The sequence below is a fragment of the Hemitrygon akajei genome, chromosome 10 (genome assembly GCF_048418815.1).
Source record: "Hemitrygon akajei chromosome 10, sHemAka1.3, whole genome shotgun sequence".
In the NCBI taxonomy this organism is placed as follows: Eukaryota; Metazoa; Chordata; class Chondrichthyes; order Myliobatiformes; family Dasyatidae; genus Hemitrygon; species Hemitrygon akajei.
This window is the reverse complement of record NC_133133.1, coordinates 107,827,528-107,899,616: the sequence shown is the minus strand read 5'-3', so window position 1 is coordinate 107,899,616 and position 72,089 is coordinate 107,827,528. Positions and strand designations below refer to the sequence as shown.

Genomic DNA, 72,089 nt, shown 5'->3' with positions numbered 1-72,089 from the left:
CATCACGACCATTTCCCAATTTCCTCTTGAACCAAGTTTTTTTCATTGAGCGGTTATTTGTTGGTAGGAAAGACCCCTCATTGTTCTGGAAATACTTCAAATCCAGCTTTATTATTTCTGTTCTCAACACATCAGGCAGAATTGCTTTTCCAGTATCTTTGTCGAACTTCTGAAGTCCAATGTCATGCTGTTCAATCACTTCTGGTATGACAGTTCGAGGCTCTTTGACACCATCCAGTTCACTAGGTTCAGTGTTGTCAGGTTCAACCTCGTCAATAAACTCAATGTCACCACCACCACCATCGTCTTCCCCTCCTGTCATGTCCACATTCTCTGTGGCAGCCTCACTCTTAATCTCGTCATACTCAGCTTTATCTGACTCAACTTACTCCTCAGCTTGTGATGCATTTGTACTTGATTCACCTTCAGATTCTAACAAACTTGTAGCAGGAGCAGGTGATTCCATGGAACACATCGAACTTCTTGTTCTGAGCTTTTTAAAGAAGGGCATGAAGAACTTGCTTGACTTCTTGGCTTCCTCTGCCTCCAAATTTCATCTCTTCCGTCCTTCAGCTCCACTTTCCTTCTTCTTCGTGAAGAAATATTTCATGGTCTTCTTACACAATGCTCTGAAATAAGGCCATCCTAGTGCTTCCCACCCATGATAATCAAAGACAGATCATACATCTGAAGAAAATTATTTTTTCACTGTCTGAGGATGGCTTGTCTGACTTTAATAAAAACTGCTCAGTGGCGCCCCCTTCAAGTGGGGCCCAGGGCACGTGCCATACCTGCCATACCTTAGATACGCCACTGCTTGGACCTGAAGATCCCTCTGATCCTCCACACTGCCAAAAGTCTTACCATTAATACTGTACTCTGCCATTGTATTTGACCTACCAAAATGAACCACTTCACACTTATCTGGGTTGAACTCCATCTGCCACTTCTCAGCCCAGTTTTGCATCCTATCAATGTCCTGCTGTAACCTCTGACAGCCCTCCACACTATCCACAACACCACTGACCTTTGTGTCATCAGCAAATTGACTAACCCATCCCTCCACTTCCTCATCCAGGTAATTTATAAAAATCATGAAGAGTAGGGGCCCCAGGACAGATCCCTGAGGTACACCACTGGTCACTGACCTCCATGCAGAATATGACCCATCTACAGCCACTCTTGGCCTTCTGTGGGCAAACCAGTTCTGGATCTACAAAGCAATGTCCCCTTGGATCCCATGCCTCCTTACTTTCTCAATAAGCCTTGCATGGGGTACCTTGTCAAATGCCTTGTTGAAATCCATATACACTACATCTACTGCTCTTCTTTCATCAATGTGTTTAGTCACATCCTCAAAAAATTCAATTAGGCTCGTAAGGCACAATCTGCCTTTGACAAAGCCATGCTGACTATTCCTAATCATATTGTCCCTCTCCAAATGTTTATAAATCCTGCCTCTCAGGACCTTCCCCATCAACTTACTAACCACTGAAGTAAGGCTAACTGGTCTATAATTTCCCTACTCCCTTTCTTGAATAAGGGAACAACACCTGCTATCTTCCAATCCTCCGGAACCTCTCCCATCCTCATTGATGATACAAAGATCATCGCCAGAGGCTCAGCAATTTTGTCCCTCACCTCCCACGTAGCCTGGTGTATTTCCCATCTGGTCCCGGTGAGTTATCCAACTTGATGCTTTCCAAAAGCTCCAGCACATCTTCTTCTTTAATATCTACATGCTCAAACTTTTCAGTCCACTGTAAGTCATCCCTACAATCATCAAGATCCTTTTCTGTAGTGAATACTGAAGCAAAGTATTCATTAAGTACCTCTGCTATCTCCTTTGGTTCCATACACACTTTTCCACTGTCACACTTGATTGGTCCTATTCTCTCATTTCTTATCCTCTGGCTCTTCATATACTTGTAGAATGCCTTGGGGTTTTCCTTAATCCTGTCATTACCTAATTTTTTGAACCTTTCATAAGTTCTTTTTTTCTTCTTCACTAGATTTACAACAGCTTTTGTACACCACGGTTCTTGTAACCAGTTTCATCCTTTCCCTGTCTCATTGGAATGTACCTATGCAGAATGCCACACAAATATCCCCTGAACATTTGCCACATATCTTCTGTACATTTCCCTGAGAACATCTGTTTCCAATTTATGTTTCCAAGTTCCTGCCTGATAGTCTCATATTTCCCTTTACTCACATTAAATGTTTCCCTAACTTGTCTGTTCCTATCCCTCTCCAAAGCTATGGTAAAGAAGATAGAATTGTGATCACTATCTCCAAAATGCTCTCCCATTGAGAGACCTGACAGCTGACCAGGTTCATTTCCCAATACCAAATCAAGTACAGCATCTCCTCTTGTCGGCTTATCTACATACTGTGTCAAGAAATCTTTCTGAACACACCTAACAAACTCCACTCCATCTAAACCCCTCACCCTAAGGAAATACCAATCAATATTTGGGAAATTAAAATCTCCCACCACAACAACCCTGTTATTATTACACCTTTGCAGAATCTGTCTCCCTATCTGCTCCTCAATGTCCCTGTTACTGTTGGGTGGTCTATAAAAAACACCCAGTAGATTTATCGACCCCTTCCTATTCCTAACTTCCACCCAGAGATTCAGTAGAGAACCCCTCCATGACTTACTCCTTTTCTGCAGCCGTGACACTATCTCTGATCAACAGTGCCTTACTCCCAGCTTTTTTGCCTCCCTCCCTGTCCTTTCTGAAACATCTAAAGCCTGGCACTTGAAGTAGCCATTCCTGCTCCTGCACCATCCAAGTTTCTGTAATGGCCACAGCATTATTGCATAGTTATTGGAAGGTATTCTAAGGGACCGAGTATATAAGTATTTGGATAGACATGGAGTGATTAAGGATAGTTAACATGGCTTGGTGCATGGTAGGTTATGTCTAACCAATCTTTATAGAGCTTTTCAAGAAAGTTACCAGGAAAATGGATGAAGCCAAGGTAGTGGATGGTGTCTACATGGACTCTAGTAAGGCATTTGACAAGGTCCTGCATGGGGGGCTGGTCAAAAAGGTTCAGTCGCTTGGCATTAAAGATGAGGTAGTTAATTGGATTAGACATTTGGCGTTGTGGGAGAAGCTAGAGAGTGGTAGTAGAGAGTTTCCTCTCTGACTGGAGGCCTGTGACTAGTGGGCTATGGGGATCCATGCTGGGTCCATTGTTGTTTGTCATCTATATCAATGATCTGGATGACAATGGGTTAACTGGATCAGCAAATTAGCAGATGACACCAATGAGTAGCGGACAGTGAAGAAGACTATCATGGCTTTCAGATGAATCTGCATCAGCTGGAAAAATGGGCTGAAAAATGGCAGATGACATGTGCGATGTTTTACACTTCGGTAGGGCCAACCAGAATAGGTCTGACACAGTGAATGATAGGGCACTGAGGAGTGTGGGAGAATAAAGGGATCTGCGAATACTGGTTCATAATTCATTGAAAGTGGCATCACAGGCAGTTAGGGTTGCAAAGAAAGTACATTGGCCTTTATAAATCAATGTATTGAGTGCAGATGTGATGTTATTGTATAAGATATTGGTGAGGCCTAATTTGGAGCATTATGTGAAGTTTTGCTCTCCTACCTACAGGGAAGATGTAAGAAAGGTTTAAAAAGTACAGAAAGAATTTACAAGGATATTGCTGGGTCTGAAAGATCTAAGTTATAAGGAAAGATTGAATAGGTTAGGACTGTATGCTTTGGAATGTAGAAGATTGAGAAGGGATTTGATAGAGATGTACAAAATTATGATGGGTATAGATAGGGTAAATTTAAGCAGGCTTTTTGCACTGAGGTTGGGTGGAAATACAATTAGAAGTCATGGGTTAAAGGTGAAAGGTGCGAAGTTTAAGGGGAATTTGAGAGGATGTTTCATCACTCAGAAGGTTATGAAAGTGTGGAATGAGCTGCCAGCACGTGGTGCATGTGAGCTTGATATCAACATTTAAGAGAAGTTTGGATAGGTACGTGGATGGTAAGGATATGGAGGGCTATGGTCCTGGTGCAGGTCAATGGGAGTAGGAAGTTTAAATGGTTTTGCACAGACTAGATGGGCCAAAGGTCCTGTTTATGTGTGTACTTTTCCATGACTCTATGATTTTAAATTGTTTGATTTGCAAAATCCAACTCTTTCCCAATATAAATAAATTATAAGCTTAAATTATTTCAGGAAAGTAAAGAGAGTCACATTGGCTACAAAGGCGTTTACCTACTAAATCTATCTCTGCTTATACTTGCTGCCCAGAAGCATTCTATCTCTTGGTCTATCATGCTCAATTACTGAAGCAGACAGAGAATGTTTAACCTCATATTTCTGAACACATAAGTCAATCAATACTAACCAAAATGAAAAGCTTCATACAAGTCCCTCAGTGTAACTCAAGAACAATTTTTCCTTTTGCTTATAGTTTGTCTTTTACCCTTTATTAAATTTTCAAAGGGTTTAAAATGCTCAGTTTATGTGATTTCAGCCTCTGAGGCAGTAATTCTACATGCAGAAGCTAAGGGAGTACATTAGGATTTTCAAGGACAATAGAGAGAAGTTTTGATAGGTGCGAAGACAGATGAAAACGGAAATATCAAAAAGGGGAAAACACAAAGTAAAGAGTTAAAAGTGTTCAATAGACACAAGAACAGCTGCAAATGCTGGAAATCGAGATCAACACACACATAATGCTGGAGGAACCTCATGACCATTACTGCCCTCAATCCTGTTCCCTGCCTCCTTCCCTTGGTCCAGTGTCGTCTCCTATCAGGTTCCTTCTTCTTCAGTCCTTTCTCATCACTATCTATCACCTCATAGCTTCTCATTTTGGCCCAACCCACCATCCTACCTTCCTTCTCTCACCCGGATTCACCTATCACTGCCAGCTCAAGCTCTTCCTCCTTCCCCTACCCTTTTGTTCTGGCTTCTGTTCCGCTTGTATTCCAGGTCTGATAAACGGTCGGGGTGCGAAATGCCAACTATTCACCATAGATGCAGAGTTCAAGCCTACAGACTCTCACAGCTACCTGGAGTATTTCTCTTCCCACCCTGTCTCTTGCAAAAAGGCTATCCCCTTCTCACAATTCCTCCGTCTCTGCCGCATCTGCTCTCAGGATGAGGCTTTTCATTCCAGGACGAAGGAGATGTCTTCCTTTTTTAAACAAAGGAGCTTCCCTTCTTCCACCATCAACTCTGCTCTCAAATGTATCTCTCCCATTTCCCACACATCTGCCCTCACCCCATCCGCCAGCCACCCCACTCGGGATAGGGTTCCCCTTGTCCTCACCTACCACCCCACCAACCTCCAGGTCCAACGTATAATTCTCCATAACTTCCGCCACCTCCAACAGAATCCCGCTACCATGCACATCTTTCCCTCCCCCCCCCGTCTTTCTCCTTTCCGCAGGATCACTCCCTACGCGATTCCCTTGTCCACTCATCCCCCCCATCCCTTCCCACCGATCTCACTCTTGGCACTTATCCTTGTACGTGGAATAAGTGCTACACCTGCCCTTACATTTCCTCCCTCACCACCATTCAGGGCCCCAGACAGTCCTTCCAGGTGAGGCGACACTTCACCTGTGAGTTGGCTGGTGTGGTATACTGTGTCCGGTGCTCCCGGTGTGGCCTTTTATATATTGGTGAGACCCGACGCAGACTGGGAGACTGTTTCGCTGAACACCTACGCTCTGTCCACCAGAGAAAGCAGGATCTCCCGGTGGCCACACATTTTAATTCCACGTCCCATTCCCATTCTGATATGTCTATCCATGGCCTCCTCTACTGTCAAGATGAAGCCACACTCAGGTTGGAGGAACAACACCTTATATACCGGCTGGGTAGCCTCCAACCTGATGGCATGAACATTGACTTCTCTAACTTCTGTTAATGCCCCTCCTCCTCTTCTTACCCAATCCCTGACATATTTAGTTGCTTCCCTGTTCTCCATCTCCCTCTGGTGCTTCCCCCCCTTCTTTCTCCTGAGGCTTCCCGTCCCATGATCCTTTCCCTTCTCCAGCTCTGTATCACTTTCGCCAATCACCTTTCCAGCTCTTAGCTTCATCCCACCCCCTCCGGTCTTCTATCATTTCGCATTTCCCCCTCCCCCCCCTACTTTCAAATCTCTTACTATCTTTCCTTTCAGTTAGTCCTGATGAAGGGTCTCGGCCCGAAACGTCGACAGTGCTTCTCCTTATAGATGCTGCCTGGCCTGGTGTGTTCCACCAGCATTTTGTGTGTGTTGTTTGAATTTCCAGCATCTGCAGATTTCCTCGTGTTTGCACCATAGATGTTGCCTGAGCTGCTGAGTTCCTCCAGCATGTTGTATGTGTTAACAGAGTTCAACATTTGGAAACACTGTGACAGAGTTAATGGGAAACTGTTTTCATTACCAGAGTAGTCATAGTTTAACACTCACAAACTGCTGAAGAAATATTCCATCCTAGTAGCCTCCAACCTGATAGCTTAAACATTGATTTCTCTAATCCCCAGTAATTTCTCCACTCTGCACCTTCCCAACCCCCCCCCCCCCGCCCCTTCCATTGTAACACAGCTAGCACTCCCACAATTTCTTCTAGTTACCCACAGTCTTCTTTGATTTATTTGATCAGGCTCTGGAGTTTTATCTATCTTTATACATTTTAAGATATCCCAAGTTCAAATGCAATAGGCAAAATCAAGTTTATTGTCATAGACACAAGTACATGTATTCAATGAAAAGCTTACTTGCAGAGCATTGCAGACGTACGGCATCAGATAAGCAGCATTCACAAGATATACATAAATTATACAACTTGTTTTACAAGAAAGTGTACAATTGGAATAAAAAAGTAGCTGTTCTTGAACATGGTGGAGCATGACCTCAGACTTCTGTTGCTCCATAACAGGTATCTGACACCCCCCACCTCTCTTGGATCACCTGGTAATAGCAATACCTACATCAGGCTGCTGTTTATTACAGCTCATAATCATAACCTCACTTTTAATCAACAAGCTCCAAAGCCTGGGTCTCTGTATCTCCCTCTGCAACTGGATCCTTGAGCTTCTCACTGGGAGACCACAGTCTGTGCAGATCGGAAATACCATCTCCTCCTCACTGACAATCCTCAAGTGAGATGTGTGTTTAGCCTACTGCTCTACTCTATCTACACCCATAACTGTGTGGCTAGGCACAGCTCAAACACCATTGATAAATTTGCCAATAACACAACTATTGTTGTCAGAATTTGAGATGGTGACGAGGAGGCGTACAGGAGTGAGATAGATCAGCTGGTTGAGTGGTGTCACAACAACAAGCTTGCACTCAACATCAGCAACACCAGGGAATTGATTGTAGACTTCAGGAAGAGGAAGTCGAGAGAACACACATCAGTCCTCATCGTGATACCAGCAGTGAAAAGGTTGAGCAGTTAAATTGACTTTATCACTTACATCCTTCATTAAATGAGGAGTAAAAACCTGAATGTGCAATGTGTAATTTATAGTAATTTGTAATAAATAGTAGGTACAACAGGACAGTCAATATAACATAGAAATACAGTTGTGTCAGCATGAATTAATTAGTCTGATGGCCTGGTGGAAGAAGCTGTCCTGGAGCCTGTTGGTCCTGGCTTTTATACTGCAGTACCATTTCCCAGATGGTAGCAGCTAGAACAGTTTGTGGGGATCACTGTGGTCCCCAATGATCCTTTGGGCCGTTTTTACACACCTGCCTTTGTAAACGTCCAGAATAGAGGGAAGTTCACATCTCCAGATGTGCTGGGCTGTCCGCACCACTCTCTGCAGAGTCCTGCGATGACGGAAGTACAGTTCCCATACCAGGCAGTGATGTAGCTAGTCGGGATGCTCTCAATTGTGCACCTGTAGAAAGTTCTTAGGATTTGGGGGCCCATACCAAACTTCTTCAACTATCTGAGATGAAAGAGGCACTGTTGTGTCTTTTTCACCACACAGCCGGTATGTACAGACCACGTAAGGTCCTCAGTGATGTGGATGCCAAGGAACTTAAAGCTGTGCACCCTCTCAACCCTAGATCCATTGAAGTCAATAGAAGTTAGCCTGTCTCCATTCCTCCTGTAGTCCACAACCAGCTCTTTTGTTTTTGCGACATTGTGGGAGAGATTGTCTTCTTGACACCACTGTGTCAGGGTGATGACTTCCTCTCTGTAGGCTGCTCTGTAAACTGTAGTTTCAAGTTTATGGGTGTTAACATCTATGAAGATCTATCCTGGGCCCAACATATTGGTGAAATTGCAAAGATGGCACAACAGTGGCTGTATTTCATTCGGAGTCTGAAGAGATTTGGTTCGTCACCGAAGACTCCTGCAAATTTCTCCAGATGTACGATGGTGAACATTCTGACTGGCTGCCTCACCTTTAGGTACAGAAGAGCCACTGCACAGGTTCAGAAAAAGCTGCATGGAGTTGGAAACTCAGCCAGGTCATACTTCATGACATATCCGGTGATACTAAACCTGATTTAGATTCTCCTGTCTGATGGTAACTGCAAGGATATGATGATGAATCCAGCGCCTACTCTGCCCTAACACACAAAGAACTCAGCGGGTCGGGCAGCATCTATGGAGGGGAATAAACACTTAACATTTAAAGATGAAACTATTTATCAGGACTGGAAAGAAAGGGGACAGAAGCCAGAATAAAAGAGTAGGGGAAGAAGGAAGAGCAGAAGCTGGCAGATGATAGGTGAATCCAGGAGAGAAGGGGACAGGTAGGAGGGTGAGACAGGAGCTATAAAGAGCATAATGTGAGAAGCTGACCAATGCCTCTTTTTTTGGGACACTCCTTTTTGCGATTTTTATAAATGACATGGATGAGGAAGTAGAAGGGTGGGTTAGTAAGTTTGTTGATGATACCAAAGTTGGGGGTGTTGTGGATAGTCTGGAGAGTGGTCAGGGGTTACAGCAGGACATTGATAGGATTCAGAACTGGGTTGAGAAGTGGCAGATGGAGTTCAACACAGATAAGTGTGAAGTAATTCATTTTGGTAGGTCAAATTTGAAGACAGAATGTAATATTAATGGTAAGAGTCTTGGCAGTGTGGAGGATCAGCGAGATCTTGGGGTCCATGTCCATAGGACACTCAAATCTGCTGCACAGGTTGACAGTGTTATTAAGAAGGCATATGGTGTGTTGGTCTTCAACAGCCATGGGATTGAGTTCAAAAGCCATGACGTAATGTTACAGCTATATAAGATCTTGGTTAGACCCCACTTGGATTTCCGTGTTCCGTTCTGGTCACCTCATTACAGGAAGGATGTGGATGCTATAGAGAGACTGCAGAGGAAATTTACAAAGAGGTTGCCTGGATTAGAGAGCATGCCTTATGAGAATAGGTTAAGTGAACTTGGTCTTTTCTCCTTGGAGCGATGGAGGATGAGAGGTGACCTGATAGAGGTGTATATGATGATGAGAGCCATTGATTATGTGGATAGCAAGAGGCTTTTTCCTAGAGCTGAAAAGGCTAAGATGAGGGGCATAGTTTTAAGGTGCTTGGAAGTACAGAGTACAGAGGGGATGTCAGGGGTAAGTTTTTCACATAGAGAGTAGTAGGTGTGTGGAATGCTTTGCCAGCAATGGTGATAGAGGCGGATACAATAGGGTCTTTTAAGAGACTCTTAGATAGGTACATGGAGCTTAGAAAAATAGAGGGTTATGCACTAGGGAAATTCTAGCAGCTTCTGGAGTAGGTTACATGGTCAGCACAACATTGTGGACTGAAGAGCCTGTGATGTTCTGTAGATTTTCTATATTCTATGTATAGAAAAGGTGACTGAGATGTAGAACAAATAGCATGCACACAAGAGCAAACAAACAAAATGTTCTGTTAGGGGGGTTCCTAAATTGTACTGAATGCAGCCAGCAAGCCAGTCAAAAGAATGCTTTGAATGGTATATCTTACTGACAGCAGACCTGTACTACGTGGCAATATAGGTTTTGAATTCAGAATCAGAATCAGAATCACTTTATTGCCAGTATATGAAACATACCGGAACTGATTGTGATTCGGTGCCAAGCATAAAACACAGGACAATACCACAACAGACAACACCACAGCAATTAGCAACTTACAGGGCAATAGTACAAACAGCCATAAGCAATCGACAATTAATGCAAACATCAATAATCAAACTTAAATAAATGTGAACATATGAACAGACTCAATAATTATCAACAGAACAAGGAGAGCAGGAAAGACCATTTAACAGATGTTGTGCAGGGACAGTCAGGGTCTTACACCTGAGTGAGTTTTGCTGAGAACCTTCACAGTTACAGGAAAGAAGCTTTGAAGATGACATGTGGTCCTGGTGGTGATGGACTGGTAGCGTCTCCTTGATGGCAGTTTGGTGATTGGGTTCTGCTAGTGTGGGTGGAGTCAGCAATGATTTTTTTCCAGCTCTTTTCTTCACTCTGGTGGTGAACTGGTCTTTTTATATCGGTATTTGTCAGCCAATGATCTTCTCCACTGAGAGGGCCACTTGCTGCAACCTGGTCATGGGGAGGGAGGAAGTGGCAGGAAACCAAATGGTGAAGAGATGGTCACAACATTCTTAAAAGAATCTCGATAAGAATAAAGATTTTTATTGATAGGAGAGAAAGACTTGTTGTTAAATATCAAATATTAATTGGTAAGCAAGAAAACAAGGTCATGCAGAAATAGACTCATGAGTCACAGTTACTGTGAAGGATCTGTAAGGTGTAGTTAAATAACAAAAAACTTCCTCAGGTCCAGGGAAAGTGGAAATAAAATTAACCTAAAGGATTTGCTTTATGTATCTCATCTACATTGAAACATAGAATGAAATACATCATTTGCCTGAATCAAATCAACAATGATTGTCTAGGCTTCCAGAGCCAACATAGTATGCAAACAACTCACTAACCCTACGTATGTCTTTGGAACATGGGAGGACACAAGAGCACCCAGGGAAAACAAAAGCAAAACAAAGAGTTAATACCAAAGCAAACGGCCTGAAACGTCGACAGCACTTCTCTCTATAGATGCTGCCTGGCCTGCTGTGTTCCACCAGCATTTTGTGTGTGTTCCTGTTAGAAGAAGAAGTATTTTGAAATAAGATGCAGATTTGGATCTTTAAATAAAGTTAATTCTTCAAAGTTCTAAGTTCATGTAAACTTATAATTAAAGAACTTTCCTGATGGCAGCAGTGAGAAGTGAACATGTCCAGGATGTTAGTCCCTGATAACAGATGCTGATTTCTTGTGTCAGCGCTCCTTGTAAGATATACTTAATGTGGGGGAATACGCTGAGATTTCAGCCTCTCTTGAATCCACTCCTGATTGCTTAGATTTCTCTAAGTGGTCTTGTTAAATTTCTCAATAGTTAAAATAATTGCAGAAAACTTAACCTAAATAATGCGAGAAGGCAGAGTTTTGTGAAGTATAGATGTCCAGATATTCTAGTGCATGATTTGCAAAAGACTGATATGCTGGTCTGGCAACTAGTTAGGAAATCTAACAAAATGATGTCATTTCTTGTTGGAATCCGGATGCTAAACAAATAAATGTATACTTAAAGGCTAAACACCTCTGAAATATGGTGCGCAGTATTGACCACTTAACATGCTGGAAGTATTTCAAAGACTGATATTTGGAATGAGGAGGGGATTATTTACATTTAGAGATACAGCACGGTAACAGGCCTTTCCAGCCCGATGAACCCATGTTGCTCAATTACATCCCTGTGACCAATTAACCTACTAACCTGTACGTGTTTGGAATGTGGGAGGAAACCAGAGCATCCGGAAGAACACATACTAAATTCTGGAAGAACTCAGCAGGAGCACACAGTCATGGGAGAATGCACACATTCCTTACAGACAGTGGGAGAATTAAACCCAGGTGCATTGCACTAACCATTACACTACTGTGCTGTCCCAGGGTGGTGGGAGCTGCCCAAGGAGGCTCGGCTTGTTTCTAAACTCGAGTTCAGGCGAATGAGAGTGACTTGTTTGAAATCACTGTTCAGCAGGGGTCACTAGGTTGGTGCACTAGGCTAACGGTTCGTACAATGCTTTACAGTGGCAACTGAAAGATTGGGTTTCAACTCCCAGTGCTGTCCATACATTCTCCTCATGACCATGTGTGTTTCCTCCAAGTGCTCCAGTTTCCTCCCAAATTCCAAAGATGTATATTTAGGGTTGGTGGGTTGTGGGCATGTTCTATTAGCACCAGAAGCACAGTGACTCTTGATGACTGCTCAGCCTCATCCTCACTAATCTGATTTGACACATATGGCACATTTTACTACAAGTTTTGATGTGCATGTGACAAATAAAGCTAATCTTCCTCTTTCTTTCATTCTCTGTTTTACACTAAGGGACTGTCCACTTAGAACAGTGGTTTATTTTATATGGGCCCTTCAGCTAGCAACAACCCCTGATTTAATCCTAGCCTAATCACGGGGCATTTTACAATGACCACTTAATCTACTAACCTTTGGACTGTGGAAGGAAACTAGATCACCTGGAGGAAATCCACAGAGAGGACATACAGACTCCTTACAGATGACGTAGGAATTGAACTCTGAACTCTGATGTTCCACTAACGGCTATGCTACCATGATGGGATAATATTATTTTCTCTCAGTGTTTCATAAGCCTTTGGAACTTTTATCCTCAAAGTATATTAGATGAAGAATTTTTGAATATTTTTAAGGTAGATAGATTTTAATGAAGTTTTAACTTATTCGAGTTTGCTTTACCTCATTCTAGTTCATTTTACCTTTCTCTAGTACAATGCACACTGTATGAACAGATGCAAGACAAACTTCTCACGAGTAATTGTGACTACAATAAACCAATACCAATACCAATAAAGAACAGGGTGAAAAGTTAATGTGGATAGGCAGTAAGATGGTTTTGATGTTACAATCAAATTAAGCACGAGATCAAAGTTCAAAGTTCAAATTTCAAATTTATTATCAATGTATACAAAATACAACCTTGAGATTCATCTGCTTGCAGACAGCCACAAAACAACGAAACACTATAGAATGCACTAAAGACACATATAAGACCACCACATATCCAACTTACAAAAGAGTTCAAATCACACAAATAGTGAAAAAAATAAACAAAATCACTTAATTATTATTATCTGATGATTTTATTATTTTCTTAGTTCATGTGTCCCTTTGTTAATATCTTCCACTTTAACATTAGCTCTTGTCTATCAGTAGGAAGGGATAGAACAGTGAAGGTCCAGTCAAGTTTGAGGTCACTTTGGGCAGTCCTCTCTGCCCCTGGACTCAACAATGACCCTTGTGACAGGGAATGATAAGCAGTGTGGTCTAACTGTGGGGCTCTGTAAGCTGATCTGCAGGTTAATGTGAAAGGGTTTTGGAGGAGGAGGTTGAGCTTACGAGTTCAGTTCTGAGTATGAGAGGGCAAGAGTGCTGAGAAGTTAATCAAGTCAAGTCACTTTTTATTGTCATTTCGACCATAAACTGCTAGTACAGTACACAGTAAAAACAAAACAACATTCCTCCAGGACCATGGTACTACATAAAACAACACAAAACTACACTAGACTATTTGAGACAACTCAAGGCTACACTAGACGATGTAAAACAACACAAAAACGACACTAGACTACAGACCTACACAGGACTACATAAAGTACACAAAACAGTGCAGGGCAGTACAATAATTAATTAATTAATTAATTAATAATAAACAGGACAATAGACACAGTAGAGGACAAATTTCAATATAATAATAAATTATGTAGATGTCAGTCTAGACTTTGGGTATTGAGGAGTCTGATGGCTTGGGGGAAGTAGCTGTTGCACAGACTGGTCGTGAGAGCCTGAATGCTTCGGTGTCTTTTGCCAGATGGAAGGAGGGAAAAGAGTTTGTATGAGGGGAGCGTGGGGTCCTTCACAATGCTGTTAGCTTTGCGGGTGCAGCGTGTGGTGTAAATGTCTGTAATGTCAGGAAGAGAGACCCCGATAATCTTCTCAGCTGACCTCACTATCCGCTGCAGAGTCTTACGATCCGACACGGTGCAATTCCTCAACCAGGCAGTGATGCAGCTGCTCAGGAGGCTCTTGATACATCCTCTGTAGAATGTGATGAGGATGGGGGGTGGGAGATGGACTTTCCTCAGCCTTCGCAGAAAGTAGAGACGCTGCTGGGCTTTCTTGGCTATGGAGCTGGTGTTGAGGGGCCAGGTGGTGCTGAATGCCAGGGAGGTAAGATGAAAGTCATAAAATGTTCTTCATAATGATAACTGTATAAATCATTTGTTCTTGGAAACTGACAAAATCGACCATAAACTTCGAGTCTGCACTGCACCATAGAGCTAGCAGTTTCATTGGGATTGAATTTTTTTAAAGAAATCTCAGACTGCATGAAAAGCAGGACAGTTGTCAAATATTATTGGTATGGATTCAGTGGCAGTGTTTGACAAGGACATGGAAGAGTTTAAATCTGTGTCAGCTATATTCTCAGCTATATATTCACTGGTTCCTCTTCTACTTGGAGGGTCTACTTGGTTGCTTCTCTCCCTTTATGCTGCAAAGTACCAGTATGTCTCTGGGAACTGAGAGCACCAATTGGTATAACTTTTGATACATTACCATACCAGGTAGTGTCTTCTATAATGACTATGTTAGTTATAGCTCAATCTTCAATATTAGCAAGCAAAAGAGCTTGAAAATGTTATATTCCTTCTTGTCTCCCTTACAAACTAACCTACTGATCTTTTTTCTCAATCTTTTAATTGTCTCCCTCCATTCTGCAGCACACACAAAATGCTGGAGGAACTCAGCAGGACAGGCAGCATCTTTGGAAAGAGTACAGTCAACATTTTGAGCTGAGGCACTTCATCAGGACAGGAAAGGAAGAGAAGTCGAGGTAGGAAGGTAGGGGAGAGGAGGAGAAAGTGAAGGTGGTTGGTAATAGGTGAGACCTTGAAGTAAAGAGCAGACAACTTGATTGGGGTAAGAGATACAGGACTGGAGAAGGGGGAATCTGATAGGAGAGGATGGAAGAAAGGGAAGAGGGAGGTGATGAGCAGGTAAGAAGGTAGGTTGAGAGAGGGATATATGGAAATGGGGAATGGTGAAGGTCAGGGGGATATGTGGCAATTGCTAGAAGTTAGAAAAATCGATGGTCATGCCATCAGGTTGGAGATTACCAGATGAAATATAAGGTGTTGCTCCTCCAACCTGCGTGTGACCTTATCGTGACAGTAGAGGAGGTTATTGACTGACATGTCAAAATGGAAAAAGAAGTGGAATTAAAATTGGTGGCCACTGGGAGATCTCGCTTATTCTGACGGATGGAGCATAAGCGCTCAGTGAAGTGGTCTCCCAATCTACGTCAGGTCTCACCGATATACAGGAGGTCACACCAGGAGCATTGGATACAGTAGATGACCTCTTCAGACTCACAGGTGAAGTGTCGCCTCACATGGAAGGACTGTTTGGAACCCTGAATGGTAGTGAGGGAGGAGGTGTTGGGGCAGGTGTAGCACTTGTTCCACTTGCAAGGATAAGTACCAGGAGGGAGATCTTTGGGGAGGGATGAATGGACTAGGGAGTCTATTAGGGAGCGATCGCTGCAGAAAGTGGGAAGGAAGGAAAGATGTGCTTGGTGGTGGGATCCAGTTGGATATGGTGAAGGTTGTGGAGAATTACAGTATGTGCTGGGCACAGAGGCTGGTGGGGTCGTAGGTGAGGACAAGAGAAAGCCTGTCCCTGGTATGGTGGCAGGAGGATGGGGTGAAGGTAGAAGTGGAGATGCGGGTGATAACTGCATTGGTGCTGTTTCCTACACCCATGCTGAGTTCATCAACTTCACCAACTTTGCCTCCAATTTCCACTCTGCCCTCAAATTTAGTTGGTCTATTTCCAATACCTCCCTCCCCTTTCTTAATCTTTCTGTTTTCATCTGTGGATTCAGTTTATCTACTGATATTTTTTACAAACCTATTGATTCTCACATCTAGCTGGACTATACCTCTTCCCACCATGTCACTTGTAAAAAAGCCATCCCTTTTTCTCAGTTCCTCCATCTCCACCACATCTGTTCTCAAGATAATGCTTTTTCAATTCCAGAAATGAGATGTTCTCCTTCTTCAAAGAAAGGAGCTTCCTTTCCTCCACCATCAAAGCTCCCCTCACCCACATCTCTTCCATTTCGTGCAAATCTGTCCTCTCCCCATCCTCCTGCCACCCCACCAGGGATAGGGTTCCTCTTGTCCTCACTGACCACCCAGCTAGTCTTTGCATCCAGCACATAATTATCTGTAACTTCTGCCACCTCCAATGTGATCCCACCACCAAACACATCTTTCCCTTCCCCCCATTTTCTGCTTTCCACAGGGATTGCTTCCTAAGTGACTCCCTTGTCCATTCATCCCGCCCCACTGATCTCCCTCCTGGTCTTTACCCTTGCAAGTGGAACAAGTGCTACACCTGCTCCTACACTCCCTCCCTCACTACCATTTAGGGCCTCAAACAATCCTTCCAGGTGAGACAACACTTCACTGTGAGTCTGTTGGGGCCATGTACTGTGTCCGGTGCTCCCTCTCCTCTCCTGCATATCAGTGAGACCCGATGTAGTTGGGAGAATGCTTTACTGAGCACTGTCCACCAGAAAAAGCGGGGTCTCCTGGTAGCCGCCCATTTTAATTCCACTTCCCATTCTCATTCCAACATGTCAGTCCATGGCCTCCTCTACTGACACAATGAGGCTACACTCAGGTTGCAATGCCACACCTTATATTCCATCTGGGTAGCCTCCAACCTGATGGCATGAACATCGATTTCTCTAACTTCCAGTAATTGCCCCTCCCACACCTTCACTATTCCCATTCCTGTATCCCTCTTTCACCTTATCTCCTCACCTGCCCATCAGTTTCCTCTGGTGCTCCTCTTTCTTCCCTTTCTTCCATGATTTTCTATCCTCTCCTATCAGATTCCCCCTTCTCCAGCCCTTTATCTTTTTCACCAATCAACAACCCAACTCTTAACTTACAATACTTTATTGTCACCAAACAATTGATACTAGAGCGTGCAATCATCACAGCGATATTTGATTCTGCGCTTTGTGCTCCCTAAAGTACAAATCCAAGTAAATATAATAAAAAATTTAAATTATAAATCATAATTAGAAAATAGAAAAGGGAAAGTAAGGTAGTACAAGCTAGGTCCGGATATTTGGAAGGTACGGCCCAGGTCCGGGTCAGGATCATTCCCTCCCCATTTCTCGGTCTCAGCTATTCCTACCACCTGTACTTCTTCCTTGCCTTTTCCCACCTTTTTACTCTGACTTTTCTTTGCTACCAGTCCTGATGAAGGATCTTGGCCCGAATTGTCAACTACCCTCTTTTCCATTGGTGCTGCCTGGCCTGCTGAGTTCCTCCACATTTTGTGTGTGTTGCTTGGATTTTCAGTTTCTGCAGAATTTCTTGTGTTTGTGACCACTCCATTTGGTTGCCTCTTCTCCAGAGATAAGTTTGATGAGTTATCAGATTCAGATTTAGATTTATGTATCACAGGTACGTCAAAACATGCAGTGAAATGTGTTGTTTGCATTAGCAACCAACACACCCAGAGACGTGCTAAGGCGAATGTGTCGTCCCACATTCTGAGGTCAAAATCTAGGCCTGAATTCCGTGTGTGCCCTCCTGCCTCCTCGACACTGTTCTCTCTGAATTGTGTGGATGCACAGTAACTGACGTGCTCCTGCACACGTAGCCTTCAGTGCCTCACGGCTGGAGTGGGAGACAGGTGGAAAATGCTTGAATTGAATTGAACTGAATTTATTCCTTCATATACGTGGGGAGTAAAAACTATTATGTTACGTCTCTGTTGAAATGTGCAATGTGCAATTTATTGTAACTTATAATAAATAATATGTACAACAATATAACATAGAAATACAGTTGTGTCAGCATGAATTAATCAGTCTGATGGCCTGGTGGAAGAAGCTGTCACGGATCCTGTTGGTAAGACAAGGCATGAAAGATTTTCTTTGTTATGCTGTTTTTCATTATACCATTCAATTAATAAATAAAATCTAAAGTATGTAATTTTTCAATTTTCACTCTAATTATTCATACTATGCATATTACAATAAAAACATTTTTCAGGCTATGTAAAAATTTCCTGCTCAGAGCAATGATTGGCTCCCCCCACCGAGCGGTAAAACAATTAGAGGGAGCGTTGCTCCTCGACAGGATCATGGGGATCACTGACCTGAGACAGCCCGACATCTCGATAGGATCATGGGGATCACTGACCTGGGACAGCCCGACATCTCGATAGGATCATGGGGATCACTGACCTGGGACAGCCCGACATCTCGATAGGATCATGGGGATCACTGACCTGGGACAGCCCGACATCTCGACAGGATTATGGGGATCACTGGCCTGGGACAGCCCGACATCTCGACAGGATCATGGGGATCACTGACCTGAGACAGCCCGACATCTCGATAGGATCATGGGGATCACTGACCTGGGACAGCCCGACATCTCGATAGGATCATGGGGATCACTGACCTGGGACAGCCCGACATCTCGATAGGATCATGGGGATCACTGACCTGGGACAGCCCGACATCTATGTACGTCCTTTGTCACATGTTCACATCAGTGGCTGTCGAGTGTGGAGTGCAGGCATAGGCTGCAGAAACAACTTACAAAAGCTTGTGACAATTTTGACAGCAATAAAGCAACGGGTTAAATCTGTAAGAATAAAGGACTAGAGTTTATGATTAGCACAGAAGGAATATGAAAGATTTCTTTACAGAATTCTTATTTATCATGGATCGGAAACTGGTTTCAGATATCCCTGGTGAAGCTCAGCGATTACTTTGAGGTGTTAAATAAATCAAAGAAAACAACTCGTTACCTTATTAATCATACTTCTGTTGCTAAACAAACCCTGCAACAGTAGCCTTTAACTTCCCCATTTGGAGTTCAGCTTTTGGACCGCCTGTACAACCATGCATTTTTACAGTGTGAACTGGTGCAGGACGACTGCGGTGTGGCCTGGTCAGGGTCCGGGCCGGAGAGGGGGGAGTCAGCCAACGTATGACCATTGCTGAAGTGGACTTGGAGGTAATTCGATGTGGCAGAAGGATGTGAGGCAAGCAGAGGCAAGGTAGCGTCAAGGCAGAGCCTGGGCCAGAGAGTGAGGAACGGGTCAAGGTTTGATGGATTTAAGCACTGAGCTGAGTCGGAAAGCTCGGATGTGGGCTGAATCGAAGTGGCAGGGCTCGGGCCCGAGAGTGTATTGAAGCAGCAGGACCCAGCTCCAACAGCAAGGAATGGCCCAAAGTTTGGAAGACTAAAGTACCAGGCCAGATTGAAAAGGTCAAGGTGTCGGGGCTGGAGGGGAGGGATGGGCTGATTCCGTTCACTGCTCTATGAGGTTTACTTGTCTCTGCACTGAACTGAGGCTGTGGCCTGCAACTAATGGTTTCCTGAACTTCAGTTCTGAGTACAATTTGCTTACTTTTGCAGGCTGCACAATTTGTTTTATTTTCTCTGCACACTGGGTGCTTGATGGTTTTCTTTTTCAATGGGTTCCACTGGGTTTCTTTGTTTTGTGGCTGCCTGTATGTAAGGAGATGAATCTCAAGTTTGTATAAAATATATATACTTTAATAATAAATGTACTTTGGTCAGAATCAGGTTAGATATCACTGGCTTACAGTATTTCGTGAAATTTGTTGTTTAGCAATTCATAACAACAAAACTATAAATGAGAATAAGAAATATTTATGAAAAAGAAAATTAAATTGAATAAGTAGTGGTAAAAGAGATGGAAAAATATTGAGGAAGTATTCATGGGTTCTTTGTCCTTGGAAATCTGATGGCAGAGGGTAGGAAGCAGTTCCTGAATCACTGAGTGTGTGTCTCCACGCTCTTGTGATCCCACCCAATGGTAGCAATGAGAAGAGGGTGTGTCCTCTAATGGGGGTCCTTAATAATGGATGCTGCTTTTTTGAGGCATCGCCTTTTGAAGGTTTCCTGAACACTGGGATGGGGTCGTCCTTGATGCTGAAGGAGGCCAGCGGAGCAATATCAAATTGCTGCTCCCACACTCGACTACAAGCTGGGCACAGAACATACAGAAAGAGAGCAGATTCAGCTTCCTAAGGATAAGCTGCTGGCAGCCTGCAAGTGTGAGGCCAACGTAACATGCCCACTATCTTCAGCAAAACAACACAGAACATAACAAAACCAAAGACACCAAGTGACAAAACAACAAGAGCAAAACAAGCTTTCCTTCCTCCCACCAACCCACTCACACACAGATGGTCCTCCGACCACAGGACAAACCTCAGGGCCTCCGGCCTCTAGTGGACTCATGGACTCACAGAAAACATGCCTTTGACTTGCCCAGTGGACCCACAGGCTCACAGATCCAGGGCCTCAAAATCCCCAATGGACCCAAAAACTCACAGACCCAGGGCCTCGGCCATTGGGCCTCAAAATCGCCAATGGACCCACAGACTCACAGAACCAGGCCTCGACCATTGGGCCTCAAAATCCCCAATGGACCCACAGATCACAGACCCGGGGCCTCAGTCATTGGCTTCGACATTGGGTTGGATGGTGGCCAGCTCCTGTTAAAGAATAGAATCCTTCTGTGCTGTAATTTGGTAGGTCAAATATGATGACAGAACATAGTATTAATGGTAAGACTCTTGACAGTGTGGAGGATCAGAGGCATCTTGGGGTTGAGTCCATAGGACACTCAAAGCTGCTACGCAGGTTGACTCTGTGGTTAAGAAGGCATACGGTGTATTGGTCTTCATCGATCGCGGGATTGAGTTTAAGAGCCGAGACGTAATGTTGCAGCTATATAGGACCCTGGTAAGACCCCACTTGGAGTACCTTGCTCAATTCTGGTCGCCTCACGTAGAAACCATAGAAAGGGTGCAGAGGAGATTTACAAGGATGTTGCCTGGAGAATAGGTTGAGTGAACTTGGCCTTTTCTCCTTGGAGCGACAGAGGATGAGAGGTGACTTGATAGAGGTGTACAAGAAAATGAGTGGCTGATTGTGTGGATAGTCAGAGACTTTCCCCCCAGGGATGAAATGGTTAGCACAAGAGGGCACAGTTTTAAGGTACTTGGAAGTAGGTTCAGGGAAGATGTCAGGGGTACGTTTTTTACGCAGAGAGTGGTGAGTGCGTGGAATGGGCTGCTGGCAACGGTGGTGGAGGCGGAAACGATAAGGCCTTTTAAGAGACTCCTGGATGGCTACATGGAGCTTAGAAAAATATAGGGCTATGGGTAAGCCTAGGTAGTTCTAAGGTAGGGACATGTTCGGCACAGCTTTGTGTGCTGAAGGGCCCGTAGTGTGCTGTAGGTTTTCTATGTTTGTAGTTTTCTAATTTCTCTGGATGTTCAATCGGTTGAGTCCCAACCATCCTTTAACCTCATGTCACAGAAAAACGGTGTGGTGTTCTGTTGTTAAGAAATTTGGAAATTATTTATTCGCTTGACCACAATCCTTTTGTGGCGTGTGACAATCACTGAGAGAATGAGTCTTAAAGTCCTTCTCTATCGCAGAAAAGGCATGGTAGAAGTGAGGCAACATCTAGAAGCTTCACTTAAGAGGGAACAACGATGGTTTGCCAGGAAGTTTTTGCTTCAGCCATTGCTGAAACAAATTTGTCAGTCTACACTACACTTTAAATATTTGAGGTTTGCAATAATTTATCGGAGATAAATTTAAACCTATTTAACATAAGCCTAATATGGGACATTTTTCATTGACCAATTAGCCTACATACTGGTACATCTTTGGACTGTGGGAGGAAACCGGAGCACCTGGAGGAAGCCCACGTGGTCACGAGGAGAATGTATGGGCAGCAGCGGGAATCGAACCAATATTGCCGGTACAGTAGAGCGTTGTGCTAATCACTACACTACCGTGCTGCGTTCTGTCTATCTGCTTGTCCCTCTGACAACAGTTTCATTTTAAAGACACACTTGCTCGTGTGCAGCATTTTACATCATCCATCACTGACTCTGTAACGTCACCGAGGTACTTACTGTGGGCCTAGGGCTACATGGAGTTATTGCCAATGCGGGCAAGAGGAATTAGTAAGACGATCTCGACAGTGGGCCGTAGTGCCTGTTTCTTTTCTGTACCTCTCTATGAGATGCAAGTTACCCAGGTGAGCGGCTGGTGAATTTTCTTGGTCAATTAATGAGCCCATAAGACATAAGAGCAGAATCAGGCCATACGGCCCATTGGCACTGCTCAGACATTCCATCATGGCTGATTTATTATCCTTCTCTGCCCCATTCTCCTGGCTTCTCCCCATAGCCTTTAACATGCTGACTAATGTAAGAGTAAAATGGCCAGGTTAATGAGTTGACAGAGTGGCTCACCTATCCATTGGCAACATTACCAGGGGGCTTCTCTTTCCACAGAACAGCTATTCCACACAATTACAGGCTTGTGAATATCTCTGTAGGCAGTTGTGTGACTCGGCAGTGTACCTCGTCACCAAGGGAGTATGGCATCATGTGATGGAGACAATTTCTAAAGGAAATGCATACTTCATGTAACTGTGTGAGACCTGTACACGCTTGAACAAATCACATTAGAGTTGGCAGCTGAGAGGCCATTTCTTGAAAGGACATAAGAGAGTGTGTGCTTTAGATATCAATTCCCTTCTGCTTAAATAAAAGCAGACCCTATTTTTATGTGACTGCGTGCCTGAGATAGTGAAGGCTTGTACTTGCTATGTAAAGATTGACTCACGCAGGAAATACTCCTGCAGCTTTGCACGATGCATTCAGTGTTTTGTTTGGAAGTGTATGTGGTAGGGTTGTGTTACATTACTCAAATAAGATAAGCAGTAATCAGCATGAGCAAATATGCTAATTACCTGAATGAGACTGTGGTTCTGCCCAAGCTAATCACATATGAATAATGAATAAGTTTGAAACCAATGCATTGTGGTAATGTTTACTTTGCATTTGAGTTTATACCAGTTTTAACAAGTTGAACCAGTATGGTATTGCTGTGGTGACAAATTATGAATTTTCTTTCCCCAATCATTCTTGATGTGCAAAATAGCCAACAGCTGGAGGACTCGCTGGATCAGCCGTGTCTGTGGAGGGAAATGGCCAATTGGTGCTTTGGGTTAAGGTTAAGGGAGATAGTCAGTGTGAAGAAAGTGAGGGGAAAGAGTGGGGCAAGAAACAACAATTGCCATCAACCTCTATGTCCTGCTCATTCAAGTACACCTCCACAGGTAAGCCCCTCCAGTAAATACACCTCCACAGGTAAGCCCCTCCAACAACTACACCTCCACAGGTAAACCCCTCCCTGTGCTCTGGGTTGTATATGTTAACATATATGCACTTTGATAATGAATTTTACTTTGGACTCTGAAATTTGAGAGTTGGCATGTCATCATGAACTTACTCAAATTTCTGCAGATATATAGTGGAGAGCATCCTGACTGATGGAGGCTCCAATCACAGGATCAGGAGAGGCTGCAGAGGGCTCTAAACTCACCCAGCTCCATCACAGGCAAAAGCTTCCCCACCATTGAGGACGTCTTTAGAAGGTGATGCCTCAAAAGGCAGTATCCATCACTAAGAACACCCTTTATCCATGACATGCCCTCCCTCATTACTACCACCAGGGGGGAGATACAGGAACCTAAAGACTGACGCTCAGCATTTTAGGACAGCTTCTTCCCCTTTGCCATCTCATCTGCGAGTGATCCAGAACTCATGATCACTACTTCACTATTCCTCTCTTGTTTGTTGTGACTTACAGTACATTTTTATAACAGCAGATTTTACAACATCATAAATCTGCTTCTGATTCTGATTTGGATTCTCATTCAGCTTACTTGTATTAGATCTGTATGTTTTGATTCCTTGCCTTATTTAGGTACTTCCGAAATATGAAAGTATCTCCATCCACCACTTCATCAGGAAGTGAAATCCACTCCCTATGCAAAAAAACTTCTCAGATACCCTCTAAATCTTGTAAATCCCACTTTAAATCGACCTACTTGTGAGAGGCATTCCCATCATAAGAAAAAAAAATTATTTTAAGGTTAAGGACAAGCTCAAATTGAAGTTTAATTATCATTCAATCATACCTGAATATAGTCAAATGAAACAGTGTTCCTCTCGGGCTACGGTGAAAACTTAAAACTTCTACTCTACCTAATTCCTTCATAAATTAGAGCAGTATGGTAGCATAGTGTTTAGCACAACACCTGTGACCTGCGTTCAATTCCCACCGCTGCCTGTAAGGAATTTGTATGCTTTCCTTGTGACTACATGAGTTTCCTCTGAGTGCTCTGGTTTCCTCCTACAGTCCAAAGACGTACCAGTTGGTAGGGTAATCGGTCATTGTAAATTGTACCATGGAAATTGTACCTGGGATTAAGTCAGGGTTGCTGGGTGGTGTGGATGGAAGGGCCAGGAAGCCCATTCCGTGCTGCATCTCAATGAATAAGTAAATAGATTTATGTACCTTTATCAAAGTTACAAAGTAAATTTATGATCAGAGTACCCATATGTCACCATGTACAATCCAGAAATATATTTTCTTGCGGACATACTCAGTAAATCCAAGAATCGTAATGAAATCAATTAAAGACCACACCGAACAGGATGGATCAGTGTGTAAAAGACAACAAACTGTGCAAATACAAAAGAAAAAGAAATAATAATAATAATAATAAATAAACAAACAATAAGTATCGAGAACATGAGATGAAGAGTCCTTGAAAGTGAGTCCATAGGTTCTGGGAGCATTTCAATGGTTGAGTGAAGTTACCCCTTTTCGTTCAGGAGCCTGATGGTTGAGAGATAATAACTGTTCTTGAACCTGGTGCTGTGAATTCTTCCTGGTGGCAGCAGAGAGAAGACAGCATGTCCTGGGTGGTGGGGTCCTTGATGATGGATACAGCTTTCCTGCAACAATGCTCTGTATGGAAGTCCTCGGTGGGGGGGGGGGGGGGGAGGGCTTTACCCATGATAAACAAAGCCATATCCACTAATTTTTCTAGGATTTTCTGTTCAAAGGCATTGGTGTTTCCATACCAGGCTTTGATGCAACCAGCCAATATACTCTCCACCACACTTCTGTAGAGGTTTGTCAAAGTTTTAGATGTCAAGCTAAATCTTCTCAGACTCCTAAGGAAGTAGAGGTGCTGCTGTGCTTTTTTCATAATTGCACTTATGTGCTGGGCCCAGAACAGGTCCCCTGAAATAATATCACTGAGGAATGTAAAATTGCTAACCCTCTCCACCTCTAATTCTCCAATAAGGACTGGCTCATGGACCTCTGGTTTCCTCCTCCTGAAGTCAACAATTATCTCCTTGGTCTTGCTGACATTGAGTGAGAAGTCATTGTCATGTCACCACACAGCCAGATTTTCAATCTCCCTCTTATATACTGATTCATCACCACCTCTGACTCAGTCAACAACAGTGGTGTCATCAGCAAACTTGACTATGGCATTGGAGTTGTGCTAGCCCCCCAGTCTTGAGTGTAAAGCAAGTTGAGCAGGGGGCTAAGCACACAGCCTTAGCCCCTGCTCCTCACCCCTCAACCTCCTGTGCCCCAGAAAAAACAAATTCTACTCATCCAATTGCTCCTTATTCTTACAAGACTCCAATTCAGGCAATCTCCTCTGCTCCTCTCCAGCTTCACATACAACGGTTCAGATGCTTATTATGATACAACAGGAGGTGGTAAGAGCTTGGACTCAATGAATTTTGTGGATTGGACTTAATGCTGGAGAGTTTGCAAGGCCATGGAAGGATTAAGGATAAAGGTAAGGATTTTAAATATGATGTGGTAGGGCACTAGGAATCATTCAGTTAAAAGGGACCCGAGGGATGACTTTTACATAGAAAGTATAGTGGGTACAAACTGCCAGACAAAGCTGTGTGTGTGTGTGTGGGGGGGGGGGGGGTGGCACATTTACAATGTTTCATAGATATTTGGATAGGCAAATGGGCAGGAAATGTTTTGAGGGATGTGAGCCAAATGCAGACAAATGGAACTAACTCAGATAGACACCTCTGTTAGCATGGATTATGTGGCTGAAAGACCCTTTTCCATGTGGTTTAACTGACTTTGGGTTTATTGGTGAACAGGAGTTTAGGAAAGAGTGGCAGATATACAATAGAATTATATTCATAAGACATAAGACCTACAGACACAGGAGCAGAAATAGACTGTTCTGTCCATTGAGTCTGCTCTGCTGATTTATTATTCCTCTCAAACCCATTCTCCCATAACTCTTGATATCTTTACTAACAAAGAATCCATCAACTTCTGCTTTAAATATCCCAGTGACTTGGCCTCCATAGCTATCTGTAGCAATGAATTCCACTGATTCACCACCACTTGGCTAAAGAAATTCCTTCTCATCTCTGTTCTAAATGGACGTCCCTCTATTCTGCTTTGCTATTATGCAGGGGTGATGAAGCCTACAGGACTGAGAGAGGTTCTGGCTGGCAAAGGGACTGACAACAAATGATAGTAGACTGGTGGTTTCTTCTGTTCCAATCAGCCTGATTCATCCAACTATATCTCCAGAGTCTACAGAATGTTTAATAACTGGTCCCTTCTCACATTCTTCTCCAATACTCTTCCTTAGGCAGCACGGTAGCGTAGTGGTTAGCACAACATCTTAAAATGCGGGCAACCTGGGTTCAACTCCTGCCACTATCTGTAAGGAGTTTGTACCTTCTTCCCGTGACTAAGCAGGTTTCCTCCAGGTGCTCCTGTTTCCTCCCACAGTGCAAAAGTGTATTTGTTGGTAGGTTAATTGGACATTGTAAATTGTCCCATGATTAAGCTATGATTAAATCGGAGGATTTCTGGGCAGTGTGGCTCGAAGGGTGGAAAGGCCTATTCTGTGGTGTATCTCAATAACAAAAATTCTGTGTGTAAACCACCATTAGAATGTATGAATGGCAGCCAGTTAAAGAATCCCACTTGTGTGACTGTTCATCTCACCTTAAGAGCCTTGCTTCTCCAAACAGCAAAGAAGTCCAAAGGCACTCATCTAAAATTATTCCACCAAGTCTTTTTAAAATGTAACATGTTGTTTTTGTCCATCTGTTTGCCTAATGCTGTGCTAACAAGAACTGGTCTTCCCATGCACATATGCAAGCCAAATTATGCACCTGCTAATCAAATAAATAAGCCTTGCAAAACATTAAGTAAATAGAAAACAGAACAGGTTTCTGATATGACAGCACGATGTTTCCATCTGCTCTGTAATTCAACTTTACCCTGTTCAGGATTGGAAGTTTACAGAGTCACTCCCTGATGGGACAGTCATGAAACGAGGACCAGTTGGAGAACTGGACTTGATTGGTGTGACACAAGGCCAGATAACCTATGATGGATAATTCTGGCCTTCGTGGTCCTCTAGGGAAAGGGGATATTGAGTTCTACACACCAGCATCTGCATGTTGGCCACTTTCCAATATCAGTAAAGAGCAAACAGCACATTCAGTTCTTTTTCAGAGAAGGTTGGAGAGTTTCCCCCTTGGCACTATCAATATGTCTGCCTCACCAATGCTATTATACAGAGGCATAATCATAATTTTAATTTTTGAGTAAATAAAGATCAAATAGTGAAGATATAAAAAACAACATAGGGAGTTAATTACTCTATGAATAAAGCATTTGCTTGGTCTCATAGTAATTAGCAAACAAACAGAGTGACAAACAAAGGGAAGGACAATATAACCTCTCACCTAAAGTGAATGGAAAATCTTTAGAGAAGTTTGCATCCCAGAGAGCTCAATGAAAAACAAGGATTGTGCTGGGACGTAGACTGATGACAGTGAGTAAACAGGACCAAGGTCCTGTGTTGCAGTAGAGTCCAGTAAGTTCCTTCGTGAAGAATGCAGAACTAGAGGAGTTGCTATGTTCGTTGGTCCACCCTTAACTATGGTAAGACGACCATCCTTTTTCACTGTACAGGCCTCAGTAGAGGTGAGGGCTATAAAGCACGAGCCAGTAATAACTGATCATGAGTTCAGTATTATTTGATATGCTCTGCATTTATGGGGAAGATCATGCATAAAAAAGGCAGTATTCTACGATCATGGAGAAAGTATGAGCCAACTTCTCCCACTTGTAAGCAGAAGATTGATTGAAATAAATCTGCTTCTGTTTAACTTGAAAAACAGACAATGTGAATGATTCATTTCAACACAAGATTACATGATGATTAACTCTTTCCTGTTTGTACCTTGCTTGTATGCATTCCACTGGTTGACAAAGTTTCTGAGCTGAAAGGAATAACATTCTTAGCCTGTACATGTCAGTAAAAGTAGACATCCTAGGGTTGTAACAGGTGCTATATAAATGTGAGTTCCACAAGGACATCTGTGGGGTTCAAAACATTGTTACTCACCGTAGGGTCAAAACATTGTTACTCACCGTGGGTTCAAAACATTGTTACTCACCGTGGGGTTTAAAACATTGTTACTCACCGTGGGTTTAAAACATTGTTACTCACCGTGGGTTCAAAACATTGTTACTCACCGTGGGGTTTAAAACATTGTTACTCACCGTGGGTTCAAAACATTGTTACTCACCGTGGGGTTTAAAACATTGTTACTCACCGTGGGGTTTAAAACACTGTTACTCACCGTGGGGTCAAAACATTGTTACTCACCGTGGGGTTTAAAACACTGTTACTCACCGTGGGGTTTAAAACACTGTTACTCACCGTGGGGTCAAAACATTGTTACTCACCGTGGGGTTTAAAACACTGTTACTCACCGTGGGGTTTAAAACACTGTTACTCACCGTGGGGTCAAAACATTGTTACTCACCGTGGGGTTTAAAACACTGTTACTCACCGTGGGGTTTAAAACACTGTTACTCACCGTGGGGTCAAAACATTGTTACTCACCGTGGGGTTTAAAACACTGTTACTCACCGTGGGGTCAAAACATTGTTACTCACCGTGGGGTTTAAAACACTGTTACTCACCGTGGGGTCAAAACATTGTTACTCACCGTGGGGTTTAAAACATTGTTACTCACCGTGGGGTTTAAAACACTGTTACTCACCGTGGGGTTTAAAACATTGTTACTCACCGTGGGGTTTAAAACACTGCTGCTACTCACTGTTCGGAATATAGCAACAGTAAATCTAATAATGCAAGTTTACCCCTCGAGGATTTTTTTCCTCTTGCAGACAGCTCTTCAGCTTCTGTAGCTGGAGTGACTTTGGCCCTTTGTACAGCAGGCTGTGTACAGTGTCGTGACCCAGAACCACAGGGTAACTGACCAATAAATGATCCTCAGTGCAGATGAAAAGCGATCGCAGTACTGATGAGCTGAGAGGAAATAAAAACAGTACTTCACTTGCTATTAGATAACAAACTCCTGTAAAATGCTAAATAGCATGTTAGCTGTCCTGTCAATTGGCATTAAAGATGTTAAAATCATTGTAAATCTGGTAATTGATAATAAAGACTTTATTGGACTCCTTTAAGCTTTAAGACAGCTCCACTCTCCAGTTAGACCAGGGGTAGCCAACCTTTTACATTCCATGCGTCAATTTTTTCACGCATGTGTTCAGAATCACCATAAAACTCTTGCACCCCCATTCAATTCTTGTAAAAATATGTTCATGTAGACATATTTAGCATTTTTACATGATATATTGTTTTAATATAAAAACAAAATAAACATTACTTACCTTAATGAGACTTTTAACAAATATATTTTGTCCTCTTTTTCTTAATCACATATACCTTCCGTAACTCATACCCAAGCACTAGCTTCAGTTTTCCTTCAACTTCAGTCTGATGTTGTGTTTTATAGTGTCTATTAAGATCGTGTTTTCTATTATATGGGAAAGTGTTTTCACAAACAATGCACAATGGTTTTCCTGATGGACCCGCTATAAATAAGGACTCATTTTCCCACTGTTCATTGAATTCATGCTTACTATCACTTTCTGCTTTTCTTTTGCTCATTTTCTTTTGCACTGTGATAGGTAACTGAATGTAAAAACAAGGTTTAATTTTCAAAAAAGTACAAAACTGCAAGAGTTCACAAAGGACACACAACTCCGTAGTGCACGAGTGCCAGTTGTAAACTGACTGGCAAAAACCTGCGACACACCGCTGGTGCAGACGCCTGGCGCCTCAGGATCAAACAAGTATCAAACGTGTATGGAACAGTTATGGAACGACTGCAGAACAAAAGTCTTCCTTTCCTAGTTTGACTCGTTGAACATTATTTTTTAATTGAAAGCAGATTAATGCAAAACAAGGTAACATACGCCAAAAGATGTGCACAAAATAATAAAATCACTATAAATAATTGCTAAGTTTTAGATTTATTCTCAGTAAAACCCATTTCTAGCTCTAAGCTACTTGAATTCCTGTTACAGATTTTTTTTTCTGCAAATCGGTTTTTGGTTAATACTTTTTCATGAGTAGGCTTACTTTTTTAATATTTTCACTGGGGTGCAATGCGCCACTTCTAATCATCCAATGCGCCACTTTTGGCGCATGCACCATAGGTTGGCCATCCCTGAGTCAGACATTTAAATACCTGATCAAATTCAATTCCCACAGACTTAACCATGTTAGAAAGAAAGTTACAGCACAAAATTAAGCTCTTTCTCACAAACAGCTGGCTAATGCAAACAATCCTTTATCCACCCAACTCACCCTTTCTGCATATTCTTCTTTTCCTTCCTCCCTCCCTCTTCAGCATACACAGTTTATGAGGTATATCTTAATTCATATTCCTTCGTACGAAAATATAATCAGCCAGCAATTCAATGTGCAAAACCATACAGACTTGGTCTAGAGGCTCCATTGTTGTGCAAACCAAGCATCAGAATGGGAAGGAAACATTATCTAAGAGACTTTCTTGGTTCCAGCGAAGGTGGTTGAGTATCTCAGAAAATGTTGATTTCCTGTGATATTCATGCACAGCAGTTTCTATAGCTTGTAGAGAATGGTGTGAAAAACAAAAAAAAAACATCCAGTGAGTGGTAGTTCTGTGAGCAAAAATGCCTTGTTAATGACAGAAGTCAGAGGAGAACGGCCGATCTGGTGCGAGCTGACAGGAAAGCGACAGTAGCTCAAATAACCACACGTATGCAGAAGAGCATCTCTGAACATGCAACATGTCAGACCTTGAGGTGGTGGTCTACGGCAACAGAAGACCATGAGCATTAACTTAGTGACCACTTTATTAGGTACAGGAGGCCACAGGCTGTGTAATATCCCAGAATGAGTCATTTGCACTTTGCAAGTAAATCCTGTTCTCATTTCACTCTAGAAATCATAGCTATACATTATATTGAAAATATCCTAATGGAAAGTAGTGCTATGAAAATAATAGTTAAGGTAATTGGAAAATTCTTCCAATTAGGTATTGGAAAAAACCTAGCTACCTTCCTCAGTCAATCTCTAGCTTTATTCTTCACGTGACTAGAAATGAAACTTACAATCTCATTTCCTACAATGCACTCTTCCATTTCCATTGTATTCGTTAATTCCAGTTTTGCCTCAGCTCACTACTGTTATAATCCTCACCATGTGATGACATCAGGTTCACTGTCTGCAAAGTCCTAAACCCAAAAGAGTTCAAGCTCTATCTGATTTTACTGTGGGTAACCTCACTATCATCAACATTATGTGCCGTGTCATATGACATGGGCAATCATGGTTTCATGACCTTAATTATTCTTGGTACATTTTTTCTTCAGAAGTGGTTTGCCATTGCGTTCCTCTGGGCAGTGTTGTTACAAGATGAGTGACCCCAACCACTATCAATATTCTTTCAGAGATCACAAAACGCAGTGGTTGCATAACCAGGACTTTTAATATGCACCAGCTGCTCATATGACCATCTACGACCTGCTTCCATGGTTCACGTGACCTTGATGGGAGTACTACACCTTGTCCTAGGGTGACCAACAGGCTAGTGGAGAAAAGAAGCACCTTTCACCTCCTTTGGTAGAGACATATCTCCACCCCACTACCACCACCACAGGGAGGTTAATACTGTAACAACTACAAAGAATACCTTACTTCCCTATCTAGTCTCTAAGCACAAATCTAGCTGCCAATACAATTGTTTGAATGATGCCCCCGTGGCCCCTACAAAGGAGAAGATACTTTCAGCTAACAAAATAGTTTTACATTAATTATTTTTTAATGAAACACATTTAAATTTAAACAAATAGTCCTTAAGACACATTTAACACTTTCAAAGATTTCTGAATTACAAAAGGTTTCCAAGCTACAAAGGATTTCCTAACACAGGTATGAACTAAAAGAATTTACCAATGAGTTGCAAATGAACAAGTCCGTAAAACTAAGGAATGAATTCTAGTTTTTTATTCTTTCTGTTATCCCACTCTTCGTCTTCGTAACAATCTCCAACAATTCCTAATAGTAATACTATTTTCCACTAAGTGACATTATTTGCATAATGTGCTGTTTCTCTGTGATGTTTTCTAGGACAAAGTAATTTACACAGATGGTCTAAAAGCTTCTGGGATAATGGTGCAATGGTGCAAATAAATTAGCTGTATTTGACTGATCTAATGAAGGCCAATTAACATAGCCCCATTGTCTTATGTTTGGCTAATGCAGACATGGACTCACTTCACTTTGAAAGTCACATTTCTTACCAGCCAGCCCAGGTGTCCTTTTCACTTCAAACAGATTATTGCTTACCATTTACATTAAGAACTGAAGGCTGGCTCTGGTTTACAATAAGAAGTTGAGCAAGGAATACACTTGGTGGCCACTTTATTAGGTATCTGCTACCTCTACTAAAGTGGCCAGTGTATATTTGTGGTCTCTGCTGTTGTAGCCCAGCCACTTCAAAGTGTACTGCGTATTCAGAGATGATGCTCCACATATCACCGTGATAACCCATGGATTTTTTTGCACCACTCTCTGTAAACTCTAGACACTGTTGTGCATGAAAATCCCAGGAGATCAGCAAGTTTCTAAGATACACCAACCACCCTGTCTGTATCAACAATCATTCCGCAGTCAAAGTCACTTAGATCACATACTTACCCTTTCTAGTGATTGGTCCGAACAACAACTGCACCTCTTGACCATGCTTTTATGCATTGAGTTGCTGTCACATGATTGGCTGATTAGATATTTGCAATAATGAGCAGGTGTACAGTTGCAAATCATAAACACAAGGGATTCTGCAGATGCTGGAAATCCAGAGCAAAATAATGGAGCAATTCCATAGATGCTGCCAGACCTGTTGAGTTCCTTCAGCATTTTGCAGGTGTACCTAATAAAGTAGCCACTGAGTGTGCTTGTTAGAAGTTTAACTTTTTCAGAAAACAACTCTAAACCTTTGGAAAGATCATGCTACCATAGTAGAAAGCTGAGGTTAGCAATAAACCTCTGAAGATCAGAAGAGCGAAGATGCATCACACACAAAAGCCTTTCTCAGTTTCAGAAGTGAGTGTACCAATAGACAATAGTATCCTTCATTCAAAGCCAATAAACACAAGTTTTTGTTTATTTAGAGATACACTGCGGAACAGATCCTTCTGGCTCTTTGAGCTGTGCTGCCCAGCAACCCCCGGCATCCCCAATTTAACCTTAACCTAATTACGGGACAATTTACAATGACCAATTAACCCACAAACCAGTACATTGTTGGACTCTGGGAGGAAACTAGAGAACCCAGATAAGACCCATGCATTCCACGGGGAGCATGTAAAGACTCCTTACAGAGGACACAGGGACTGAACACTGAACTCTAATGCCCCAGGCTGTAATCGCATTGCACGAATCTCTACGCTATCATGGTGCCCGTGGTCTTCCATGTCTCTGCAGAGTGTCTCCTAATATTTGCACGTTATTCATCATCATTCACTTACACTGACTTCTGCAAGAAATCTAACCAGGGCATCTACTTCCTCAGGAAGCTAATGACTTTCAGCATGTCCCTTTTGACCATCACCAGTATTTTACAAATGTCCAACGGAAAGCATTCTACTCGGATGCATCACCCCTTGGTACAGCCACTGTTCTGCCCGTGACCACAAAATCTGCAGAGCTGTGAAGGCAGCTCAGCATATCACAGAAACCAACCTTCTCTTCCAGACTCACTACCTTGGTAATGCAGCCAACATAATCAAAGTTTCCACCAACCCTGGGCGTTCGCTCTTCTCCCCTATTCCACCGAGCAGAAGATACAGCAGCCTGAAAGCATGTACACAGGCTGAAGGACAGCTTCCATCCCACTGTTATACAACTATACTGTTCTCTACTGTGACACCTTATAGGATAATGTCGTTATAGGAAGCATGTGGAAGCTTTAGAGAGGATGCAGAGGAGATTTACCAAGAAGTTGCCTGAATTAGAGAGCATGTCCAATGAGGAAAGGTGGAGCGAGTTTGGGGTTTTCTCTCTGGAGCAAAGGAGGACAAGAGATGACTTGATGGAGGTGTACAAGGTAATAAGAGGCATTTTGACTCTGGACAGTCAGAGACTTTTCCCTGGGGTGGAAATGACTAATATAAGGGGGCATATAAGGTGATTGGAGGAAAGTAATGGTGGTGGGGATGTCACAGGGAGGACTTTTACTCAGTGTCTGGTGAGAGTATGGGACATCCTGTCTGTCATCGTTGCTGGGTCAAAGTCTCAGAACACCGTCTCTAACAGTGTCATGGGTAGACCCAGCTGCAATGGTTCATCTTCTCAAAAGCAAGAAGGAATGGGCAATTACATGATGCCTCAACCTGTGAAGCCACAACCCTTGATTGAATAATAATAAAATCAGGCAAGCAAACTGAGCTACAGCTAACACGACATTACAAACTCTGGGACTGGTGACAGAGTAGAGGTTTGCTCAATCTTCAGTTGAAGTGCTAACAGGAATTTGGGAGAGACCCAAGCAAAACTCATTCATCTGCTATTTACAATACTCTCAGATGTTCATTCTGTAAATTAAATCTCTTCAGGAAGGAAATAATATCTGGCTCCCTCTTCATGGTGCACCTGTATCAATAGAAAGATGTGAAATTAGAGCCTTCCATTTAGAAGTAGAAGCACTTTTCTGCTGGTGTGAATGTGGAAGGTGGGAACATGGAACCTCTTCCACTCGTGATGCTTCCTGTTAGGTCAGATGCTATTTTAAATGTGATGGATTTTTGGCAATCAGGTGTATTAAGAATTAAAGAAGCAGCATGTAAAAGGGTGGTATGGTAGTATAGCAGTTAGTGCAATGTTTTACGGAGCCAGTGATCACCAATTGGGATTTAATTCCTGCCACTTTTTGTAAGGAGTTTGCATTTTCTTCCAGTGAACACCTGGGTTTTCTCCAGGTCTTCCAGGTTTCCTCGCACATTCTAAAGGTACACAAGTTAGGGTCAGGCTTGGTAAGTTGTGGACATGCTCTGTTGGTGCTGGAAACATCACAGCATTTGCACTATTACCCCAGCACATCGTTGGAACATATTTCAATGTTCATGTGACAAATAAAGCCAATCTTTTAATCTTTCAGATATAGTTTGCAGATTGTGGCACAGTGACACAGCAGTTAGTGCTAATATCTCACAAATTAAAGGACAATGGTTCAATCCTGGCCTTAGGCACTGCTTATATGGAATTTGTGAATGTGCTGTCTTCCCCCAAAACTCTGGTTTCCAAAAGAATGCAAGAAACTACTGTAAATTACCCCTACTGTAAACGTTGCAATGTTTCTGGCACCAGCAGAGCATGCCTACAACTACCAAGCCTAACCGTAACCCATACCTCTTTGGAATGTGTGAGGGAACCTGGAGCACTCAGGGAAAACCCAAGAGCTCACAGGGAGAACCCAAGGGCTCACAGGGAGAACGTGCGTACTCATTATAGAAAGGGCAGGAATTTAACACCAATCTGTAATCGCTGGTGCTGTAAAGCTACCACAACACCCTATTTCTTCTTCATTGCTTATATGGGATTTGTGGACATATTGGTTTCCAACCACATCCCAAAGGAGGTAAATAGCTTCAGCAGCTGCTGTAAATTACTCTAGTGTAGGTGGGTAGCAAGTGATTTAAAGGGGGATTGATGATCATGTGTGAGAGAAACTGAGTTGCAAGAACAGAGGGAAATAAAAGAATTTCAAGGGAAATTCCTCTATTCTGAGGCTGTGCCCTCTGGCCTAGACTCTCCCACTGCAGGAAACATCCTCTCCATATCCACTCTATCAGGCATATCTTTTCTTAGATAAGGGGCCCAAATCTGCTCACAATCTGCCTGATAAACCCTCAGCTTCAGTCTGAAGAGTGTGTATCCCTGCAACAACAGCAACCGGCCTGAGTCCTTGCAACAGCCCTCATCCATGCACAGTCTCAACCTTTTGTTCAGAGAGTGGACACTGTTGGCATTGTATTTGCTCACCCCTTCGTGCTCCTTGAACTGAGTACCTTGTTAGGGCTTTCGAGAAGGCTGCTGACTGCAAAACTCAGTGAGAGTTCTGGAGCCACATGCAGCTCAGAGCAAGCAAAAACAGCAGATTTCTATCCATAAAGGATATTAGTGATCCAGATGGGTTTTTATAGCAATTTCACGGTCACCGTTAGTTTTTCATACTCGATTTTTAATTCCCAGATTCAATTAATTACCAGAATTTAAATTCCTCAGCTGCTGCGGTGGGATTTAAATTCATTTCCAATCCTCATGACACCAGTCCGGTTACTTAACCACTTGCCACAGATTAAACTGAGGGAAAAGACAAGCATGAATAGTTTACTATTAACAATCAGATACTCCCATGACTACAAGCTAATAGTGTATCCCGAGTCCACCAATGGCAACAGGCTGATTTGATGGCCATTTACCAGTCCTTCACAGGACTTCACAGCTAGGAGAAAGCTTTATATTTTAATATTTACAAATAATGAAACCTTGGATTTTGATCATGCTGTCAATGTGTGTGTGAGTGACAATGTGAGTGTATGTGTGAGTGTCAGTGTGTGTGTGAGTGAGAGTGTGTGTATGAGTGTCTGCGTGTGTGTGTGAGTGCCTGTGTGTACGTGTCAGTGTGCGTGTGTATGCATGTGTGTCTGTATGTGTGTGTGTGCATGTGTGTGAGTGTCTGTGTGTATGTGTCAGTGTACGTGTGTATGCGTGTGTGTCTGTATGTGTGTGTGTGTTTGTGTGTGCATCATTGTCTGTATCTGCATCAGTGTGTGTGTGCATGTGCGTGTGTGTGTAAGAATGTGTGTGTCATTGTCCGTATGTGTCGATGTGTTTGTGTGTGTGTGTGTGTGTGTGTGTGTGTGTGTGTGTGTGTGTGTGTGTGTGTGAGAAAAGAGGAGCTGAGTGTGTAAGCCTCCTCCTGCCAGTACAGAGCCTCTCCACCACCAAGATTCCTGCAGTGCCTACTCGGGGCCACACGCAGAAACTGGGTACCTTACGGTCCCAGGCTAAACTATAGGGGATCTCGGAGCAGCAGTGGGCCCCAGAGACATGTGCAGGCCATCACTTTGTGGACATGCCCTGGCACCCGTCAGCCACTATCCCAACTATGGGTAAATAGCCCCACTGCCTTGTGGTAAGTCTGTTGAGACAAGGCTAAGGGAGCACACCCTGACAGAAAAGCAATGCACTGACAGTGCGCAATAGGCGGGCCTTAACAGACCAAGGATCCGGCAGCCTCCTACAGCCAAGAAGTGGGACCGCTTGTCCTGGGATCACCTTTGCCACCGGGATTTACCTCAGCATGGTGAAGATAGTGCAACTGGGTATGGCGCACCCCCTGTGGCACTTTAATATCTTCCTTGCTAATGTAACCCCACTTTTTAAAAAAGGAGGGAGAGAGAAACTGGGGAATTATAGACCGGTTAGTCTGACATCGGTGGTGGGGAAAATGCTAGAGTCGGTTATCAAAGATGTGATAATAGCACATTTTGAAAGCAGTGAAATCATTGGACAAAGTCAGCATGGATTTGTGAAAGGAAAATCATGTCTGACGAATCTTATAGAATTTTTTGAAGATGTAACTAGTAAAGTGGATAGGGGAGAGCCAGTGGATGTGGTATATTTAGATTTTCAAAAGGCTTTTGACAAGGCCCCACACGGGAGATTAGTGCGCAAACTTAAAGCACACGGTATTGGGGGTACGGTATTGATGTGTATAGAGAATTGCCTGGCAGACAGGAAGCAAAGAGTGGGAGTAAACAGGACCTTTTCAGAATGGCAGGAAGTGACTAGTGGGGTACCACAAGGCTCAGTGCTGGGACCCCAGTTGTTTACAATATATATTAATGATTTAGACGAGGGAATTAAATGCAGCATCTCCAAGTTTGCAGATGACATGAAGCTGGGCAGCGGTGTTAGCTGTGAGGAGGATGCTAAGAGGATGCAGGGTGACTTGGATAGGTTAGATGAGTGGACAAATTCATGGCAGATGCAATTTAATGTGGATAAATGTGAGGTTATCCACTTTGGTTGCAAGAACAGGAAAACAGATTATTATCTGAATGGTGGCCGATTAGGAAAAGGGGAGGTGCAATGAGACCTGGGTGTCATTGTACACCAGTCATTGAAGGTGGGCATGCAGGTACAGCAGGCGATGAAAAAGGCAAATGGTATGTTGGCATTCATAGCAAAAGGATTTGAGTACAGGAGCATGGAGGTTCTACTGCAGTTGGACAAGGCCTTGGTGAGACTGCACCTAGAGTATTGTGTGCAGTTTTGGTCCCCTAATTTGAGGAAAGACATTCTTGCCATAGAGAGAGTACAAAGAAGGTTCACCAGATTGATTCCTGGAATGGCAGGACTTTCATATGAAGAAAGACTGGATCGACTAGGCTTATACTCATTGGAATTTAGAAGATTGAGGGGGAACTTATTGAAAAGTATAATATTCTAAAGGGATTGGATAGGCTAGATGCAGGAAGATTGTTTCCGATGTTGGGGAAGTCCAGAACGAGGGGTCACAGTTTAAGGATAAAAGGGAAGCCTTTTAGGACCGAGATGAGGAAAAACCTCTTCACACAGAGAGTGGTGAATCTGTGGAATTCTCTGCCACAGGAAACAATTGAGGCCGGTTCATTGGCTATATTTAAGAGGAAGTTAGATATGGCCCTTGTGGCTAAAGGGATCGGGGGTATGGAGAGAAAGCAGGTACAGGGATCTGAGTTGGATGATCAGCCATGATCATACTGAATGGCGGTTCAGGTTTGAAGGGCCGAATGGCCTACTCCTGCACCTATTTTGTATGTTTCTGTGTTTCTATGTTTTGCACGGGTCTCCATCTCTGACCACGGTGAACAATACCTGGACATTACATATGTTTGAATTCTGACGGCAATGGGATGTCTGGCAACGGAGCAGGTACGAATGGACTGGGAGCTCCTAGTCAGAACCCTGCACAGCAGCTGCAGAGGGTATTTGTATTGCTATTTATAGCAGCTGAGACTGAGTGGCAGCTGTTTTTTGGCAGACCCCTGTGCGACTGAGCAGCCCTATTTAGGGACTGCACTACTCACTCCAATTGGGGAAGGGCCTAGAAAAAGTGGCCTAAAAAATTGCCTATTCAATCACTCACTTGGATAGGTTACCACGCCCATCGGGCTATTCCACTACTGTGGTCAAAATAAGAAATAATACAACCTAAAACTGGCAACATGGAATGTAAGGACTCTCCTGGACTCGAATGGCATCTCTGACAGACCTCACCGGAGAACAGCCTTGATCTCTGCTGAGCTGGGGCGCTACAACATCGACATTGCTGCCCTGAGTGAGACCAGGCTCCTGGATGAAGGCTCTTTAACAGAGGAAGGGATGGGTTACACCTTCTTCTATAAAGGTTTCCCCCCAGGTGAACAACATCTCCATGGAGTAGGATTGGCCATCAAGAACACCTTTCTACCAAGTCTCTCAGAAACACCTGTTGGCATTAGTGAAAGATTAATGACCCTCCGTATCCCCCTGGCAAAGAATCGTTATGCCACGCTTCTCAGTGCCTATGCACCAACTTTGCCATCTGAGAATGAGGCCAAGGAATGCTTTTATCAAACATTGGATAAAGCTGTTTGCTGGATCCCTAAGAATGATAAGATCCTTTTGCTTGGGGACTTCAGCGCTAGGGTGGGACAGATCAACAGGATATGGAGTGAAGTGCTAGGTAGGCATGGTATTGACAAGGTCAAAGCAAATGCCATGAGGCTACTTACTCTTTGCTCTGAGCATGACCTTACCATAACTAACACCATCTTCCAGCAGAAGGCAAAATACAAGACCTCGTGGATGCACCCTCGCTCTAAACATCGGCACATGATCGACTTCATCATTGTGAGATGTAGTGACATCAAGGATGTTCTCATCACCCGTGCCATGAGAGGTGCAGAGTGCTGGACTGACCTCCGTATGATTGTGGCCAAGCTCCATATGAAAGTGTGTCCCCCTTGCAGCTGCAAAAACCCAACAAAAAGCGGCTAAATTGCAACCGCCTGAGAAACACAGAAGCAAGAAGTGAGTTTCGACGCATCCTAGCTGAGAAACTAAGGGAGCTGGAACCTTGTCTGAGTTCAGAAAATACCATGGAACAACCGTGGACCTATATCAGCTCTGCGCTCTATGAGGTAGCAGTCCAATCCATCAGCCATAAGAGCAGGAACCATCAAGACTGGTTTGACGATAACTCAGACTTCATGCACAACTTGCTTCAGGACATGCACAAAGCACACCAGGAAACTTTAGACAACCCTTCATCCACCTGCATCAGGCAGCATTGGCAGGCAGCTCAGAGGAAAGTGCAAATGGCAATACAGGCCATACAAAATGAGTGGTGGACTGAAAAGGCACATGAAATCCAGTCCTTTGTCGATAATAATGACATGCATAATTTTTGCAACGCTGTCAAATCCATCTATGGCCCAATAAATGGATGCGTTACTCCCCTGAAAACAGCAGATGATCTGAAGAATCAGAATACCATTCTGCTGAGGTGGGCTGAGCAATTTAACACCCTGCTTAATCAGGATTCTGACGCAGACCCCACCATCCTGGACGAACTGCCTGAACTTCCTCCTATCCACGACTTCAGTCTTCCACCAACCTTCCAGGAGGTTTTATCAGCTGTCCATTCCCTTAAGAACAACAAGTCACCTGGACTGACAATATCCCTGCTGAGTTACTGAAGAACGGAAGGTACATGTGTATGCACACCCTCTACCAGTACATCACCAAGGCCTGGACTGACGAGAACATCCCACAGCAATGGAGAAATGCAAACATCATTGTCATTTATAAGAACAAGGGTGACAAGGCCATCTGCGGCAATAGTAGGGGCATATCATTCCTTTCTGTTGCTGGAAAGGTCCTGGCTAAGGTGATGCTTCAGAGGCTCATCAGCAACATCACCGAGTCAATGCTGCCTGAATCCCAGTGTGGATTTAGGAAGAACAGGAGCATGATCGACATGATCTTCACAGCCCGGCAGCTTCAGGAAAAGTGCCGGGAGCAACATCAGGACCTGTTTATGGCCTTTGTCGACCTCTCCAAAGCATTCAACATTGTGCAAAGAGAGTCTTATGGGAAGTCCTCTTCAGGTTTGGCTGTCCCAATAAACTTGTTAACATCCTCCGCCAGTTCCACGATGGGATGACTGCTCAGGTGACCATAGGAGGACAATAGTCCGAGCCCTTCCTTGTACACACAGGGGTGAGGCAGGGGTGTGTGCTAGCACCACTGCTCTTTAACATCTTCCTCTTGTGTGTTACCAAGCTTCTCCACACCGAGATTGAGGACAGCAGCGGTGTGGCAGTGGACGTCAGATTAGATGGCAACCTCTTTGACATCAGGAGGCTCCACACAACCACCAAACTCCATAGAGAACGGGTCCTGGAGCTGCAGTATGCAGATGACTGTGCTCTTGTGGTCCATACTCCGGAGGATCTTCAGACTGTCCTTGCTGTGGCGGTGAGAGCGTACAGCAGGATGGGGCTGACTGTCAATATCACCAAGACAGAAGTGGTTTGCTAATGGAGTACCAGTGTCCCACCCACTCTACCTGCCTTCACAGTTGGTGATGAAAAGCTGTCAGTAGCGCCATCTTTCAAATATCTGGGGAGCATTCTCTCTGAGGATAGCGGCATTGACAACGACATCCAGAGCCGCATTAAACAGGCATCAGCTGCCTTTGGGAGACTTCAGCGTAGAGTCTTTCAGAACAGGAGCCTTCGTCCCTCCACAAAGGTCACTGTATACCAAGCGGTCTGTGTCACCACCCTCCTTTATGGCTGTGAAGCTTGGGTAACCTACAGCCGTCACATCAAGTCCTTGGAGCGCTTCCACATAAGCTGCCTCCAGTGCATCCTGGGAATTACCTGGTGTGAGCGGGTGCCTCACACTGAAATACTTGTAAAGACCAACTGCAGAAGTATTGAGGCCAAGATTACCCAGCGTCAGTTGCAGTGCCTGGGGCACGTGATAAGGATGCCCCCATGTCGGCTACCCCACAGAGTGTTATACGGCCAGCTACATCATGGTTGACGCTCAGCTGGAGGGCTGAAGAAGCACTATAAGAATCAGATGAAGAATGCTTTAAGAAAGTGCAAGATCAGACCCGAGGACCTGGAGGATGTTGCTGCTGACCGTAACACTTGGTGACAGCTGTGTAGGGACGGGGTTAGTATTCTGGAGATGAAAAGAACAACCAGAAGACAGCAGAAGAGAGCCAGGAGAAATGCAGCCATGGTTACCATCACTACCACCGCTACCACATATACATGTCCCACCTGCAATAGAACTTGTGGGTCCAGGATAGGACTGTATAGTCATCAAAGATCTCACTGTTAAAGGAGTGGACGTCGTCATTGGATTCCGATGGACAACATAAGAAGAAGAGAAAGTGTGTGTGTGTGTGTGTGTGTGTGTGTGTGTGTGTGTGTGTGTGTGTGTGTGTGTGTGTGTGTGTGTGTGTGTGTGTGTGTGTGTGTGTGTGTGTGTGTGAAGAACGGGATTTGTTTTGTTGTTGTTCAGTTGTTTGTTGTGTTCTGCTGAGCTACGTTGGTGCACGATGTATGACAACACTTGCAAGCTACATCCTCAGGCCGTGTCAGTTATTAACCCGAATGAGGCATTTCACTGTGCATTTCGATGCATGTGTGGTAAACAAATGAATCTGAATCTCAGCCACACTTGACGCATTGTGAACAGCTATGGGTGCCCTTTTAGATGAGAGACATCATTACGTTGGAAAGAATTCAGAGAAGATTGATGAGGATGCTTCTACATCTCGAGGATGTGAGTTATAGGGAGAGATTGGGAAATTTAGGATTTTATTCTTGGAATGTAGGAGACTGAGTGGTGACCTTATAGAGGTGCCTTCATTGTGAGGATGAATGAACATTGACTTTCTCCCAGGGAAAGGGAAATTAAAAATTAGGGGGCATCGGTTTAAGATTTAGAAGAGACTTCAGGAAAACTCCTTTATGAAGAGGGTAGTGTATATGTAATAAGCTGCTAGAGGAAGTGGCTGAGACACACAGGAGCCCTTCAGGACTGTGTCCTAAGCCTCCTCCTTTACTCTCCGTATACCCATGCCTGTGTCGCCACCCACAGCTCCAATCTGCTAATTAAATTTGCTGACGATACTGTATACATTGGCCTAATCTCAAATAATGAGGCAGCCTACAGAGAAGAAGTCATCATCCTGACACAGTGGTGTCAAGAAAACAACCTCTCCCTCAATGTTGCAAAAATAAAGAAATTGGTTGTGAACTACAGGAGGAATGGAGAGAGGCTAACCCCTATTGATATCGATGGATCTGGGGTTGAGAGAGTCAACAGCTTTAAGTTCTTCAGCATACACAACACCGAGGGTCTCATGTGGTCTGAACATACCGGCTGTGTGGTGAAGAAAGCACAACAGCACCTCTTTCACCTCAGACGGATGAAGAAATTTGGTATGGGTCCCCAAATCCTAAGAACTTTCTACAGGGAGAGCAACCCAACTGGCTGTACCACTGCCTGGTATGGGAACTGTACTTCCCTGAATCATAGGACTCTGCAGAGAGTGGTGCGGACAGCCCAGCGCATCTGTAGATGTGAACTTCTCACTATTCAGGACATTTACAAAGACAGGTGTGTAAAAAGGGCCCAAAGGATCATTGGTGACCGAGTCACCCCAACCATAAACTGTTCCTGCTGCTACCATCCGAGAAACGGTACCGCAGCATAAAAGCCAGGACCAACAGGCTCCGGGACAGCTTCTTCCACCAGGCCATCAGACTGATTAATTCATGCTGATACAATTGTATTTCTATGTTATATTGACCATCCTGTTTTACATACTATTTATTACAAATTGCTATAAATTGCACATTGCACTTTTAGACAGAGACGTGAGGTAAAGATTTTTACTCCTTGGGTATATGAAGGATGTAAGAAATTCAATTTAATTCAATATAGCAAAACATAAGAGATATTTGAACAGGAGATGCTTAGAGCAACGTGGGCCAAACACAAGGGCTTGGTGAGCACTATGAATCAGCTGGACAAGTTCAGCCGAAAGATCTGTTTCTATAACTGATACAATCACAACATTAAGAGTGTTGGCACTTCAAATCCATGTCAATGAGCGCTAGGAAAAGCAAGTGATGAAGAATAGAGGAGATGCAAGGAGTTTGAATAAAGATAATCCAGAGATTAGGGTCTAAATACCTGATATGGAAATCAACAAGAATGAAGATGAAAGATTAGCTTTATTTGTCACATGTACATCGAAACCTACAGTGAAGTGTATTGTTAACATTGTGCTGGGCAACCTTCTGCATTGCCACGACTCACTAACCCAAGCCCTTACACCTTTGGAGTGTGGGAGGAAACTGGAGCACTTGGAGAAACCCACATGGTCATGGGGGAATGTATAATCTTCTAACAGACAGCGGTGGGAATTGGACCCCGATCGGTAATCGTCGGCACAGTAAGAGCGTTACACTAACTATTATGCTACCTGAGGCCCCATGGGACAGCAAAGAAATCAGAGAGGTAAAGAATGACAGTGTCAGAGAACTGGGTTATCTAAATGAATGCATGAATTTATTATTATAATTTGTAATGAGATGAGTTAAGTATACCATCTACACGGAGGGAGCTGTGGGAACATGAATCAGTTTGAAGGCAAACACATTCTCTCAGTAGATTTTGATAACTCTTTGCTAGGTTGTCTTTATTGAGTATTTACACACCTCATCCCTCCCCAAACAATTAGTCCATTTAAACAGACCTGTGCTCAGAGACCTTACTACCTGTAACCAATCATGTAGGTGATGTCACTTCTTTATGCTTGCTCAGTGCAGTTCTAGCTGGATGGCTGTAGGGCTGGAAACAAGGCACTCATGCCATAGATCAAAGCTGAGGTAATAACCGTCAGCTCAGTTAATTAAAAGAATGTATGGCTGGCCCAACAAGAATATACAAGATTCACAATTAATGATCCATCGTCCTGCCCAGTGCACATGGCGGAAAATTTTGCAAATGGAGTATTTTATTTCTCTTGGAGTGGTGCTGAATCCTTCAGCTGTGTAAGAGCAGGAAGCAGCTGATGGAAATGGAGGGAGGGAACACAATGAAGAGAATGCAGGCACTTGCAGCAGGAATAGAGATGACTTGAGAAAAACAAAGCCTTGAGAATGTTTGGCAGAATATTCATCAACAGTACGGTTCTCAACCTATGAGTTGGACATGGGCTACGGGCATGACTGATCAGAGCAATCTATGGTAGTCTGTTTACTCAGAGAATAGGAATAAGGAAACAATTATAATACAGAAACTAATTCACAGAGAGGGCAGGGGACATCAATTCAATGGATGACAAAATTACTCTAGTAATTGCTCCTCTCCTCTCTCTGAAGTCCCTGTGAGGAGATCAACATTAGCTTTGGATAGGCTGAACCAAGTTCACATGCACTCAGTGTCCGCTTTACTATGAACCTCCTGTACCATTGTGTGCATGTTTATGGTTTTCTGCTGCTGCAGCCCATCCACCTCAAAGTTTGAAGTGTTTGTTTTCAGAGATGCTCTTCTGCACACCACTGTTGTAACCTGTGGTTATTTGAGTTACTGTTGCCTTTCTGTTAGCCTGAAGCAGTCTGACCGTTTTCTCTGACTTCTCACATTAACAAGACATTTTTGATTACAGAACTGCCACTCACTGGATGTTTTTTTTTTGTTTTTCCACCATTCTCTGTGAATTCTATATACCGTTGTGAATGAAAATCCCAGGAGATCAGCAGTTTCTGAGATACTCAAATCATTATAAGTGATGGGCAAAGTCAAGTAATTCACATTTCCTCACCATTTTGATATTTGGTCTGAACAACAACTGAACTTCCTGAACATGTCTGCATGCTTTTGAAACAACACACACAAAATGCTGGTGGAACGCAGCAGGCCAGGCAGCATCTATAAGGAGAAACACTGTCAACGTTTCGGGCCGAGACCCTTCGTCAGGACATGCTTTGAGTTTGCATGCTTTTGAGTTGCTGTCACATGATTGGCTGATTAGATATTTGCATTAATGAGAAAGTGTGCATGTGTACCTAATAAGTTGTGTAGCATCCGTGCCCCCAATTTACCCGTGTTTGCCTAGGGTGAACCGTCGTTGCCCACCAGTAGTGCAATACTTCGGTGTAATGTCCCTCAGTACTCACTCTCAGCACAAATACCAGACAATACACCAAAGACGAGTAAATAATTGCAACTTCATAGTTATTTCATAGTGATGGGTTAGTAGAAATAGATAACCCAAAGGTGCCAAATCAGTAAGTTTATCAGTTTGTGCACATAATATTTTAATATGTTGGAGCTCACACCTCTGGTTCCATCCACAACGACTCTCCGAGCCTTTGGCCACCGTCCGAACCACCGACATCCAGTATCTTATGCCCTGGAACCACTGTCCACTCCTCACATGTCCGTCCTCCTCGCTCACCTCCCGAAAAAGACCGCGAACTCCCGCTCAGCTCACATATACAAGATAGCATAACAATTCTCCATTGGTTAGTTCCCACCTTATCTGCAGTTATAACCCAAACATACCAGCTACAGAAACCCATTACAGCATTAAGAAACATTACAGAGAAGCCATTTCATTAGCCTGAACAGTTAACACCACAGTTACTGGTACTGAGAGCCCTACATGTGGACACTGACTGATTTCAAAGTTCAATGTAAATTTATTATCAAGGTATATATACAGGGTTACCATATACAACCCTGAGATTTCTTTTCTTGTAGGCATACTTAGTAAATCCAAGAACATTTCTTGCTGAATGTTTCCATCATTTTCTGTATTAGCTTTAGATTTACAGCATCTACAGTTTTTGTTTTAGTATTTTTACTCCTTCATTCTGAATGATGAACCTCAGCAGGAAGATAGTAAATGGAATGCTATAGGTTGTGTGCTATAGTTATCCTGAATATCATGCTTCAGTCTTCACTTCTAGATGAGGTGCAGACTTGTCCTTTCCACAGGGTGAACAACGTAGGCTAAAAGTTAAGCAAGTTCAGACTTTTACCCTTGATACTAAGGAGGCTGAGAACCAACTTGATAGCGGTGTATAAGATTATAAGAGGGATTGATAGTGCATAAGGCGAGCCAGCACCTTTCCCCAAGGTAGTAATGGCTAATACCAGAGGATGTCTTTTTAAAGTGAGTGCAGGAAGGGTTAGGGGAGTTGTCAGAGGTGGATAGTTATACTTAGAGACAGGCACATAGATGAACGAAAAATGGAGGGTTATGGGGTAAGTAGGAGGGGACGGTTAGATTAATTGTGAAGTATAATACTGTACAAAAGTCTTGGGCACATATATATATATATATATATATACTAGGCAATTTGATTCCAAACAATTGGTTTATTGATCATTACAGAATGTCTCTCTGGTGCTTCCCATTCCCTCCCTGCTCCCTTCCACTTTTCCCCAACTATGATCCCTCTCTACCTGCTCCCTTCCCACACCCAGTCCACAATAGAGACCTAGATCAGAATCAGGTTTATCATCACTCACACATGTCATGAAATTTGTTTTTTTTTTGTGGGGCAGCGGTAGAGTACAATACATAAAATGGCAACAGTACTGAAACGAGTCTTAGGCACCCTGGCTATATGGATGTGCCTAAGACTTTTGCAAAGTACTGTAGGTTAAAAGATCATAGGCTGAAGAGCTTATACTGTGCTGTAGAGCACTATTTTCTTTGTCCTATATAAAGCATTCTAACATAGACCATAAATACTTTTGGAGTTCTGTTAAGTTCTGTTTACAGAAGCAGTTACCGGGCACAGATGCTTTGAACAAGAGTGATTCTTTCCACTCTGACAGTGAGGAACTCTGCTTACATGTCACTACTTACTCTGCCCATTTAACTTATTTACATAACTATGTGCAAAAAAGCCAGAAGTATAATAACGAGTTGAATGCATCTAACTGGTGCCAATTTATAGATAGCTTGTGGAATGCTAACTGAAATCAATGAAGAAGTTATTGAGGCAGGTAATTTCTAGAATGCTTAGTGGGAGGGTGCAGTGTGATTGTCATTCACTGAAAGAATGAGAGATTTAGGCTTTGCAGTACATTTAGGCAGTATAGGATGAGCATTTCAGCAACCACACCCTACAAGAGCTGTGGTTTCACTTTTCTGTATGGCAAATCACTATCCTATGTGCAGGAGTGGCAAAGCCATGGCACATAGCCCTAGCTAGAATGTGCAAAACTGTTGTTGGCAAGTGGCATGCAGAGCCACCCTTCAATTCTTGAACACCCCCCGCCCCCATATAATGATCATCTTTACTGCCAAATGAAGCAGTGAATGATTCTTACAACCTGAGAGCAAAGGAACTGCTTCATGCCGGCTTGGTACCAACTAGACATTGGTGAGAACATGTGAGGTTGGATGGTACTTATTGAAGTCCTCACAGACCCAGGTGTCCATCATTCATTGGATAGAAACCGGTTACTATAACAACACTATTTCAAAATGATCCTATTTTTTATTATCCTTTTAAAAGATTAATATTAATAGTCTTTGAACTGTTTTCCTAAAATGCTCCATCTATTTCAAACTGTCTCTGTTATGCTTTTATTAATAGTAAATCAAAAAAACTGTACAGGTACATAAGCAACAGGACTCATCCTTTATCTTTAAAGAGTTCATAATTGTAGTTACTAATTCATTAATCAATGGTCATCTCTGCTAAAAATTACCATGGCACATGAGAGAATTTTTTAAAAGATTGTTGCCATTTTGGACAAATGCCCCTGATCTGGGGTATTTTCACAAATCTGTTGCTACAGTTTAGCGATGCTATGATGACTTTGTACTAGATGTGGCTTTGTCTTTTTGTTGTTTTTTGTTTTTTTTGTTTCATGAAACACTCAAAAACTTCTATAGATGTACCATGGAGAGCATTCTGACAGGCTGCATCACTGTCTGGTATGGGGGGGGGGGGGGGTGGGGGGGGCTACTACATAAGACTGAAAGAAACTGCAGAGGGTTATAAATTTAGTTGGCTCCATCTTTGGCTCTAGCCTACAAAGCACCCAGGACATCTTCAGGGAGCAGTGTCTCAGAAAGGCAGTGCCCATTATTAAGGACCTCCAGCACCCAGGGCATGCACTTTTCTCATTGTTACCATCAGGTAGGAGGTACAGAAGCCTGAAGGCACACACTCAGTGATTCAAGAACAGCTTCTTCCCCTCTGCTATCCGATTCCTAAATGGACATTGAACCCTTGAACACTACTTCACTTCTTAAATATATACTATTTCTGTTTTTGCATGGTTTTTAATCTATTCAATATACATATACTGTAATTTATTCATTTATTTTCTTCTATATTATGTATTGCATTGAACTGTTGCTGCTAAGTTAACAGATTTCACGACACATGCCGGTGATATTAAACTTGATTCAGTTCTGATGCTGATTTTGATTCTAGTTTTGATCTTTTTCGTAAAAGTTGTGGATAATTTATGTTTATGCGTTTCATGTGAATGCTGCTTATTTGGCACTGTGTACAAGTGATGTCATTGTATGTAAGGTTTTCATTGACCTGGTCCTGCATGTACTTGTGCACATCACAATAAAGCTTGTAAGACCAAAAGACATAGGAGTAGAATCAGGCCATGCCACCCATTGAGTCTGCTCCACCATTCGATTATCCTTCTCAACCCATTCTCCTGCTTGAAACGCAAAATTGATTTGACTTTGAGGTCAAGGGAAGAGTAGGGAATTCTGAGTAGAAGGAGACTGTGACAGAGGGAGTGAGAAAGATATGAGAAAAAACATTTTTATTCAGGTCATTTGAAAGGTTTTTTTCTTTCTGTTTTTCTTTGACATTTAAGCCTTTTTTGATTAAGCTGCTGTCAAAATAATTTACCAACTAGTAATTGGAAAGGGGGTTCTGACAAAGGCAAAACAAAGCTTCCTTTGTATACTTAAAGAGGATTCAATATCAGTCTGAGACTAATTCTTAGTCTAACATCATAACTGTTGTTGTGTCCTCACCAGAGTGGCAGAGATCTTTTGTGCATTCCTGGAGACATTGCAAGCCATTGAAAGTAAAATAGCAACTGAGAAATCTAAAGGGACAGCCAAGTTTGCATGAAACATAGTGACTAGGTAAGATGGAAAAGAACCTATTGTTTGTGTTACACTAATGTTGGCCTTTGTAAGGACAGACGTGGAAGAGGTGTAGGAATGCTTGAGTAAGAGACTGTTTCAGCTCTGTGCTCTTCAATTCTATGGGGAATGAGAAAACAAACAAGAAGAATACCAGTGAGGGTAAAATGATTGCTATGGTGCCCAGAGAGTAGGAATAATGTGCCATAAGACTGGCCTTGCATATGGTTGTAGGTACGTTTCACTGGCAATAGCAATTATAAGACAATGTGAATTTAAAAAGGCACACTAAGAGGTGTTTGCTTTATTCTAATTGCTTGTTACTCTCTATGGTGCTAACTTTCTGTATCTATGACATCATTATATTTTCTGACCATTTACAGTACATAACCCAGTAACCACTTCCTTATGTACCTGCTGTACCTAATAAAGTGGCCACTGAGTGTATGGTTTGCGGAGCAGATTTCGATGGGCCAAACGGCCAAATTCTGCCACTACGTTTTATGGTCTTATGGTCTTCTGCTGCTGCAGCCCCATCCACTTCGCAGTGTGACATGTTGTGCATTCTGCACACCACTGGTGTAATGTGTGGGTAGTTGAGCTATTGTCACCTTTCTGTCAGCTTGAACCAGTCTGGTCATTCTCCTCTGACCTCTCTCATCAACAGGGCAGCTTGCCACTGAACATCTGCTCACTATTGTTTTTTTGTTTTTCACATGATTCTCTGTAAACTCTAGAAACTGCTTTGCATCAAAATTCTAGGAGATCAGCCGCTTTTGAGACATTGAAACCATGCCATCAGGCACCAACGATCATTCCACACTCAACGTCACTGAGGTCACATTTCTTCCCCATTCTAATGCTTGGTCTGAACAACAACTGAGCCTCCTGACCATGTCTGCATGCTTTTATGCATTGAGTTGTTGCCACATGATTGATTAGATATTTGCATTAACGAGCAGGTGTACCTAATAAAATGGCTACTGAGTGAGGCCCAGGTAAATATAAAACAATAAAAGCACATTCCCTTCCTATAGACCTTCACATTGTTTACAATTGACAATGGTAGATGCCTCGACACTTCCTGGTTACATGTGTTCAGACGTGGGGATATTTTGTGAACACTTTTTCCCTGATAATTGGCTGAATCCCATAATGTTATCCATGTGCTCTTTTAAATAAAGGTAAGAAGTTTTAAAATGAAAGCTGATTAAGGATCAGTTTGAAAAAGCTGCATCTTCATTCCATAAATCTGATATCCAACAGAAAGTTTGTTTCATTATGTTACTCACAGTGGGATAAAAAGTGAAAGTGCACTTGATATGCAAGCTAATGTGGCAAAGTCTGAAGCAGAGGAAAGTTAGGTGTAACATCCACATAATGTAGAAAAAAGGATGGATTTTTATTATGAGACATATTAATTCAATACCTTAGCAGTAATTGTAATAATTACACTGTCTGCTGTTGTCCAATTATTTCTACAATCTTGACTAATGATTTCAGGGTCCATTGAGTGATTATTCAGCTGAGAACTGATCACTGTTCAGAAGACAGAAAAGGTATACAGTACAAAACGCACACACCACTGTGGAAAGGATTAGGCAGCATGCCTCATTCGAGACCCAAGGTCTCAAATATTTAACATTTTATAAGATCCAATAGCTATTCTGAAATGATATAAACCAAAAGGATTGCAGTGCAGTCACAGCTTTTGTTATAACATTCCAAAAGCCAAAACTTGTCAGGTGCTGGCAATATCACCAGGTATGTTGGAAATATACAAATATAAGCAGAGCGGCTGTTCTTTAGAGTGTTTAGAGTGGCTTTGGCTCACCAGGGTCAGGTGAGATCAGGTCTGGCAAAGTAAAGGACTTGGTAAGGTTCTCTCTTTTAATTCTTACTTGTTCATTCCTCATCTATTAGTGCATAGTTTAGTGAGAATGGCTCTGGGGCACCGTTTTGTACTGTGTGTGGGATGTGGGAAGTCTGGGAGACTGGAAGGGTCCGAGGTAAACACATCTGTAGCAGGTGCAAGGATCTGCAAGTCAGTGTCTCTGGCACTGAATCTGGTGTTGTGGCTCAGAAGAGGACAGAGGTGAAGAGGGGTGCACTGTTGATAGGAGATCCTTTAATCAGAGGAACAGAGATGAGGTTCTGTGGGTGCAATAGAGACACCTGGGTGTTATGTTGCCTCTCTGGTGCCAGGGTCAGGGACATCTCAGATCGTGTCCATGGCATTCTCAAGGGTGAAGGTGAGCAGCCAGAAGTCTTGGTGCTTATTGGTTTCAATGATATAGGAAGGCAAGATAAGGAAGTCCTGAAGAGAGTTTTTAGGGACCTAGGTAGAAAGCCGAAAAACAGGACCACCAGGGTAGGAACTTCTGAATTACTGTCTTTGCCATATGCCAGAGAGGATAAAAATAGGATGATCTGCAGGTGAATGTGTGGCTGAGGAACTTGTGCAGGAGGCAGAGGTTGAAATCTATGGATCATTGGGGAAGAAGCAGGTTTGCTGGAGTTGTCTGAGTTTAAATTAACTTGGTAGGGAGAGTGATAGTGCTGAGCTGAGGATGAGGTAGTTGGTTTACAAGCAGGCAATCTCTAATGAGACTGCTAGCAAGGATAGGCTGATGGAAGGGCAAAATTGCAGTCAAAGGAATGAGTTGCAATGTAAAAGGTGGATACAGTCAAAAAGGGTGAACACAGGGCTGAAGGTGTTATATTTGAGTGCGCACAGTGTATAGAATTTATTTATTTATTGAAATACAGCTTTGAGACAGTCTTTCCAGCCCTTTGAGCTGTGTCACACAGCAATCCACCTATTTAACCGTAGTCTAATAATGAGACAAATTACAATGAATAATTAACTTGTCAACCGGCATGTCTTTGGACTGTGGGAGGAAACTGGAGCACCTGGAGGAAACCCACATGGTCATAGGGCAGAACAAACAAACTCCTTAAGGCAATGTCGGGAATTGAACCCGGGCGACCTGTACTGTAAAGTGTTGTGCTAACCACTACGCAACTGCGCTGCTGCACAAGGTCGATTAACTTGTCGTACGATTACCAAATGGCAGGTATGATGTTGTAGGCATCACTGAATCAAGGCTGAAAAAGATTACAGCTGGGAGCTTAATATCCAAGGATACACATTGTGTCCAAAGGAGAGCCAGGAAGGCAGAGGCAATGCTGTGGCTCTGTTGGCAAAAAATGAAATCAAATCCTTAGAAAGAGGTGACATAGGTGTTAAATCAATGTGGGTGGAGCTAAGGAACTGCAATGGTAAAAAAAACCCTGATGGAAGTTATATAGAGACCCCCAAACAGTAGTAAGGATGTGGTCTACAAATGATAAAGGGAGATAGAAAATGCATGTCAAAAGGATAATGTTACAATAGTCATGGAGGATTTCAATGTGTAGGTAGATTGGGAAAATCAGGTTAGTGCTGGATTCCAGGAGAGGGAGTTTCTAGAATGTCTATGATAAGGCATTTTAAAGCAGCTCATGTTTGAGCCCAGTAGCGGGATCATCTATTCTGGATTGCATCGGAATTGATCAGAGAGCTTAAGGTAAAATAACGCTTAGAGACAAGTGATCATAATACAATCAAATTCTTCCTGAAATTTGAGAAGAAGAAGCTAAAGTCAGATGTGTCAGTATTATAGTGGAGTAAAGGGAATTGCAGAGGTTTCAGAGAGGAGCTGGCCAAAAGTGATTGGAAAAGAACACTGGTGGAATGGATGATGGCAGCTGGAATTTCAGGAAGCATTTTGGAAGACACGGAATATATAATACATCCCAAAGAAGAAGTATTCTAAAGAGAAGATGACATAACTGTGGCCAATAAGAGAAGTCAAAGCCAAAGAGGGGCACATAATGGAACAAAAATTAGTGGGGAGTTAGAGGGTTGGGAAACTTTTAAAAACTAACAGAAAGCAACTAAAAAGGTCATTAAGAAGGTGAAGATGGGATATGAAAGTAAGCTAGCCAATTATCTTAAAGAGCATACCAAAAGTTTCTTCATATACATAAAGTGTAAAAGAGAGGTGAGAGTGGATATCAGACCACTGGAAGTGATGCTGGAGAGGTAGCAATGGGAACAAGGACATGGTAAACAAACTGAATAAGTATTTTGCATCAGTCTTCACTGTGGAAAACATTAACTGTATGATGGAAGTTCCAAAGTTCCAGAGTGTCAGGAGTTGGAAGTGAGTGAAGTTGTTATCACTAGAGAAGGGGCTTGGGAAACTGAGAGGTCTGAAGGTAGATAAATCACCTGGACCAGATGGCGTATACCCCAGGGTAAGAGGTGTGTGAAGAAATTGTGGAGGCATTAGTAATGATCTTTCAAGAATTGCTAGATTCTGGAATGGTTCCAAAAGACAAGAAAATTGCAAATCTTACTCCAAGAAGGGAGAGAGGTAAAAGAAAGGAAATGATAGGCCAGTTAGTCTGACCTCAGTGGTTGGTAATGTGGAGTTGAGTGTTAGGGATGAGGTTTTAGGGTACTTGGAGGCACATGATAAAATAGGCTGTAGTTAGCATAGTTTCCTCAAGGAGAAATCTTGCCTTGACAAATCTGTTGGAATTCTTTGAAGAAATAACAAGCAGCATAGAAAAGAAGAATAAGTTCATGTTGTGTACTGGATTTTCAGAAGACCTTTGACAAGGTGCCACACATGAGGCTGCTTAATAAGCTAAGAGCCCATGGTATTGCAGGAAAGATACTTGCATGGATAAAGCAGTGGCTGATTGGTAGGAGGCAAAGAGTGGGAATAAAAGAAGCCTTTTCTGGTTGGCTGCCAGTGGCTAGTGGTGTTCCATAGGGTTCTGTGTTAAGACTGCTTCTTTTTACGTTATATGTCAATCAGTTGCAAGATGGAATTGATGGCTTAGTTGCAGTTTGCAGATGATACAAAGATAGGTGGAGGGGCAGGTGGTTTTGTTGAAGTAAATAGGCTACAGATGGACTTAGACAGATTAGAGAATGAGAAAAGAAATGGCAGATGGAATACAGTCTCGGGACATGTATGGTCATGCATTTTGGTAGAGGAAATAAAAGAGTAGACTATTTTCTAAATGGAGAGAAAATTCAAAAAATCTGAGGTGCAAAGGGATTTGGAAGTCCTTGTACAGGATTCCCTAAAGGTTAATTTGCAAGTTGAGTCTGTGGCGAGGAAAGCAAATGTGATATTAGCATTCATTTCAAGAGGACTAGAATATAAAAGCAATGATCTAATACTGAGGCTTCATGAAGCACTGCTGAGACATGGAGAATTGTGAGTAGTTTTGAGCACTATATCTTAGAAAAGAAATTGGAGAGGGTTCAAAGGACATACACGAAAATGATTCCAGGACTGAATGGCTTGTCATTTGAAGAGTGTTTGATGGTTCTGGGCCTGTATTCAATAGAGTTCAGAAGAATGAGGGGTGGTCTAATTGAAACCTATTGAATATTGAAAAGCTTTGATAAAGTGGATGTGGAGAAGATGTTTCCTATGGTGGGAGAGTCTAGGACCGTAGGACACAGCTTCAGAAAAGTGGGGCATCCTTTTACAACAGAGATGAGGAGGAATCTCTTTAGCCAGAGAGTGGTGAATCTGTGGAATTCTTTGCCAGAGTTAGTTGTGGAGGACGTCTTTATGTGTATTGAAGGCAGAGGGTGATGGATTCTTGGTTGGTCAAGGCATGAAGGGATGCGAGAAGAAGGCTGGGAGGAAAAATGGATCAGCCATGGTGAAATGGCAAAGCATACTCGATGGTCCAAGTGGCTGAATTCTGCTCCTATACCTTATGGTCTTGTGGTCTAAATACTCAACTTGCTGGGCTGCATCTGCAGAGTGAGATACAGTTAATATTTCAGACACTTCAGAAAGGTCTTCCCCTCAGAGTTTTGTCAACACTGCTTCTCTGATCAGTCTTCCCACCTTACCTGAAGTGAGCTTTGAGCACTTTCTTTCTTCTACAAAGCACTCAATTCCATTTAATTCCATGTTTGATCCTCATACATGAGACTGTGTGTTCTGAAGGTGACGTGAAATGAATCTGGACATACTCAAAGTTCAAAGTTCAGTGTCATTTTTTTATTATAGTTTGTATATGTTACCATGAGATTCATTCTCGGACCAGCCATCTGTGTGTCTACACCAATATGTTACGCTTTTACATTTTTCGCTTATTTGTAAACTGGTCCAAAAGCCCTTGCAATATTACCTCAGCAAGCAGGTAAGGGTGAGCTCTACTTACAAACATATGGATAGTCACATTAGCAGTTGCCATATGTCACTCAGCCCTTTTCACTCTTTAGTAAATTTGCTCTCCAATGTTCCTTTTTGACTGCATACTTTTATATTCCAATTATTCTATTTTAATATATTTAGAGATACAACACATTAACAGGCCCTTCAGGCCCAATGAGCCCAAATACATGCATGTGACCAATTAGCCTACTCACCTGTATGTCTTTGGAATGTGGGAGGAAACCCACACAGTCACGGGAGAACGTATAAACTGTCTTTGCCTCAATTAAATTCCACTTGCCACTGCTCTTCCCAACTGTCCAATTAATTCATTCTCTCTTTTCCAACCTGCTTTGCTATCAAATACTTCATCAATATATTAGGAGAAATAACAATAATCCCAGCATCAATCTTGCCATACCCCATACTTCCAGTCTGAAAAGCACCCCTCAATGCATGTCCTCTGCCTTCTATCACCAAGCTAATTTTTGATCCCGCTGGCCAACACACCTTGGATCCCATGTGACCCAGCTTTCTGGGTGAGGCAGCCATGTGGAACCTGGTCAAGAACCTGGCTAATTTCCATGTAGCCCATGTCTGCCACTTGGTTTCATCAAAAGACTTGGTCAATTTATGAGACACATTGCTTTGCCCTGCGCAAAACACGTCATGTTGACTCCTCCTAATCAGACCTTGTCTCTCAATAAACTTAAATGCTGTTCCTTGGGTAATTTTCCAGTCATCTCCCTACTATTGATATGCAGCAAGCCTGTCTGGCTAGTGTTCCTGATACCTTGTTGTTCCTTTTAATAAAAGAAAGAGCTCTAGTTATCCTCTTGTCTTCTGGCACTTGATGAATGGAAAAATCTCCATTAGAACTCTGGCTATCTCTTCCAGTGTTTTCTTTAGCATCCCGGGATAGATTCGGTCAGGTCCTAGGGATTTATCCACTGAATATGTGCCAGTATCTCAAACACTATCGCTTTCCTAACAACATGTTCTGTGTTTCAGAATATCAGAAGTGCCCATCCCCTAACTCTCCGTTCTCCCTGGTGGTTTCTAATGAGAAGTATTTGTTTTGGAGACAGTTCAAATCTCTTGGCTAGACACAAAAGATTTCCCTTTTAGTTTCTGAAGGGACGTACACTTTCCATAACTATTCTCTTCTCGTAAGAATTTTGGATTCTCATCAATCTTGCTGGCCAAGTTCATTTCATGTACTCTTTTCACTCTCCTAATTTCTTTTCAATGATGTGTGACTTACAAACATCCTTGATAAAACATCTAATATCTAATATTAGAGGGCATATATGTAAGGAGAGTGGGTCAAAATTCAAAGGAGATATCTGGAGCAAGTTATTTCAACAGGGAGTGGTGGGGGAATGGAATACCCTGCCAAGGTGGTTGTGAAGGCTAATATCACAGAGATGTTTGGGATACTCTTACAGTGTGCAGAGAATGGAGGAAAGTGCACCTTGCACAGGCAGAATAGATTCATTCAGGTAGGCATTGAATTACTGTAAGCTGTAGAGCCTGTCTCTGTGCTGCACTGCCTTATGTTCCATGTTCTATTGAGCCTAAGATGTCTCAGCTGGTCCTTCTCCATCAAAGTTAGCCTGTTTTCATGACAATTATGATGACGTGTAGCAACATCCACCTTCCATTGTGTGGTCTAGTGCTCACCAGAGTAGACTTCCAGTTTAATGGTGCTTTTCATCAATAACATTGGATTGAACCTGATAAAGCACGTACACATGTCAACTTGTGTACAAGTACCATGGTAACAGCACAATCCCAGTAGCTCATTACAGTGATAATTCTGTTGTATAATCTATATTGACTCATCAGAATCAGAATCAGGTTTAATGTCACTGGCAAATGTCGCGAGATTTGTTATTTTGCAGCACCAGGACATTCCAATACATTATAATAAAAGATATATTAAAATTTAATTAAGTCGGTAGTGCAAAAAGAAAGCAAAAACAAATAGTGAGGTTGTGTCCATGGGTTCACTTTCATTCTGAAATCAGATGACAGAGGGATGAAACTGCTCCTGAAACATTGAGTGTGTGTCTTCAGGCTCCTGTACCTCCTCCTCGATGGTAGCAATGAGAAGAGGGCATGTCCTGGGTGTTGGGGGTCCTTAATGATGCCACCTTCTTGAGGGATCACCTTTTGAAGATGGCCTGTATTCTGGAGTACCCATGAGGGAGCAGGCTGAGTTTACAACTTTCTACATGCCACAGACTTTGCTTTTGTTTTGCACATCTCTCTCCCACCTTCCATCGACTGAAAACTCATTTCCATCTCAGTCTTTCTCAGTTCTGACCAAAGGTTGCAGATCTAAAACATTGACTTGTTCTTCTCTCCACAGATACCACCTGATTTGTCAATTTTCTCCAGCAACGCTATTTTCTCATTGTGAAAGGACACACTAAGTCTCTCTTGTGGCTGCATGGACAAGTGCCATGCTGATAGAGAGTGGTTGTTGGTGACAGAAGACTGGACCAAAGGGATGTGGCAGTGATGAATCCTTGGAATCCATTATGCAAAATAGTGGAGAGTAAGTATATTCCAGTCAAATTTTGATATGCTCTTTGATTGTGGAGGATTTATGAGATGCAGGCTTAACACAGGAGAGTGGAGATGAGGGAGAAGATTAGAGATGATCTTATTAAGTGGTGGAGTGAGTATAATAAGCTAAAGGACCCATTCCTGCTTCCTGCATGGTGGCATTGTGATTAGTCCAATCACTTTACCTTTGATTTTTCTGCTCTTTCTCAGAGGTGATTCTGGTGTTCTGTCCTCCAACACCTGACAATTAAGATCAGAAGAACAGCTCAAGAAAAAGAAGAAAATTAGTTTTATTGGCGAACAATGAACAACCATTGACCTATCAAGTTGTAGTGAGGAACAGCACAGAAATGGCCATTCAGCCCACTGACTTACTACTGACCTGTTACCAAACATCAACCACCTAATTCTATGAATCCTTTCGTAATCCTGTTTTTATTCTCCCCCAGGTTCCACCACCCACCTCCAGAGCAGCCTGTTAGCCTCCCAACCCACTGGGATGTGGGAGGAAGGTCACATGTGAAGAGGAAGAATGTGAAAACTCTACAGTGACAGCAGCCGAGGTTGAGATTGAACCGGAATGTCTGGCACCAGGAAGCTCCTTCATCAGGGGAAAATACAGCAAGTAAGGGAGAGGAAATAGGAAGGAATTGAAGGGTTAGGTTTTACTGACATCAATTAGCCTCCACATCTGACCTGCTTTGAACATATTACCAACATGTTCCACTTTCAAACCACTCCAGAACTTAAATTGTCAGTCCAAACAGAGATTCATCACGTGAAAGGGTTGACCATTACAGATGGTGCTAGCTAATTTTATCTCCATATTCAAATGATCTTCATGTGGTGTAATTCTTCATTGATCTTCACTGATGTTCCTTATTAGAGAACCTTTGCATGCTCCTGCGCTTTTCGATTGAAACTGAGCTTTATTCTGGAATCTATGCAAGCTGTGGCAACAGTTATTATTAGAGACCAATACACCTTTTTAATAAATTGTTTCTCCATGATCTGAATTCTTAAACCATAAAAAATGGCATTCAATTTGTTTGGAATGTTCCATCCACCTAAACTATAGTGGCTGTCAAAGATTGAGCTCTAATTAAAAGGTATTTCATTTGCATTGTTATGTGTTGCAATCCATTGAATGAAAATATATTATTGGCTGCACATTCTGCTGCAGAAATAAAGGAAGTACTTTGCCAGTGATTTGGTATTAAGCTGGTACTGTGGTCTCAATGCCTGCAGACAGAACGACTCCAGCCAAGAACATTATGTATTTATCTAAATGGATTATTTCAGCAAGGACTTTCAATAATTGTCATAGTTGAGACAATTTAATGAATGTACCCCAAACTGTCCTGTTACTGGTAATGGAAGCTGGCCATTTTTTTCCAAAGTGCATTAAAATGAAAAATGAATATTGACATTGGTGAATTAACGTTGATTTTTTTTCCTTAAACAAGGCAAATTTCATTATTCAGATTTTTGTCTACCTTGTTATTTACAAAATGTCAGTATGATTAAGCCGGCTTCCTGGAATACTGTGCTTTGTTACCAAGTGGGACACAGCCTAGTCACTTGATAGGCCAGTCTAGGTAAATAGGTTTAATTGCCATCAGAGGCAAAGATTAAATCACAACTGTTTTAACCTATGCAAACTCATCAGTTCTATGTAACCTAGCAGCACCATGGGTTGATTGTATGTATCATAGAATTGAATTTATGGATTTAACTATAGGCAAAACCTTTGAACCAATACTATTTTTGTAAGAAATTATTTAACTTGCCTACAGGTAGCACTTCAGCCTGTTTATCAAAAGGTTTTGACATCAAATCCCATTCCTTTGAAATTCCAGTAGACCTCAGTGATGTATATTTTCTGTATTTAGAGATATAGCATGGTGACAGGCCCTTCTGGCCAACAAGGCCCTGCTGCCCAAGTACACCCGTGTGACCAATTAACCTAGTAATCTGTACATCTTTAGGAATACAGGAGGAAACTGGAGCTCCCGGAGGTTATCAACATGCTTACGGTAGAATAGATAAACTCAGCAGGAATTGAACTCTGATCGCTGGAGTTCTTAATAGTGTTGCGTTAATCACTACACTGCCATGGTGCCCGGAATGCTTTTCCTTTTTGAAATGGGGTTTTAGCGTTGCAGCTTGTTTGTTCATGTGGGATGATCACGTCATTATTTTAAAGGCAGGAGGGAGTTCATTCCTCATCAGCAGCATCAAGAATTAAGGAACTGATTGTTGTGTTATTTTTATTTGTTGGAGCTCAGAGGCTGGCGACTGAAATCCCCACATTGATCTGCAGGCGACAATAGTTCATTATCTACAAGGCACACTGTGATCCTTGGCTGCGAGAGGCACTACCTAACTGCAGAATTTCCCTTTTCTTTAACCTTCAGCCAGAAACCTCTTTTATGAACATCCACAAAGTGAGATCTGACGGGCCCATCCCTGAAGGACAAACATTGCCCAATGCAATAGCATTTACTTGTTACCTTACTTACACTTACCTCCCTTACCTGAGCAGGATGTCTTTCAGGCATCCATTACTGAGTGGAAGGAGGGTAAGTTTTTAACACAGTAATGCTTTCCTGGGGTTAGTGAAGGTAGATATATTAGGAATGTTTAAGAGACATGGATAAAAAAGATAAACTGCTATGGGAGGGTGGTGTTATGCTTCATAATTCCAAAATATTAAACTAATTGAAAGGAAAAGTTGAGAGTGCAGTCTAACTTTGTTTTTACTTTAAGCAAGGTACACACATATGACATGGTGGCATGATGACGTATGGCATTTACATACTTTTACATATAACCAGAATGAAATATTTAAACAACAAAGAATACTTAATCAAACAATATATTTACAATATTACTGATATATTAAATAAACAGAAAGAGGGGCTATACTGATCTTAGACTAGGTGCAACATTGTGGGCTGAAGAGCCTGTACTCAAGTTCAATTCTATTGTCATTCAACTGTACACATGTATACAGCCAAATGAAGCTGTGCAAAACACAGTACAAATAAATCACATACATAACACAGAAAGTAATATTACCACCAGTAAATTAACAAATAATAAAGTGCATTTGTGATGCAAGTTAAAGGGTAAACAGTATAATGTTACTGGCGCTTCATACGTGATGATACTTGGGAAGTGCAGGGAGTTCAGTAGTCTCACAGCTTGGTAAAGAAGCTGTTTCCCATACTATGTTAAAAAAAGTTAAAAGCACATAGGTGTGCTAAGACATACTAAGAAATATTGAACTACAAGTAAATAATCTGCTGGAGGAACTCAATGGTGAAGCAGCTGCTGGGGGAAGGGGGGAATGGATTTGTTGATGCTCCAGGTCAAAACATTGCATCAGGAATAACGCTTCTAGACCCTCTCAGTTTCTCCAGCAGGTGCTTTCTTCTTGCTATTACCATCAAGAAGGAGACACAGGACTCTTAGGTTCTACACCACCAGGTTCAGGAACAGTTATTACCCTTCAGCCATCAGACTCCTGAACCTGTGTGGGTAACTTCACTCACCTCAACATCGAATTGATTCCACAACCTATGGACTCACTTTAATGGACTCGACAACTCCTGTTCTCAATACTATTTATTACTTATCTATTATCTATCTCAGCTCAAGTTGGTAAAACCTGAGGTGCAGGCAGAGCCAAGAACACTGTTTTCTCAATTGCTAGGAGCTTTCAGACTATTCTAATGGTGTTTAGTATTGATGTGTAGGCCTAATTGTTCAATGCTGTTGTGTGGACATATGGATTGGGATGATGCTGGTTGTAGATACTCCTATCAGGACAATGTCTACCCTGTTCATGTTCCATAGTCTTTCAATTTCCTCTTTTAATTCAGCATTTTTCTGGAGTTTTTCACTTATTGATTTCTATGCGTTATGTGTGTTTGGAATGGCCTATATCTAATAAGTAGGTTGTTCTTTCTCGTTTATCCTGTAATATTGTATCCGGACAGTTATGATGGATTGTCATACCTGTAATAATGCAATATAATTTATAGGACTCTAACTCGAAAGCTGCATCAGGCTTGTATATATAGTAAAGTCTGGTGTCTTCTATGAGTTTGCATTTTAAAGCAATATTTTGATGACTGATGCTTGCCACTTGATTGTGCCTGTATCAGTAATCAGATTGAGTTAAACTGCTGCAGAATCCTGTAGTGTGTTGGATTGTCTCTGGTTTCTCTTGGCATTTTCTGCATTTATCATCTTGAATTTGTTGGTCTTTTATTATGTATTTTTGATATTTTTTGTCTTAACTACCTGGTCTCGTATTGCCACAAGGAACCCTTCTGTTTCTGGGAAAACATCTCCACCTCTGAGCCAGGTGTTCGATGTTTCCATGTCAACATCTACTCTGCTCAGATTATGAGATGTCTTCCGTGGAGGTTCATGTTGTTCCATTGGCTAACCTTTTCTTCTACGAGTGTAATTTCTTCATTTTTGTGGGATGTGCTTTCATTTAAGTTTAATGATGTGTACTTCTTATCAGAGTTGCATAAGCCCGTGTGGAGTGCTGAATCCTGTTTTTGTTGATGAAAATATATCTGTAGTAGTTTTGACTGTTATGTAAATTTTTTATGTCTGTTATTTCTCTTTCTCCTGCTATCCTAGGTAGTGTTAATCTAAGTGCACTTGAGTGTACATAGTATTTTCTAAAATTTGTCATTTCAGTTCTTATTTTACTTTGTAAATTTCAGACTATGATATTATGCCAAAAATAATACATTAATATGGGTATAGCATATTAATTGCCTTTGTTATATTTTTACTGCTGAGCTCTATTTGGCAGATTTTCTTAAACCTTGAAGTAGGTCCTGTCAAAAGTTTTTCCTTTTTCAACTATGATCTATTTTCTTTGTATATTGATACCCAGATACTTACATGTTTCACATTCATCCATCGGTTGTATTGTATCCTGCCGGCCTGTTGCACCTTTCTTTATACACTTGTGTTCTGCAATTATCTAGTCCAAAGTTTATGCTTTCAAAAGTAGTGTTACTATAATAATAATTATTATAATATAATAATATAAATGTTATTAATTTTATTAATTAATGTTATTAATGGTGGTGGTTGTCTCTCGGGGTCCAAGGAAGACCAAACATTGTGCAGTCATCTGTGGATATGCACGTGGCTTTGGAGGCCGAAGGCCGAATCACACATGCGATTGCAGGTTGGACATGGGGTGGTGATTGTTAGAACAGGTGCGTACACAGCTTTGTGGTGTCAGTCTCGTGCTGCTGTAAGGCGCTGATTTCGGTCATCCTCAAAGTCAGATGCAGCTTTCCTGGTCAGGGCGTGCCACGCAGCCCTTTCCGCTGCGGACTCCTCAAGTTGTCAAGGCTGGAGGTCAGCCCATTTGATGTACCATTTCAGATTGTCTTTGAATCTTTTTTGGGGTGGCCCTGATTGCGATTGCCATGCTCAAGCTCACTGTAGAGCAGCTGCCTCGGGATTCTTGTTTCACCCATGTGGATTACATGGCCAGTCCAGTGTAGCAGGGCCTGGAGGATCCTTGCCTTAGTGCTTGTGCTGTTGGCTCTGTCAAGGACTTTCTGGTTGGTGATTCGGTCCTGCCATCGAATCCTTATGATCGACCGCAGAAAGTGCATGTGAAACTACTCCGGCTGTTTGGTGTGCCTGCGGTACAGGGTCCAGGTTTCGCAGCCATACAGGACAGAGGTGAGGATCACAGCCTTGTACACCTTGAGCTGGGTTGAAAGCTGAGTGTCCTTGTGCTCCAGAACTTTGACACAGAGTTTCCCAAGTGCCTGGCTGGCTTTCTGGATCCTAGCTATGATCTCTTTGTCAAGGGATCTGTCACTGGAGATGGTGCTTAAAGCTCTCCACATTCTTCAGGACAGTGCCGTCGATGGTGATGTGTGGCTGAGGAGGGTGACTGGTTGGTGCAGGTTGTAGGAGAACTTCTGTCTTACCGCGGCTGATTGTCAGGCCGAACAGCTTTGAGGCTGCGGAGAACTTGTCAACATTCATCTGCAGGTGGTTCTCCTGGTGGGTCACGAGGGCACAGTCATCAGCAAACAGGGCTTCAGTGATGAGTCTCCTCATCGTTTTGGTCTTTGCAGCAAGGCGTCTCAGGTCAAACATCGATCCGTCTAGACGATATCTTATGTAAATACCCAGGTCTAGGTCTTTAACAGCATGCTTCAGCATTTGGGTGAAGAAGAGGTTGAAGAGCACTGGTGCTAGAATGTACCCTTGCTTCACGCCATTTGAGATTTTGAAAGTCTCAGATGGGGAACCACCTGAGAACACTTCTCCTGTCATGCCATCGTGGGACAGGCGGATAAGTGTAGTGAATTAATGTTATTAATAATATTAATATAATTGATACAATAATACAATGCCTATTATTATTATTATTATTATTATTATTTTGTATTTGCCCCATTTATCCTCTTTATCACATTGGGTGTTTGTCCATCTGTTTGTGTGTAGTTTTTCATTGATTCTATTTGGTTTACTTATATGTACTGTCAATGCCCTTAAGAAAATTAATCTCAGGGTAGTATATGGTGACAGGTACTTTGATAACAAATTTACTTTGAACTTTCTTGTTGCTCCAGATTCCAGCATCTGCAGTCTCTTGTCTCTCCATAAAACTAAAACAATCTGGTAAAACATTTCTTCTATGTTTCTAAGCTCCATGTACCAGCCCAGGAGTCTCTTAAAAGACCCTATTGTTTCCGCCTCCACCACTGTTGCCGGCAGCCCATTCCACGCACTCACCACTCTCTGTGTAAAAACTTACCCCTGATATCTCCTCTGTACCTACTTCCAAGCGCTTTAAAACTGTGCCCTCTCGTGCTAGCCATTTCAGCCCTGGGAAAAAGCCTCTGACTATCCACACAATCAATGCCTCTCATCATCTTATACACCTCTATCAGGTCACCTCTCATCTTCTGTTGCTACAAGGAGAAAAGGCCGGGTTCACTCAACCTATTCTCATAAGAACCTATTCTCTAGGCTCTTCTTCTCCCTCTCGCTAACTGCAGTCAGAGGGAAGTACAGGAGTCTTGGGTTCCACATTGCAAGGATTGATCAGTCAGACTTATTTTGGGGGACTTTGAAGTTCATTTTGCATGTATTTCTGGATTTGGGTTACTCTTTTTGGCTGTTTTTGAGCAGTTTGCTCAGAGCGATCAATACAGACATTGGTACTTTGCTGAAGACCGGCTCTGGCACCTACAGATGGCTATTGGCGTAGCTTTGAACTGAACTAAACTGAATACTCCTGGCTCCTGGTTTGCTGTTTGATATTCTGTGTGTTGATCGCTTTTGTTGTTTGCACAATTTGCTCTTTTTTCGCACATTGGATGTTTGATTTCTTTTTGAATAGGTTTCATGACGTTTCTTTGTTTTGTGGCTGCCTGCAGAAGAGCTGTCTTCTGCATACATACTTTGATAATAAATATACTTTGAATCTTGGAATCACCATCCACTGGGCAGCATGATTTTCCTATTGTGTTCAACAGTTTATCTAGGATGAAAAAGGTAAATATATTTCATATGGTGTTTGGCTCTGTGCAAATTGCTTCTGGGATATTCTAAGGCAAACCTGTAAGTGATTAAAATAGACAGTGAGTCAAGCTGCTCTGATCAGCAAACCACAACGAAAGCTAATTTTCCACTTTCTCGCTGCTATTCTTAACAGCTTTGCTGAAGATTTTATTTCTGAACTAAGGGAAAGGCTCTATTGGGCCAAGGTTGATGAATGTCCGAGGTTGTGCGGATGAGAACTGATTAACAGTGTACGTTGCTGAAGGCAACCCATGGCTCTATCTGAGTACAGGCAGCCTTTGTTTAAGGCCGTAAATCAGGTCAGTAACACAATTTTGTTTGTTATATTACTTATTTTATTTTCATTTCGAGATACCACACGGAGCTCGGATCACCCAATTACACCCATGTGGTTCAACTATTAACCTGTATGGTCTTGGACTGTGGGAGGAAACCGGAGCACCTGGAGGAAACACACACGGTCACGGAGAGAACGTACAAACTCCTTACAGACAGCCGCAGAAATTAAACACTGATGAATGAAGGTGTACTTTGTAAAAATCTATGTCTACCTTAAATTTCTTCAATGGTTTCACCTTGTTAGCTCCCTGGAGTATTTGTTTTATTTTGTGGCACAGCACAGTACCAAGCACCTCTGCCCCACACTGCCCAATTATCCCCTTGTGATCAATCAACCTTCCAACCAATAGTAGGCCAGTCAACAGATGAAAATGCTGGAAAAACTCAACAGGTCAGGCAACAACTGAAGAAAGAAAAACATCAAGATTCAAGGTTTTAAAAATACTTTAATTCCGATTCCCATTCCCATTCTGTTCCAACGTGTCGGTCCATCGCCACCTCTTGTGCCAGGATGAGGCCATCTTCAGGGTGGAGGAGCAACACCTTATATTCCACAAAGTATGCTGCAGATGCTGTGGTCAAATCAACACATGCAAACAAGCTGGATGAACTCAGCAGGTCGGGCAGCATCCGTTGAAAGGAGCAGTCAACGTTTCAGGCCGAGACCCTTCATCAGGACTGAAGAAGGAGGGGGCAGGGGCCCTATAAAGAAGGTGGGGGGAGGGTGAAAAACCAATCAGATGAAAGATCAAGGGGTGGGGGAGGGGAAGCAGGGAGGGGGATAGGCAGGAGAGGTGAAGAAGAAATCTAAGGGGAAAGCACTATGGGTAGTAGAAGAAGGCAGAATCATGAGAGAGGTGATAGGCAGCTAGAAGAGGAGACAGAGTGAAAGTGGGATGGGGGAAGGGAGAGGGAGGGAATTACCGGAAGTTGGAGAATTCGATGTTGAACATTGAATTGAATTGAATTGAATTGAATTGAACATCGAATTCTCCAACTTCCGGTAATTCCCTCCCTCTCCCTTCCCCATCCCACTTTCACTGTCTCCTCTTCTAGCTGCCTATCACCTCTCTCACCTTCCGAGGGCTAAAGCCGACACTGGTTGATTACTAACCCTGCTAAATGCCAGATTGGGCTGTCAGCCACTGAAAAAGGAGCTAGTGCCTTTTTGATCTTGTCAACCATTGACTTTCTAGGCCCTCATATCTCCACAGAAGGTGCAAAACCCCTTCTGTCAAAAGTCTCTGCTATTATGGTTTTCCCACTGCCCCCACTACTAAAAAATTAGTTTTTTAAGGCATGATGAATTTTTATCATCACTTCATTCCATGAAATGCTGAACTTATGCTCCCTTGTATAGTGTGCTTAAAGGCAAAGCCCCTCATCACTTGTTTGACTGGTCAGTGCATATGACCAGAACATTTGATGACACTAAGCGAGCTCTTTTCAATACGACCCTACTGGTGCGCTGGCTCCCCAATGCCATTGCCCATAGCCATTACCACTGATGCTTCAGACCATGCTGTGGGTGCTCTGCTTGAACAGTTGGCCAGAGGCTTGTGGCAACCGCTCACCTTCTTCAGCTGGCAGTTCTGTCCCCCCGAAAGGAAGGACAGCACGTTTGACCATGAGCTTCTCGGTCTCTATCTGGATGTCTGTCAATTCCATTTTCTTCTAGAGAATCGCCATTTCTTTGACCAAAAACCCCTTATGCAAAAGCTATGGCCAACATCACCTGACCTACAGATCTGAGCTCACCACTGACATACAACTTATCAAGCAGAAATATAATGCCAAGGCTGATTGCCGCCCACAGACAGACAGCTGAGGACACACACGTAGGGCTTGACTGTGGCAGCCAACCAAGCCACTGACCCAGAGATCCAGACTTACAGAACAGCAGTTACGGGTCTGTGGTTGGCTGTCATTACATTTGGGAGAGTTTGAGTTTCTCTCCCGTGTAACATCTCAACTGGTCGCCCTTGCCCCTACAAACTGGAGGCAGACTGCTTTTGACTCTATACATGACTTCTCACATCTGTGCTGGAAGTCCTCACAGAAACTGATTGCACAAAAGTTTGCTTGGTAAGGCCTCAGAAAGGATGTGCGTAATTGGACTGCCGCCTGTGTGGAGTGCCAGAGGACAAAAGTTATCCAGCATGTTCAGACACGTTGGCACATGTTGAGGTCTCTGAGCAATGGTTTGACCTTATTGATTGATCCTCTTCCCCCCTCCTGTGGTTTCACATACCTCCTTACCATGGTGGATCATACCACCAGGTGGCCAGAGATCAGCCCCCTTGTATCGACGACGGCCACAGACGTGGCTCGGGCATTCATCAGCACCTGAGTTGCTCGATTTGGCACCCCAGCTGATATTTCCTCTGACCGCAGTCCCCAAATCTCTGGACTGCGATAGCCCAGAACCTCGGCGTTAGGCTACACCATAGTCAATATGAGCAGTTTCTCCCCTCCTTAAAGACTGCTCTGAGGTCTTCCCTGGCAGATAAGTGTTGGAATGATTGTCTCCTGTGGGTCCTGCTGGGGCACAGAACAGCTCCAAAATAGGACCTGCTGACATCCACAAATGAGTTGGTATATGGGCAGCCGTTACGAGTGCCAGGTAATTTTATTCCTGATACCATGACCACCTGGTTGACCTCTCAACAGCGCTCCGTCCTCTTCAGTAAATTCAATTCCTTTTCATCTATTCCTACTTCCCATCATGGCGTACAGCATAGGGTTCCTGTTGACCTACCTTCCACCTTGTTTGTTTTTATCCGCCATGACACACACTTACATCCCCTTAGGACCCTTATGATGGTCTGCTCCTGTTCCACAGTTTGAAATGGAGAGCGAAGACTTACATCAGAGATAGGAGGGGTAAACCTGTAGGTATTTTGGCCCAAAAAGATTTGGAGGATTCCGCTGTCACGACATGACCATGTGTGTGTCAACAAACCTTTGGATGACCCAGGCACCTGTCATTACTCCACCCATGGAACATAGGACCCGAGCAGGGTGGGTTGCCTAAGCAACAGACAGGCTCACAATGCCAGTTTGGATGAATTCTGGGGGTGGCCTCTGTAGGGTAAAGTGATGGGTGGAAACATGCATAATTCACAACCGCCAACATTGAGTTGGAGTTTACTTTCAGAGGCTTGGCTGACACAATGTCATAATGATGTGAAGTTTTTAACCACACTTTAAGTTCTGTGTTTGAATGACAATAAAAGTAAGTTGTAACGGCTTCTCTTCAACTTAAAATTCCTCTGCTGTTTTACTTACCAAAACCCACAGTGCTATGGTTGGTGGTGGACCCAAGTGCAGAATAAGGTCTAGAATTAACTCAGTCTCAAACCAAGATGGCACAAACAGAATCCAAAGGCAAAACCACAAACAGCAGCACTGGGTATGGAATTCCTATGATTAAACAGCAAGTGCTCAGCGTGAGGCCTTTAAGTACAGATTTTCCATGAAGGAATGAGGCAGGAATAACTGGCAGTCAGAGCCTCAAAGGGACAGCGGTGGTTAGCCACATTCAGGGGAATTGGAGTGCTGAAATCTGGGTGCCTGCCAGTGTTCAGTAGGTACCATAACAGAACCCCTCATTAAATCTTCCCAAAGCTTTTGTATAAATAAAACAAACTCATCCTAGACAGATTATCTTCATAAATATAATTTTCCAGCAATGGTAACAGCCTTGCAAACATTTGCACTCTTTCTACGCCGTGTGTTCTGTGCATTCCCTGTTATGCTTTTTTTTCTTTCTTGTGGTACTTACACAGTTGTTGTTTTGTCACATTGGTTGTTTGGCCGCCCTGCTGGGTGTGACCTTTCATCAATTCTATTGTCTTTCTTGTATTTAGTATGAATGCCCGCAAGAAAATGAATCTCAGGATTGAGTATGGTGACACATTTGTATTTCGATAATAAATTTACTTTCAACTTTGAATAATCACAACTTTCCTGTGGGATATGATGACCACAATGGTACATAGAGCTCTAGCTGTAGCTTGATTAATGATTTATGTGTCTCTAACAGTGGCTATTTACTCTGATGTTCTCTGCTAAGGTCAATGAAGGCATATACTTAGCAGCCTAGGTGCACCTGTAAACCTGCTTGTTAATATAAATATCTAATCAGTCAATCATGTGGCAGCAACTCAATGCATAAAGGCAGGCAGACATGGTCAAGAGGTCCAAATGTTTTTCAGGCCTAACATCAGAATGGGGAAAAATGTTATCGAAGTGACTTTGACCGTAGAATGATTGTTGGTGCCAGATGGGGTGGTTTGAGTATCTCAGAAACTGCTGATCTCCTGGGATTTTCATTAACAACAGTCTCTAGAGTTTACAGAGAATGATGAGAAAAACAAAAAAAAAATTCAATGAGTATCAGCCTGTGGGCAAAAACAACTTGTTAATGAGAGAATGGTCAGATTAGTTCAAGCTGACAGGAATGTGACAGTAAGTCAAATAACCACAGGTTACAACAGTGGTGTGCAGAACATGTTGAACCTTGAAGTGGATGGCTACAGCAGCAAAAGGCCATGAGTGTACCCTCAATGCCCACTTTATTAGGTACAGGAGAAACACTGAGTGTATGCCTTTTAATCCAATATGCTCAGAGATCTCT

The 72,089-nt window shown here is 42.7% G+C and overlaps 1 long non-coding RNA gene across 1 annotated transcript; it reads left to right on the top strand.

Annotated features, from left to right (window-relative positions):
- Nucleotides 1–27,886: 27,886 nt before the first annotated feature.
- LOC140734104 (uncharacterized) lies at nt 27,887–60,945 on the top strand. The gene is made up of 3 exons (XR_012100474.1): nt 27,887–28,005; nt 59,319–59,507; nt 59,968–60,945. It is a non-coding gene; the product is annotated as an uncharacterized lncRNA (long non-coding RNA).
- Nucleotides 60,946–72,089: the final 11,144 nt, after the last annotated feature.